Source organism: Leiobunum rupestre, chromosome 9 (assembly GCF_980474605.1).
Source record: "Leiobunum rupestre chromosome 9, qqLeiRupe1.1.hap1, whole genome shotgun sequence".
Lineage (NCBI taxonomy): Eukaryota > Metazoa > Arthropoda > Arachnida > Opiliones > Sclerosomatidae > Leiobunum > Leiobunum rupestre.
Window position 1 is genome coordinate 605,914 of NC_143392.1, and position 72,089 is coordinate 678,002.

Here is a 72,089-nt window from a genome sequence, read left to right on the forward strand (position 1 = left end):
TACTGTGATAATTTATATAGTTAAATTGTAATTCCAAAAGTAAGATTTGCATTGAATTCTCCGAATGTTAGGGAAGGTTCGTTTTTTTAAAGTTCATTTTGGACCTGTACATGTTTTAATTTAACTTTTTAAGTTTATTATTCATTACTCTTACTGAAAGGTTCGCCTAAAGCTTTATTTCATTTTGTTATATTTTGTATATTGAATTTGGAATTCCAAAAGTAAGATTTGCGTGTAATTCTCCGAATGTTAGGGAAGGTTCGCTGTTTTTAAAGTTCATTTTGGACCTGTACATGTTTCAATTTAACTTTTTAAGTTTATTATTCATTACTCTCACTGAACGGTTCGCCTAAAGCTTTATTTCATTTTGTTATATTTTGTATATTGTATTTGGAATTCCAAAAGTAAGATTTGCGTGTAATTCTCCGAATGTTAGGGAAGGTTCGCTGTTTTTAAAGTTCATTTTGGACCTGTACATGTTTCAATTTAACTTTTTAAGTTAATTATTCATTACTCTCATGAACGGTTCGCCTAAAGCTTTATTTTGGATAAATATTAAAATTAAGCTTCGAGAAACAGTAATTTCTAGAGTACATTTTTCATCCGATAGTCTTAATTTTTTTAAGGAATAGTATTAAATGGCTTAGTTTTATTTTGCTTCTGATTTAAAAATTAATATTATTTTTTTTACATTTGTATAAGGAAGGTTATTTGATTTTTTAATTGTTTAGTTCGAAATTTATTTTGTTATATAAAAATTAAATAACTATATAAGTTTTGTAATTTATATGTTAACTGCTAATACTTGCAGAGTTTGTTCAGAATACGATATCCAATGAACGTCCTAGTTTCATCCCTATTGAGCCATGATTGAACCAAATTAAAGGCCTAAAGACATCTCTAGGTTTTATAGAAAGACATCCAGGGGACGACCGCCGTAATCACCGTTGGATGTCCGAAAACTCGTCCCCGGGACGTACTACGGCTATAGACAAACCGGACATTTGGACGTCCTTTAACGTCAATCCCGGATTTTGGGATGTCCTACGGACGAAGGCAAGATCCCAGTGTGACGTCTATCGGATGTCCATAGGACGTGTTTGTGTTTGCTGGGTATAACCTTAGTTACATTTTTTTTTAAAGTTCCAAAAGTTGATGTAATCTATCCCCGGTCCCAAATCACGGTTTAAACATTTACCTTTATCTTTAGATTTTTTAATATAGTAGGATTCTAATAAATTTAATTCGATTGAGATATTACAATATTTTCTAAGTTCAGAAGATTCGAAGTTAATTTTATGGTTTGTATTTTGAACGTGGGTAGCCAAGGCCGATTTATGGAACCTTTTTAACCTAACATCGTCAGAATGTTCTTTTGTGCGTATATTGTCCAATGTATTCGTCTCCACATTCACACTTAATTAAATACACTCCAGGTTTATCTTCTTTTTCAATTGGATATTTAAGGGATTTTTAGTGGTTTATAATTTTGTTCGTAGGTTTAAAAGCAGTGTTACAATTTAAACGACTCTTGAAGATGTTGGCTATTTTTGAAGACAAAGTTGAATAGAAGGGGATACAGAAAATTGGTTTATCCTTGTTAAAACTTTTTAACGTAGTACGTTTAGCTATGTCTTAAGAATTTTTAAATTTACCATATGCTTTCTCGACAATTACTGGTTTATATCCCCTATCCATAGCCACTAATTTCAAAAACTCCAATTCACTCTCAAGAGCTAAATCATCTGAACAAATATTTAAAGAACGATATACAAGGGTGTAGAAGGAACTCATTTTTTGCGACATAGGGTGTCCAGAGCGATTATGGGGAATAGTGGTAACTGAAAATGGTTTTCTAAATACTGATGTTTCTACATGGTTATTGACTTTTTTATACATACATCAAGAAAATTTAAAACATTATTCGACATGAGTTCCAAAGTAAATTTTATATTAGGATGAATGTTGTCGCACAAAAGAACATTCTGACGATGTAAGGTTAAAAAGGTTCCATAAATCGGCCTTGGCTACCCACGTTCAAAATAAAAACCATAAAATTAACTATGAATCTTCTGAACTTAAAAAATATTGTTATATCTCAATCGAATTAAATTTATTAGAATCCTCCTATATTAAAAAATCTAAAGTTAAAAGTTTAAACCGTGATTTGGGACCGGGGGTAGATTACATCAACTTTTGGAAAAAAAATTAAAAAAATATGTAACTAAGGTTATAAATACGACGATAAAAATTGTAAACGGGTCATACCCCTGATGAAGGCCCGATAACGTGTCCGAAACTAGTCGGTTAAATAATGTTTTAAAATAAAACTTTAAAATTTTTCTTGTGCACTTAAGAATTCGTTGTTTCTAATTTTTAAAAATAAGTATAATACATTGCTAACAGAGTTAGCAGTATTATAGGTATGGTTTTTTTTTCCTTTTCAAGGAAATTAATCTAAAACGAATTCCCCGTTCACAATAGATATTAAACAGAGCGGAGGTTCAGTAGCCCTTCTCTCAAATTGAGAAAGAAACTCTGAATCCTACAAAATAAAGTATAGCATGTTAATATAATTTCGGAAACGATTGGTAAATACCACAATACACTGACTATCACTTGTTCAATAATCGGTTGAGTTTTACAACCCTTTGTTTGGTAAGTCCCTGTTTTGGCAACGAACCAGTTCCACGCTTCCAAGATGTGGTCCTTTTCCTATGTAAATATAAATTGTTTAATTTTCCTAGAAAATTTATTATCCAGTTTGTTATTCACCTTGTTTTTTACTACTTTGGAAAAACCAACAATGGCATCTAGGAATTGGCTCATGTTTTTAGTAACTTTGTCGAAACTTTCTTTTTAGCACATTTATCTGAATTCGTACAAACACTAAAAAATAAGTCCTCAATTTAAAAATGTTGCCAACTCATTTGAATTCATAAATTTTAAAATGTCTGAAAGTTTAAATGTAAACAAAGTGTACCCCAAAGTATACACCCTTTTATGCAGGTTTGCCTCCCACCCAGGATCTCTACCACAATTTCTTTCACAGAAGCTGCCATAACTGTACTACATGTACCTCTACCATTGAAATTCCTTGCCCAAAACCCGTTCTCTCGCTGGTAGCATGGTAATGGCGGCTCCCGTGAAATACTTGCATATAAGCATCTATGTAATAAAAAATTATTAAATGAGACTAAATCAAAGCGTAATTTTCAAATTAAGCATGGTTTTGAAAGAAACTTGAATACTAAATAAAATAAAAGCCGAGCTTGGGCTGTTTGCTTATTTTCATCTATGACGATTTTGTGTTACACCACCAGCACACATCGGCAGAAGCTTTTTTTTTGTTTTCAAGCGCCATTGGAAACCCAGTTTTACATTATAAACTTTTTTATAACGCAAAATGGAAATTTATGAACACTTCCATGTATGGTATCTGCAAAATGATTAAAGTATAATATAGGGTGTTTCAGAGACGTCTGGCACAAATTTATAACAGCCGTGTTCTTTGGGTAACAAGGGGTTGAAATGATCCTATGAGCAGGTCTGATACTCACTTACACAGTAGAATTTAGTGAGCTTCACCAAACATGGTTTAAAAATTTGTTCTATTGCATTTTTTCTATTAGTTACACAACCATAATAGAAACTATATAACCATGGGAAGTTATATATCTTTTGTTTTAGAAAAGACGAAATAAGACTTGATTTTTTTTATCTATTTTCTTTGAATAGCAGGCATTTCAAAAATTAAAAGCAAACTGAGTTGGGTATAATTTTTTTATCGTAGAAAAAGGGAGTTGTAAGACAGTTATCTAACGTTCAATGGTAAGGAAATCTAAAAATTTGAAAGTGGTAAACAGTAACTAGTTTTGGGAAAGGTGATAAATAGTGACTTTTTGGGAAGTGATAAATAGTTACTATTTTTGGGAAAAGTGACTTTTTGGTGACAAATTTAAAAAAAATGTTTTAAAGTAAGAAATGTGCCTCCGTATCAGGCCAGTTAGAAAAAAATTTCCCTATATTGAACCATAACCATCAAAAATTGGCCTCCAAAACGTCAAAAACGTTTAAATGTGCAGTTTCTATTATTCCTTGGATCCAATTGTTTCCTTTTACTAAGCATTTTGGTTTCTTTTCTTTTTTGATTTAAAAAACAACTTCATAGTAAAAGGAAACAATTAGGTCCAAGGAATAATAGAAACTGCACAGATGCGTGAATCTCGATGTTTTTGACGGCCAATTACTTGGATACGGTTCAATTTAGGAAAACGTTTCTTAGGATCTTTTTCACTCCTTTTAGCCATAAATTTGTATCCGACTTCTCTGAAATACCCTGTATTTACTTACAAATTCCACCTTTTCAAAGCATGGATAATCGTTTAACAATGAGACCTTTTCCACGTCACTGTTTGTTACGAAGCTGGTTCGATTGACAAATGTTTTCTTGAGAATGGCTTTTATTACTCCACTATCCGGCTTTAAATTTTCATATTCAATTTTAATGTTTTTCAAAACATCTCCTAAGTCTTTGTCACTTGAAAAACCACTAAAAGGAAAACAGATGTTGCTATTTTGTTTTATATTAAGTAAAAAGGTACTACTGTCGGTCTATACCTAAAATACATTATATTTTTCTCGATGCTTGGTTGACACTTTTTTGTGTGCGTGTGTGTGTGTTGGCGTGTGCGTGTGCGTGTGCGTGTGCGTGTGCGTGTGCGTGTGCGTGTGCGTGTGCGTGTGCGTGTGCGTGTGCGTGTGCGTGTGCGTGTGCGTGTGCGTGTGCGTGTGCGTGTGCGTGTGCGTGTGCGTGTGCGTGTGCGTGTGCGTGTGCGTGTGCGTGTGCGTGTGCGTGTGCGTGTGCGTGTGCGTGTGCGTGTGCGTGTGCGTGTGCGTGCGCGTGCGCGTGCGCGTGCGCGCGTGTGTGTGTGTGTGTGTGTGTGTGTGTGTGTGTGTGTGTGGTTGCGTCGGGTTTGGTTTTGTGATTTTCGCTAACGATCACCGTCACGACGGTTTCAAGTCAGTTATATTGTAAATTTCGTTATTGTAAGGTTTATGTGTAGTGTGGGAATGTGGAGTTTGTGCTATTGCGGTTATGGGCGTTGAGTGTGTACGTCTTAGCTCCTACTTCTTCTAATTGACTTTAGGACAAACCGAGTGCTGAGTGTTATGCATCCTCTCAACTTCCAATGGCAGGGTTTCCACCAATTGTTTACGGTAATCGTCTTAGTATCAATTTGCGATCGCATCTGGCGGGATTCGAACCCGAGCCCTTCTGCATTACAGGCGAGATAGATGTTACAGTTCAAAGAAAATAATAAGCTCAGCTTTATCGGAAGCGTATATTACTAATTAAAAGAGTTCCAAATTTCGGTTTTTATTAAAATAGAACGAAATTTCGTGTTCCATTTAAATTATTGCATCGAAGATATTCTAATGTAGCGTCTTCTCTGATGATTAAAAAGAAAGCGCCGCCCAGGTTTTGAATCCGAGCCCTTCTACGTGGCAGGCGAATGTTCTACCACAGAACCACCGATACATGTTACATTTCTTTGAAAATTATAAACTCAGCTTAGCGGAAGAGTATATTAATGGTTTTTAAAGTCTACATTTTTTACGTATGATATTATAAAGGTCAAATCTTGTTTTAGCGCAGTCAGCAGAGATAAGAGGGTTAAAGGGTAGAACCTGTGGGTTTTTTGTTATTTATTTACGAGTTTTATTATCGTCTTTATAAAAGTTGTAATAATGCAAAAACGTTTATTTAACGTGTATTGATGTAAGAGCGGTTGTTTCTTCAAGTGGCTCTCTGTGCATTGTTGATGGTGTGGTTTTTGCTTCTTGTTAATACATTTGGTGTGGAAATTTGGACATCTACGATTTCAAATGCTGTCATTGATTTCCTGGGTGAGAAAAATAGAACCGGGATTACGTTTTTAGTAAATAACTCTGAATTGCGGAGATATATCTTGTTTTTTCGTTAACGCCTACCGAATAGATTGAAATTATGAAGACTTAATCTTGTAAGTAAATAACTCAGAATTGCGGAAATATCTTTAGGGGGCGTCTCGAGAAATTAATACCACTAGGGACAATTCTTCCGAGGAGAGGTATATTTTGGCTTGCCAACTTGTTTCATTTAAAATGTAAACGTGAAACTAGAAAAACGTAAACCGCTTGTGAAGTTAGTGTATTATTATGGAACTCTCAGTCTATGGCTTATGTATTAAAATCCAGGGTAGAAAGCACTTCATTTGTAATATTTTCAAATAAGTCTTTTGTTGGATTAGCACAAATTTTTTTTACAATTCTTTCAATTTTGATAACTAATCAAAAAGTTGCTGCGATTGATATATAAGTCCACCCCTAGCCCTCAAGTGTACCAAAAATGCTTCAGGCATGAATTTAGCTTCTTTTTCACACTTTGATCTGAAATTTTCCCAATTTGGCAGACACATAACCAGCGAAGTAAAATAGTGGGCAGTTGCTTGATTGTAGTTGCTTACTTCGCAATAGGAATTCTGCCACATTTTAATTTCGTCAAAATTACTTGACATGAGAAGTCTATCAATCTCTTCTTCAATAGTCGTTTAGGCATTACCCTTCTTTCTTTAAAAATTTCCAGCAATTTTTAACAGCACTCTTGTAGAGTCGTAATCAATATTGGCTCGTTTAGATTTAGAAAGCTGTTTCGTCCGCGATTCCTTACTGGATGAACGTTTCTTTAAAGTTTATGAGGAGCAACTGTCTAAGTGAAAAATTCATTGTCCAAAGGGTAGCAGTTTCTTCGAGTGATTTTTTCCAACAGCAAACCTTGGATGAATATCTCACTCTGGAGCCTAAAAAAGTAATAAATCTGTACCTGCGGGATGGAGATTTAAATATGTCGTCAAAGGCGAAACTTTCCAATCGGCAGTTCAAAAGGTACACGCGTTAATTTATGTTATCATTTATTGAAGACAATACGGTAAGGAAGACGGTCATTTCTAAGAGACCGTTCACAAAATACGTATCTCGGTAAGGGGGAGGGGTTGAAAAACGTTTCTAAATGTTACGTCACATATAGTTATATACTGGAACGAAATTTATCGATAATTTTAACTTAGTCGTAATTTAGTACATGATTTTATCAATTATAATAGTATGATTAGTTTTCTAGAGGTAAGACTAATTAAAACTTAATTTTAAAAAGAAATTTAATAATTTTAGGGATAATCATGCTGGTATATTTTAGGTGAGAGGTAATTTAGGGTGAGGATCTTTGCAATAGCTACTCTCGTTACGAGGGATGTGGGAGAAAAAATAGTTAATTTCTTGAGTTACTTAAGTTGTGAACATCCCCTTGTATAATTCAAATCGCGGCAAGATACGATTTCATGGCGTTATAAGTTTTCGTATTGCGAAACTTCCTTTTTTAAGTAAGGCCTAATAGTAAAATCTGATAATTGGTGGCGGCGGTGCAAATGCGTTTCCGCGGCGTTTATCGTTATGATTATTTAAAGTTCATGAAAATTATGGTATACCATCTTTATTTTCATGTATATTGCTGAAATTGCCGTAAAGTCATTAGAAGTGGTACAGCTAAGATTGGACACGAATAAAATGTGGAACACTTCTAGAAAATGCCCAATTGCACCTTTTATAGGCGAATAAGTTTCACCATAGCGTTTTTGTTGTCGCGTGTTTTTATTTTTAAAACATTCCGTTAGTTAGTCTTAACTTGTATCTTCGCCTTGAAGGCCTATAAATAAATAAATAGATTTTAGATTCCCTAAACGTTGTTAGTCTTTTTTACCTCTTCAATCGTATTTATTGTTATCTTTAGACCAATTTAATATTCAGTTTTAGAAAGCCCTTACATAGACAGGATACTACGGGTTTCTCTTGTTGCCACAGTGACTTCCGGGATACTATCAATTATGGTGATAGAGATCAATACTAGTGTTTTTCACCTCAAATTTTAAAATATCTACTTTCTGAAACGAAGCGATTGTGTATAAGAATCGTTCCGATCAAATAATTGGTCGTTATTTCGTCGAGGTAAGCGTTAATTTCACGATGAAAAGGTTTAAATTTTTTAAGGCTATCAAAAATTAGCTGGTGATAACATACGTAAGAAAGACCGAAGGTTAGATTTGTTATGAAGACCATTCAATTACAGAAGATAAAGAATTTGAATTTCATAATCATTGAACAGATTAAATTTTATTTACTGAAGAGCTGCACCCGGAAATAAATACCACAATGCTCAAACTTTGTGCAAAGTCGCTTTACAATAGCCTATACTAAGCTCATGATAGGAGTTATTTCATAATGCTATCTTTTTGAATCTCACACGTATTTTTGAATATCCCGCCTCTACAGACTATATTATATATTTGAAGAGTAAGTACATTGTTCCTACAAAATATGTTACTCCTTGTTGTCGCGAGGCACTGAGAAAAAAACCAATGTAAGAACAGTTACTAGAGGTTGTCCATAAACGCAGTTAGTTGTGTCATAAGTTTATCATAGTATTCAATATAAGTTTGGCTCTTTGGGAAATATTTTACTGATTGCTATTAACGGAGTGACGTAACCACTGTAAGAAAGTCGCTGTAAGTAAAGGCCGCGCGAGACACAAGTGCGAGCGGACGCCAAACGCTGCCGAAGCCCGTTACATTCAATCTTTCATAACTAGCTCTGTGTAAACGTTTTACAAATAAATTATAAACTAAATCCCTGCCTTCAGCAAAGCTAAAATTAAATCCCTCGCATTGTAGTGCTAATTAAAGAGTTTTTATCTCTGTCATATGACCAAGTAACGAGACTACAACAAAAGCGCGTTTTTTCAATCCTGCAAGGTCAAGAACACGTCACTCGCAACAGCGATAGATACTACCGTCTTTAGAGCTCGGCGAAACAGATAAATTAACCACTTAAATTTCGATTAACCATAAAAATTACGGTTAACTGTTTAGCCATGGATATTATCCACGGCTATATAGCAATTTAACATGTAAAATAATCGTTTTTTCCCGGATAATTTGGGTTTGTGGATAAAAATAAATAAAGTGATTATTTCTTATCCAAACGCCGAGCTCTAACCGTCTTCAGCGAGAAAATTCAATTTAATGGGTTCTCATGCGCCAAGTACTTTTTATCTTAGTTACAATAGATAATGGCTGAAATAAATGAACCATATTTAGCAGACCACTATATCTCTCATACTAAGTGCATTTTGGATATGGGTAATCCCTTTAATCAACGTTTTCAAGTTTCGCGCCTTCCTAACTTCTTTTATTTGAAATATCGAAAAGATATGGTGGGCTATGCTTGTTTTGGAAGGTCCTGTATTTGTGTTGAAATAAAAGCTGGTGACGTTTTGCTATAAAGTATGCAAGTATGGTAGTACAGGACAAAGCTATATCACTAAATGTTATTATTACATTAAATAGTTCTCGATAGAACTATATACTTTATATATCCAATATAATTATTATTTTAGAAACAATTCATGGTTGTAGAATTTCATGAATTGTCAAGTTCTGGAGAAAAAGAAATTGGACTCATACGCTCATCATGGTATAATCCTATTACGAAAGACTCTTTCTGGCCACCGTACCTTTCAGCCCAAAAGCACGTAAAAGCTTTAATAAATAACGAAAAACCAAATGCAAGATGACAGGTGTATACTATTACAAGGACTTTCTATGAAACTGGTATGCTTATTTTTTCAATTTCTGGGAATTGTGTGAAAAATTCCAACAGTGTGCTTAAACGCCTTCCAAAATGGTTTTACGGTAATTGACCTGGTGGCAGAAATGTAAAACTCGTTTATAAACCATAAATACGAAACTTTATACTCCCTTTAAGAATATTCTAATTGGTAATTACAAGATAGTTTTTAAATTATCAATATTTAAGTTTGTTTACTTTTATTGGGAACCCAGTCTCTTGTTATTTACACTAACCCTGTAATCTTAGGGAAAGCTCTGAAGGACTGTTAGTCCTTTTGATAAGCAAATGGAGGATAAATCAGTAATATTATTTCAAAGTCACTATTTTGTGTATTATATCCGAAATTGGTCAAAATAACTACCATTATCCCACACATTTCTATTTTATATATGTGAACTAATTCCAAATCATGGTAAAACAATAATGCTTAATTATTTACAGATGACTTCAAAATAGCCAAAGATAAGCTTAAAATTTTTGAAAATCAATCGGATGCTGGCACAGAGAGTGAACATGTAGATAATGGAAGCAAAAGAAAGCAGAGACACCCAGAAAGATATGGACATGAGTTATCAGATGAGGATTCAAGTGACGATGGTACATAGCTTAGACAAATATCTAGTATAAAACTATAATTGCTTCAATGTTACAAATTTTTGAAAACTCAAACGAAAACGCCCGAAAAAACGATGTACTAAATCAACACCCAAGAAGACTACACCGAAAAAGGATCCCCCTAAAGTTCCTATTTTTCCTACTATAGGTTCGTGTATTTTATAATATTAAATATTTAGATACCCTATTTTTCATAATAAATCTAGTAGGGCAAATTAGTGGAGCCCGAGATTTTTGTCTAGTATTAATTTCATACAATTTGATACCTAACTAAGTAGTCTTTGTTTTAAATATTAAAATTGCTCTGGACCTGTTGTCATCTAGTTCTGACAATTAGTCATGTCAATTTTTGAAACATTTAACTTTCTAAATATCAGTTTTCGTTGGTGTGATATATGAACATTATAACATCTGAGTTAAAACCATAATGGAACAAATATTAGATCTTATTATACCAGCTTCATCCTGCACATATCTATTAATTTATTTAATAGAAGCAAATAGTTTTTTTATTAGATTGTAATAACTTGTTACATTAGCCAATACAAGCAAATCTAGTTTGAAACAAACCCAAACTTCTCAAAATATTGGCCAGAATTCACCTCCAGCTAAAAACAAAGAATTTGGTAAAACCAATTGCCAACATTTTTTACCAACACCTATTTATGTTAGTTATTTCTTAGATTGTGTTGGTTCCAATGAGCTCAAAGTCATAGAATCAGATTCATGTGATACTGGTATTAGACTTAGCCCAGAGAAGACTGATTTATTTGGTAAGAATATTCTAATTATAAATTATTAAATAATTTATTTTAAAATTAAAAATATATGAAATGGGTTTGATAAATCTGTAAACTAGTGCATTCTGATAAATTTTCTAATCCTGGAAGCTCCTCTACAAGAGAATTGTCCACTCTAACTGGTAATATAGTTACAATTAAGTTTTGTTGAAAAACAATCTAATAATAGTTAATTTTAAATATAGTTACAAAGACGAAAAGCCCTATTTCTGCTACTTTTGCTTCAATATCTTCAAGAAACTCTATGGATATTATGAGAGGTACATAGTATATATATTTATTAGTAAGTGTGGTACTACTATTTTACAGCCAAAGCATATTCCAAGGGTTTTTTAAAAAAATAAACTGAGGGAATGTATAAAATTGAGATTGCTTTCGGTCTTAATTTTTAGTCAATTTATAGGGGGGGGAGGCTACAATAGAGGAACTGGGGCACCACACTTAAATAACATGAACCTACACCTAAAAATCTCATAACGCCATTTACAGAATTTTAGTATTATTCCTTGATGAAAAATAAATCATCCTGTTATATAATAATGATATGCTTTTGTAAAAATTTCTTTCCTGCTAAATAGTGTTAGAGAAACTTTTGAAAAATCAAGAATATCTTATACGTCAAATTGATCTAAATTCAAGATTATTCAACAAACTTCTTATTGATAAATCAAAGTCTTTGTAAATTTGATATTGAACAACTAGAGCTCCAAATTCCAGCAAGTACAATTCAGAAGCTGGAGAGTATTGAGAAGTTTGCTGATTCTGAAGAAAACAAAGCAATTTTGGTAAAATTCTTTGTAGATTTCTTGCACCTATTTTTTAAACTTATCTCACTGATAAATCAGATACCATATTTGGGAGGTCTCGGTGGTAAATCGTTGGGAGACTGCACCAGAAAAATCATGGCATCTTTGGTGACTGAAAATCTTGGAATGCAACTAAACTGGGCTGGTCATAACAAAATGGGTTTTAAAACCCTACTACTGAAAGATGTTGTTATTGGTAATTTTAATCAACTGTATTTCTTAGATAAAATATTTTTGCAAGTTATTTTTTTGTTTTATAGCTGCAGTACGGTCAAACGAGTTTTTTATGCAGCTGCGATTAAAGACTGGTTAAAATATTCCAAGACTCGTTTGAAGAGCCGAAAACAGCTTTCTAGTACCCCGTGAGCTCTACAGTAACTCCAGAATCATCTTTGACTGAATCGAAAGAACCAACAGATCCTACTGAAAATGCAGCAAAGACAGCTAATGCTGAAGCTCTCAAGCTCTTATTAAACATGGGCTAGATAAAACCAGGCTTATTGCAAGATTCTTGTTTTGGTAATGTGTTTTTTTTTAATATTTAATATGGCGTACAAGACTGTCGCTAATTTTTTTGTATTTTTATTAAATCATACCAAAAATTTTGAAACACCACGTGAATGGACAATTTCTAAGTCATTTTTTTTAATAGATAATTGTTTTTAGAATATTTGCTCTGCAAAAATATTTTTTTAAGAAATTCAAAATTTGATCTCAACTAGCTAATCGTTTAGTTTTTTCTGCATTTAGACTAACGATTCCATTTATCTAAGATTGATTTTGGTAAAGTGTTTTGTTATGGTTAAACTGTGCATGCTGTGATAACGAGTACCATATTGACCTCAACCCAGAAAGAAGTTTTGTCGACTAAATAGAAACTACCTCGTTTTAAAAGTTATATAAAAAGTAACCTGATATTAAAATCTTCATAAAAAGGATCTGATACTTAAATAAACAAATAAGTAGCTAGTGTTAAAAGAGACAAGGTACCTGATGTAAAAATAGACAGAATGTACCTGATGTAAATTGAAACAAAAGTGCATTATATAAAATACGCCTAGTGTTAAAAGCAATCATTTGATTTTATTAACTAGCATTTGATGTTAAAACCTACCACAGGGTAAACTGTGGTTAAGTGAAATAACTTAAGCAAAAAAAATTTTGTTGTTTAAAGTTAAATAAAAAGTTTTTGAAAATTTCATTTTATGGTTATTTTTATTATATTTAAAACGTTATACAAGTATCGTTTAAAAGCCGTTAAAATAAAATATCGTCGTTATTCTGTGAGTGTGATGTTTCTTCAACCGTTTTAAACATCGTTTTATTGCCAGACATTTTCAACGGATTCATAACGTTTTTGTTTAAATTGGTATCACGTTACTAAAAGGTTTTAATAGAGACGTTCTAAAGACGTTAAAATTAATATCGTGGGTATTTGGTGAATATAAAGTTGTTCATAATGTTTTTTCACCCGTTTTATCTGTCGTTTTATTGCCGGACATTGTTGACGATTTCAGAACGTTTTTTTAACAACCAGTTTGTAACCGTTTTACGACCGTTAATCAACGAAATTTTGCTACCCGGGTAGGCGCCCCAAATAAGGAAAACTCTCTCTTAATGCCGGAGCTGTTGTTTAGGGTGTTTTTAAACGACAACCGAGGTTGTCATTTGGATGAAAATTAAAATTAGTTGTTTAATATCCATTACCCAAAATTATCTTAAAAAATTCTGTTTTGTTTTTTTTTTTTTTTTTTCATATTAATTTTGGTGGTTAGTTTTTCTGTTTCGACGAACTCTAATCGACAATTATTATATTTTCTGACAAAATACAGGGTGTTTGTTTGCATTGTCATTATGCAAATCTACAATTTGGTGTCCTACCTCATGGAGCATTGACGGTTGTCATTCGATGACAGCCATATTTTTTGGAAGTACAGGGCGTTTGTTTAATTATACGCCAAATTTGGAGAACTATTTCATAGTGCTGTAGCATTTGTGGACCTTATTTATATTTACCTGTAAAATACAGGATAATTGAATGAATTAAAATTATAAATTGTATTATATAAATTGAATATAACATAATTACAAATTAGATTAAATGTATGTATTTAATTTTATTTATTATTATAAATAATACAATTAATAAATACATTTAATTTAATTTATTTTTATAAATAATCCAATTTTAACTACCTAAAAATAAAGATTGTGAAAGTTCCCAATTTAAATTAACTATTTTTAAAACACAAAAATTGCAAGATTATAAGACTAACATATTATTTCGTGTATCAATAGATATCGAATGTGTGTCCCCGGATCTTGGATAAAAAGACTATTGAGGTCCCGACATACCAAATTTTAAACCCTGTGTAAAATATATTTTAAACCATTATCAATATAACCTAGTCAAATTTATTCAATAAAATGGAAAACAATACTTTTGTAAATTTTAACTACTTACCCATTTACATGTGTAAAAATATCCTCAAATATCAATTGTGAAATTTGTAAAAGTCCCCACTTTTATTACGATAAATATTTTAAAAACACAAAAATTGCAATATTATAAGACGACTCTTCTTTTTTTGAATCTATAGTTATCGAATGTGTGACTTTTAAAATATCCCCGAATGTTGGATAAAAAGACCATTGAGGTCACCACATTCAAAATTTGAAATCATGTATGAAAAGATTTTACACCATAATATAACAGCCAATTTAATGCCAATTAATTAAAAACAATACTTTTTAAATTTTAACTACCTACCTTACCTATAGCTAATAAAACCTCTTTAGAGTAAAGATTGGTTTTTGTTGTAATGCGTGACTTTTAAAATGTCCCCAATACTACATTAAGAAGATTATTGAAATCCCCACTTTGACATTTTAAATATGGGAGTATAGATGAAACTCAAAAAATTATATTTAGAAGCCGATCTTATTTACAAGACCACAAAACAATAATTGTATAATATTTTGGCAAATACACCAAAAAGATGTGAATTTGTCCCCACTGATTTATTATAAAGATCGTAAAGGTCCCCACTTATACAAGAGTAATTCTGGCACACAGATATACCTAAGATCAGTTTTTGGCGGAATGTGTGAGTTTTTAAATGGCCCCAGTACTACATTAAAAAGAATATTGAAGACCCCACTACCAAATGGTTGGCCTACCTCCCCAAAAATCCTGGCGCCGCTACTGACTGTATAGATTCTTTAGGCCACCTTTATCAATTATTTCACGACTATCGAGAACAATTAAATTGGAGCTCCGCTCTTTAAATGGATCTCCGCGTTATGTTAAACTTTCTTTCGAAGCGTGGCATTTCCCTTGATTTTAGTTTGAAACGAGAAAAATTGTTCGTGGTGAGCTGCATCATCGTCTTCGCAGCTATCCAAGGTCCAAAACTCAGTCAAATATTTTTTAATCTTAGGCACCGCCAACAACCAACGACGAAGAGCTGCTGCATCATTTGTCAGACCAATGGCTCCGTGACTCTTAATTTTTCCGTTATTCTGCTCGTGAGGTTGGTCTATTGCAAAATAGCATTGACAATGGGCGGATCTTACGGAAATCATATGACTTTGATTTAATATCAATATTTGAAAAATCGATTTTTGGAGGAACAAGCAGAACGTTTGGAGGGTTATAGCGTATGTTTTATTATGGATTTATCCTCTTTAAATAAGATATTTTCGGTCATTTTTATGAAGTATGGTTAGTTTTGTGCTATATATGGTTATTCAAAACACGCCAACAGAGACGGTTTAAATTAGTCGTTTGATCAGTTCCCTGGACTTCAAGAGAAAAGTTAAAATATAGCCTTGGTGCACTTAGCCCATATAAGAAGAAAACGATGAATTGAAGCACTGAAAAGGAACGATCTAACCCAGGAAAAGATAATATTAACAATTTATAACAGGCAAGATCAAATCATTTTTTACTAAATGTGCCAAATAAATAAATTTAAATTAAGCCAGTTGTTGAGGGCATGTTTTGAATATATGTTATAACAGTGAAGCCAGCTGCACTTAGGGAGAATAAAAACCCAAATTGGGTCCCAAACTTAAATCTTGCTTATAAAAAAGTAAGAAAGACAACATTGTTTCAATACAGAGAAAAGAGCGTCTCTTGAAATGCTCACAAATGGAAATCATCACTTCCAAAGAAGCTAACAACACAAAAGGCAACGATGTTAACATTAGCGTGGATGAACATAAAATAATAACTGAAGATACAACTAATAATATAAGTATAGATAAAATTAATAAGAATCCCAGATTAAGCTTTAACAAGGAGATATATCAAGGAAGGTCGATTATCAACCGCAAGCACTATTCCCTCAACTCTCACAAGTGTCTTGAAACTTCAGTTAATACTGACAAGGAGACGACCATAGGTGTTACACACTGATATTGTTCAAACTCGAGGGATTGGTAGACCTTCATGTAACTTGAAAAATTCTAAAGGGATTTTATTCAAAAATGTTTTTGACAACAAAATTTAAATTTTCCCATTGAAAATAACATGGGATATTGACCGATTGTTATAAAAGATTTATAAAAATTTACGAAAAAAATCAAAATTGATAAAATTTTGATTAAAATGAACCGATATGGCTAAAATTGGAAAAATTTGATTAAAAAATACAAACATTGAAAAAATATTTCAAAATTAAAATATAAAATTGAAAATCCGTAGTTTCGATCAAAATTTATAAGTTTTGTTAAATTGTATTAATGTATCGATAAATTTATTAATTATGGTCAATTTGATTAAACTTGACCAAAATAGGAAAATCATAGTTCTAAATTAGCCCAATTTTAAAGTTTTGTAAAAGTTATATAAAAATAAACTAAATTCAACCAACTATCTCAAAATTGTGTGAAATATTTTTTTTTCAAAAAAAGAAAAATATTTAAATTTTAATAACACTAAAAAAATGATCAAAATCAATAGTTTCGATCCAAAACGATCAAAATTGATAGGAATTGATGGAAATTGCTTTTTTTTATTTTCCGTTACTAGCAATTGTGAATTTAATTAAAAGTAACTTATTCGATGGTTTACTCAAGTAAAATTTAAATATTTACGCGTTTACCCAATTTTATTTGAAATAATTAATAATTTTTCCCAATTTTTCTTGAAGTAACTAATATTTATTTAATTGTAGGCATGCAAAATTACCTATAAAAGCAAAAAATCGTCAAAATCTTTGTCATTTGGCGACTATTCTTAATTTTACGCAATTAGGGTCATTTTTAGCGAAATCTCTTTATTTTACCCAATTTTAGTATTTTTTGGTATTTTTTCCCAATTTGAGTCAACTTTAGCGCAATTTCTTTATTTCACCAAATTTAATGAAATTAACCTTACTTGATTTGATATAATTATTTTAAATGAATTTCACCCAATTTTATTACAAGTAGAAGGAAAGTAAGGGTGTTGCGTCAAACCCGGGTTTCGGGAGCGGGATCCGGGATTTAAGGGGTGAAATGGGGGTACAATCGTCGAAAAGTCAATGTATTTATGATATTTCTCGCGACGATTTGTTTTTTCGTATATCAACATATTATGTTCAGGCCAACTTGTTTATTTATCTCCGCTTATCTCGAGTAAGACTTGAACGTATGTCTTATTGCGTTTTATCGTACGGAATAAGTTGAAATGATGTAAAAAGTGATAACCTAGGCGGCGCGTGCGCGGATTACCCGGGAGGCGCGGTTAATTTAAAACACAGTGTTTTGACGTCATGGAATATTCGTTGTTAAAGTAGAATGGAAATATTTTCAAACTTCATTGTAGTATGCTTGGCATTTGAATCTATATCACGAGTATTTCAAACGAATATCTCAAGTTTAAGTATGAGAAACGTATTCTCAAATGATACTTGAATATACTATAAAAGGGGTTGTATATCGTTGCGGGAGGTCATTCCACGGTTAACTGCGGTAACTATATTCAAGATGCCTAAAGCCCAACATATTTGCCCTACGTGCGCGAAAAGTTTCGCTACCAAGTCCTCCTTAAATCGGCATTTTAGAGAAGTACACGGTGATAGACATACGTTTGTCTGTGAAGTATGTGGTAGGAATGTTGCTAGATTGGAACATTTCAAGAGCCATCAACGAACTCATGACTTAAACGCACCCGGCCCTTCCGAACCCATGGACCTGTCTCGCACACCGTCACCATACCGTCCACCTTCACCTAGTCTGCTTCAAGACATTCAACTGGAATCTACCCGTACACAGCCATCTACAGCGGATTTACCCAACAACCTAACACCATCACCTGTTCCCGCCTCACCAATACTTGATGAAACACCACCAGCATCCCCAAGTATGGTCCAGGCCTTGAATGATACGTTAGCATCTATTCGTTATAATGCCGAAGACTATGATATTGATGCAGGGATGTTTATCGGACGTTACCGACCCGCTTTCAGTAAATTTTTAGTAGAGAGACTGGCTAGTAAACGTGGAATCAAATGGTTTTTACTCGTAAGATCTTTTTATATGAGACCTTTAGGAGGTGAAGAGCAAAGAGCGGAAGTACGACCCTATTTCCGGAGCACTATACAAACAACATTAACGCTCGACGTCATTGAAAACCAGCTAAATGACTGCATTGAAACAATACAGTCAGCAGCGGAAAACTTTGAAGCGACAGGTATGTACTAAAATTGATAAGTTTTATACAGAACTAAAACATTATATTTTTGATAGGATCGGGTTGGGTAATTGACCATATTTTTTATGTAGAATTAAATGTAGCATCTTACCTACCATTACGCGGATCATCGTATATGGAACTATCTCAACGTCACGCGATTCTTAATATTAGAAACGAAAATGATGAGAAATGTTTTCTCTGGTCAATTCTAGCTAAACTTCACCCAGTTCCTAAGCTTCATAACCCTAACAGGGTTTCCAAATATACACCTTATGAAAATGAACTTGATACCAGTGATATATCTTTCCCTTTCAAATTAAACGCTACGGAACTTAAAAAATTTGAATTAATGAATAATTTTTCAATATCTGTGTTTGGCTTCTCGGGAGACATATTCCCCCTTTACGTAAGCGCTAACAAGTGTGGTAAGGAAAGGGAGGTTGATTTGCTATACATCACCGATGGGAATAGACATTACTGTCTTATACGAGACCTAGGAAAACTGTTACAGCATCTAACAAAAAACCGAAGTAGAAGTTATAACTGCAGGTAATATAGTTTCCAATAGTTCATTGCTTGTAATATACTAATTATTTTATGTATTAGAATGTGTCTTCATCGATTCAGCGGTAATAACGCGGAACAGCGACGTGATGCGCATATCGAAGAATGCGCCACCCACGGCGTCCAAAAAACAGTTTTCCCTACCAAGAATAAGACGCTTTATTTTGATAAATATGAGTGGACGGAAAAAGTAAAAATAAAAATTATTTAATTTAATTCTTAATGAAATGAAATTATTAGGTGCAGTATGTATTTTACGCCGATTTTGAAGCAATCCTACCGAGAGTTCAAGGATGTGATCTAGATCCCGATATAAATACCAGCAAAGTAAACATGCACATCAGCTGCGCGTATTCGTGGGTGCTTGTTGGACCTAACGGTAAGTTATTCGGCAAAATTTTCTTTTAGATATATTATAAGAGAATACTTATAGGTGTACCTGTTCGAACCGATTGCTATCGAGGAAAAGATGCAACTCGAAGATTTCTGGAGTCTATTCTGGAATTAGAGAAGGAGTTGATGGAACTCATTGAGACCAATGTACCTATGATTATTACCCCGGGGGAGGAGGAACAGTTTCAAGCTGCTACGCATTGCTACATTTGTCAGAAACAGCTAAATCAAGGAAATATGCCCGCTGTTCGAGATCATTGTCATTTCAGCGGTAAATATAGGGGGCCAGCGCATAACCTCTGTAATCTTCAAAAGAAAGTTCCAGAATTTATCCCTATTTTCCTTCATAACCTTAGCAGGTGAATTTATTAAGTTAATTAACCAGGAAATAAACCTAATAATAATAAATCTTCATAGATACGATTTACATCTTATATGTCAGGAGATTGGTCATTTTAAGGAACAGACACTTGACTGTATTCCTTCCACTAGCGAAAATTATATTTCACTTAAACTAGGTAAAATATATTTAATTATGAATTTAACCTTAACCGTAATTTTATTATTATTTTTAGGGAGATTTCGGTTTTTAGACTCTTATCGATTTCTAAGCTCTAGTATCTAATCTCGTTTTGGAAGGAGCCAGTAAATTTCAGATTGTTAAGAAATATTTTGAAAGTGATAAAGTTCAACTGCTTTTGCGGAAGGGGGTCTACCCGTACGAGTATATGGACGATGAAAAGAAATTTGACGAGACGATGCTGCCACCTAGAGAAGCGTTTTTCAGTTCATTGAAAAATAAAAATATTTTAGAATCTGATTATTTACACGCCCAAAATGTGTGGACAGCGTTTAATATTCAGGCATTAAGTAAAATTACTATAGTATAAATATTTCAAATCTCTTAACCTCGGTTTTCGTAGGGGAATACACCGACCTCTATGTGAAAAGCGATGCGTTGCTCTTAGCCGACGTTTTTGAAAATTTTAGAACATTATCTATAACTCATTATAAATCACGCTTACACCGCACCAGGTTTAGCCTGGCAAGCAGCTTTGAAGATGACCGATGTTCGCCTCGATCTCATACTTGATATAGATCAAAACTTATTTATTGAAAAGGGTAACGCTTTTTGATATTATAAATATTATTGTATTTACATTGAATTTTTAGGTATTCGAGGCGGTGTTTCAATGATCTCAACTCGTTATTCTGAAGCGAATAACAAATATATGCCCGACACATATGATTCGTCTAAAGAGAGCAGTGATATATGCTATTTAGGTAATTAACATTAAAAAAAAATTATTATTTTTTTTAATTATTTTAATTTTAATTATATTAATTAACTTAATTTAACTTAATTGAAGATGCTAATAATTTGTACGGTGCTGTTATGTGTGAACCACTACCGCTAGGCGACTTCCAGTGGGTTCAGGAGGATGATTTGCAAACACTGTGAAAATATTGAGTATTCCCAATAACGTTGAAAACGGATACATTTTAGAGGTAAATAACAAGTGTTATAATTATTGAATTATATTTTTAAAGAATTGTTTCCTTTGCAGGTGGATCTTGAATATCCTCCAGAGTTGCATGACTTACATAACGATCTCCCAGTAGCGGCGGAATCTAAAGTTATTACACATGATATGCTATCTCCATACTCCAAAGATCTCTTAGGAAAATTAAATATTAAGGAGAATCAAAGTCTACCAAAACTTCTTCCTAATTTAAATAATAAAGAGAAATACATAGTACATTACCGCAATTTAAAATATTATGTAGAATTAGGTTTGAAAATAACCAAGGTTCATCGAGCTCTAACCTTCACTCAAGGAAAATGGTTAGAAAAATATGTTAGATTCAACACTGAACAGAGAAAATTATCCAAGAGTTCATTTGAAAATAATTTCTGGAAACTTATGGTTAACTCTGTTTTCGGGTAAATCAATTTAAATAATTTATTGCTGTTTTTCCCTTACTTCATTTAATTCTTTAGAAAAACAATGGAAAATTTACGGAAGCATATAAATTTCGAGTTGATTCATAAACCAGAAAGAATGTTAAAAGTTACAAGTTCCCCGCAGTTTGAACACTGAACCATCTTTAATGAAGAGTTAGCCGGCGCTCATAAGAAGAGAGCTAAAATTGTTCTTAACCGGCCTATATTTACCGGATTCACCATTCTAGATTTATCCAAGGAGCTCATGTATCGGTTCCATTATGGATTCATAAAAAATACGTACGTGAACAAAGCATCACTATTATTTACAGACACTAGTAATTTAATTTAATATTAATTTTTATTTAAATAGTACTAATATATAAAATATTTACAGACAGTTTAACGTACAACATTAAGACGGATGATGTTTATAAAGACTTTGAAGTTCATAAAACCGCTTTGACTTCTCTGATTATCCACCTTCGCATTTCCTTCATTCTAATCAGAATAAAAAAACCGTCGGCTATTTAAAAGACGAGACAAATTCACAGTTCGTCCAAAGCTTTAGTCTATTAAATTGTACGGTGAGTCTAAGACCGCTGAAGAGATAGAAAAGGAGTTGCGATTGGGGAAATCTTTATAGTCAATTTTAAACCATAAAAAGGTTTGTAAGGGCGTTGCCATGAACGTTATTAGAAACGTCATCCGCCACGAAGACTATGAACGTTGTCTTTTTAATCACGAAACCATGTCAGCCGAGATGATGCGTATAGCTAGTTTCAAGCATGAGCTATTTACTTTAAATACTAGAAAACTTTGTTTATCACCAAATGATGATAAGAGATGTAAATATAAAAACTGCCCGATAACAACTTTCTTGGGTGCTTGTCCGGTAAATAAATGATCTTGCACACTAGTCATAAGACCAGGGGGTATAGAAAATGAGGTGCACTCCGAACGAGTTACAGGATATTTAGCGGTTCCATATTGTATTGCCTTGGCTTGAGCGAGCGATAGTTCCGGTATCACTTTAACTTTCCTCAGATAAAGGGAAGCTGATAAAATCTCCACTTTACATTTTACGTCGGAGTGAACGCAAAAAGCTGCTCTATTTTTATCGAATTTAAATTTCAAATCAACCATATTTAATAAAAAGCGTGGTTATTGACATAAATCAGTATGGACTACGCCTAACAAGTCAATCGCCCCTTTTTGCGCTAAACTCGCTCGTTTAGAGAAACCATCGTTATCCGAAAATGAATCTAACTTTCCAGGTGTATCCCGATAGAAAAGTGAACTCGTTAAATAACTTTTTTCGCAGATTCTCCGAACGTTAATAAAGTTTGTATCATACTTTAATAAGCGTAATTTTGACTGGAAGGTGTTACTGATCTTTCATTCAGAAATACGCGAACGTCGCTAAAAAGCGAATGAAGAAACAAATTCTCGGGGGCGATATTGTCGGCTGGAGTTCCGGCTGCCCCACCCGCAACATTATCTTTAGTTACCTTAACTCGAACGTGCAACAAAGTTTGTGAAAGGTCTATATACGTTTCGGAGTTACCGTTGATAGTAAATGAAATTGATGCGTTATGAACTATATTTGATATTGGATTATACTCAACCCATTCACCACCAATAATCGAAGATTGTGTTATAGGTACTTGAAACAAATCTAGCTCGGAATTTATACACTCAACTGAGTGCGGGTGTAAAAGGGACATTATGAGAATATATCGGGACGTTTAGGGAACCGTCCTTTCGCTATCCTGCCTGCCGATGAAATGCCGCTTTTCGACTGAGTTCGTTTCCTTTTATTTCCACAACCCGTCATTCTTTTAATATGATCCGTAGCTGAAGATGTTAGTCTCATGGCTTCATCAGCTGCTGAAGCTAAAGTTTCCCTTCCAGCGTTAATAGAATGCGATTTAAGCGCTGTTTTAATTGGGACTCCGCTAACAACATCGGTCGCTACTTTCGCTCCGGTACTTAAAGTTTTTTCCCAAGTAAGAAGCGCCTTTCTTCAGTAAAGGTACCGCGAACCTAAACGCTGAAGATAATATATTTCCTAGTCCATGTCCTCTTTGCACAGCTAAACCTCTATATACGGGTATTCCACCGAAACCAACCTGGTTTAAATAGTAACTTTCATAATCAGTTCTTGAAGGTGAATATTCAGACCACATGATGTTAACTGTTCACTCTCTTAAGCTAGAATGAGGGTGTGTCCTGAATGATTAAATGTTTATAGTGAAGTCCACATTTTACGGGGTTTAAAATGTAATACAACGTGAGCTTTTCCACTATGAAACTGTATTGGCTCACCTAAAGCATCTGTTATATTAATCTCTATAGTCTTAATATTATTACACACGACTGGTAGGTAATGAGGTTGTGAAAATATTTTTGTAGCTGTTTCCCATTAGACTCGGCTTTCTCTTCGACGCTTATGATTCTTAATAGAGGTGCTAAACTATCCCCAACAACGCTATTTTCCACCAGATCAGAATAAACGAATAAGGAATGTAACCCAGCGTTCATATCAACTGGGTAGGGGGTTATCATTGAATTTAAAATGGTGAAATCCTTATCTCTTCTATCCTTAAAACCTAGTAAAATCGATAGATCGGGGCCAATTACAGCTCTGATTTTCAATTGCAATTTAACTTTAATTCGATTAGAATAATTTAAATAAGCGAATGTAACTTGTTCGTCTTGGTTGTGGACGTTCATAACATGTAATAGTTCTTCCGGAGTTTTATAAAAACCCGCGGGAACTTCAATTATTTTATCATATTCGAGAGGGTCTTTAACTAGAGGGTTATCAGTCATTTTGTCATATTCGAGAGGGTCTTTAATAACCAATAGATTAGGTTTTCGAATGTTATGCCATGTCAGAGGATAGCTTATTTCCGCTAACCCAACTTCGTACTGTTCCTCAAATCTTAACGGTTCAGCTAAATACGTTCGAAATTTACCAACGCTATTATCTTGGTAATATAATGACGAGGAATCTGAAGGTAGCGTTACGTAAAAACGCATTTTAAATCCACTTCTTGTATCCAAGAATTAAATGTAGGGTCGTAATCTTGCCACTTTACATACAGTTCTACGCAGATGTCCGATTTTTTCCTCTTTTTTATGACTTTTTCGATGATGAAGTAACAGTCTTTTAAATCTCGACCAACAATCTGAACCTCCTCGCGATAGAATACTCCTAAAATGGGGTTAGAATTTAAATCCATCAGCTTATATACAGGTGGGTCACGTAATAGTCTCTCAGCTATTTTAAACAATTCTGTAGTAAAATTCGGGTTATTTCTTATCGAAAATTTTCTACTTATTCTACAAATATCTCCAATTTCAAACGCGTAGGTTAACGGAGGAGAAAAATTTACCGAACCGTATAGATTTTTCCATATTTTAGCAGAGTTATCTAGAGTAACTTCCGCGGGTTTACATTTAATTGATCTGTGATAACTATTGTTATAAGCGTTTATAATATCATCTAAAACGTCGATATATTTAAGGGTGTTATTCTGCGTGAAATAGCGATATAAACCGAGATTTAAAACTTCTAATGAATCTTTCAATAATGGACGCTTTCATTTCTGATCGAGTAGCGAAAAAGTTAATACCCCTTCGCTGTAATTCACTCTGCACTTCTTGACAGACAAATTCGTTTCCATAATCACTTTGAATTCTTTTCGGTTGACGACCTTTTTCAAAAAACGTTACGTAACGCTTCTAAAATTGTTACACCTTTCTTATTTTTAACCGCTACAGCCATAGCGTATTTGCTAAATATGTCAATAATACATAATACGTAGCGAGATCCTGAATTATATTTAGACAGCTTCTGAAAATCGGCCAAGTCCGCTTGCCACTGTTCGTCAATTCCATAAACAATAGTTCGATTTCGTTTGAATCATCTTCTAGCAGGTTTATGCAGCGTATATGTATCCTGCTTTATTAGAAATTGTTTTACTTTTTCCAATGAAACCTTTAAACCTTTATGTCGAGCTGAATTATAGAGCGTTCGAACTCCAGCGAATGACCCTGGGTCTGCGGGATTAATATAGATTTTCTCAAGTTCTTTCTCCATATCGGGTAATATTTTGATGTAATGGCATGTAACGCCAAAAAACGAAATTAAATAATTCTAATATTATAATAACTATGATAATTAATACAGCTGTGATAATTTTCGGTGATTTTGAAAATGATTGTGATAAATAGGCTTAAAGTCCTAAAGAGACCGTTTCTGTACAACCTTCCATTGTAGGCTTATACTATGAAATGAGAACAACATTATCAGGTTAATATAATTTATTTAGTATGTATCAAAGGTCTTAGAGGACCTGGTGAAGATGATGATAGCATTGAACTACTTGGTGGTGTATGAAATACAGGGAATGTTTTTAACAGTGTCAATCTTACAGGATTTTTAATTAAACGTTTTGAAATATTTGACTTATGAATGCCCTCGTAAAACTCAGTAACTCCTATAGGATCAATCACTGTTCCAGGCGTTTTTCTCACAGCGTCATACAAAAGTTCGATTATATTAGATCCTCCAATCACTTGTCCTCGAATAGAAAGCTCTCCTGAGTTAGTCCATCTAATATATCTCGGATCTTCCGTAGTCGCTCGGTATAATGAAATTGCATCACTAACATAGGTTGCAGGTAGAGAATAAGATATTTGCGCGAACCAAGTTTTAGGTCGTTCAGAGTTTTCAATAACGGGAGAGATTTGCTCTTTACGTACGTAAGTTACCGTCGTTGGAGAGTTTGATTGTATAATGCTAATTTCTCTGATTCGTTTAAATCTGGATTATCTAGAATAGATTTCATTTCATCATCGAGTGTCTTCTCTTTTTGAAGGTGTAGTGTTTTTTAATCTCTCCATTACATCTTCAGGTACTGGAAGTATTTTTCGAGCCATCATCGGTTTATAGCTCGGCTTATTGCACTTCCGGCGACTGAGCTAACGATAGATAGCAGTGGCGCTAATAAAAATGGAAGAAAACCACCCTTTTGTACCAAAATCTTTCGTCGTTTTGATAAAGGGTTCTTCGTTGACACGTTTCGTATAACCGCGCTATGTTTCTTTAACCGCTTACGATGACGTTCTGACAGTTCATTTGTTCCAAGCAATACATTAATACAACATTCAACGAGAGCCAATAAAGCTTCCTTGCTAGCGTATTTAATAGCTGTCTTTCTTTGATTTAGATTACAGGATATCAGGAAACGTAGAAAGTCTGTTTTTCTTAACTCGTTTTGAGACATACATTTAGAGATTTTCTTAGCCTTTCTTAAAGCGCAATGAACAGTTTCGGAATGAAAAGGACAGTCTAATTCAACGTCTTCTAGTTCTGATAATTTAGGACAACCGGTATCTTCGATGTTAGTTACTGGAACACCGAGGAGTGTCGATAATACTGCAGCTTTTTCTAAACCTTAGCGGAAAAAGCGACTTCGTTTTTTAACAATCTGATTGCTTATGTCACGTCTCGTTCTGTAAGGACGTTCGCCGTCATTCCATCGAAGATGACAAATGTTATGAGATATCCATCTGCATTGTCTTTTATCTTCGTTTGAGAGCTCTTTGAAAGGGCATGGAGATTTGAAAGTAAACACTTCCGATTCTTCAGTTTCTAATACTACGTAAGCTAATTCTTTAATAATCCACTCTCGATTAACCCTAGAAAAATTCCCTTCTATAATACACTTCATTTTGGAATAAAGACAGCCGATTCTTCACCCGGTATTAAACCTGTTCGTAGTAAATACTGATCTGGGGTGTGAGGTTTCAAGTCAACTAATAAATACCCAAACTTCCGTGACGTAGCTTGTTGAAACGCGTCAATAACGTATTTGCTGTTGGTTGGAGATATCTGCCTCGCGAGATGATAAATTGTTGATTTATCTCGTGGTGATTTAAAAATAAATAGATAATGAGCATTTAAATTTAAAGTTCTTATTTCTTTTCCAGGGTAATAAAGGTTTTGCATTAAAATTAGTACGGAGGTGTTTCTGTGATGAGATCCACGAATAAATAAATTAGTTACATCTTTATTATTAGATATCTCGCATAATAAATCGTCTAAAATAACTAAATTTCTAATTTGCGGGTTAATATATTACCATCGAGTAACCCTTCGTGAAACTCGACTGAAGGTGTGTGTTCTAATATTGATTGAAATAGTTTCGGTTGATACTCGGTATAACACCATTTTATCCTCTCCGGAGGAGGGGATATACAGGTCTTCTTATATTGAATCAACCGTCCCACCAGGAATGACTTTCCGCAATGGTTGGACCCGGCTACAAGCCCATTCATTGCATGTTGTAAGCTTAAATCCATAATGGTAAATGAGAATCGGAACATTAGTGCAATCAATTTTATTAGTTTTTTAACAAGTTTTTAGCATTGTATATTATTAGTGACATTATATTATTTAAAATTTCTTTCGACAATTCACAGCGAATAGTAAACATTTCAATAATATTTTCACAATCTACCGACATAATAATTTCATAAAAATGCAAATCTACACGCTTAGAATAATCCGTCATGATACAATCATGCTGGAGTTGAGATGGATGATCAATTTGACTTAAGAGCTTCGTGTAATTGTTTAATTACAACGTTAGTCATCGCCTCCTTTATTTCCTTGATTTTCTTTATACACTTCTGAATAGACTCGTACTGGTCGAGGAAATTCAACCCAGAAGATTGAGCGAAAGCTACCCCCCTCTTTAGTCGGTAACAGTTTTCCATAGTTTACTCCATAACCATGGTACATTTGTCTCACATCTAAAACCTTTTGTTCGGCAAATCTATGAACCGAAAACCGTTTGGTTTCAGAACCTGTGAAAACCTACGAAGTTTCAGCTTCGTTGTTGAAATAAGCTTCAATTTCATCTTTATTTGTCCATAGCTCTTGCAGTTCCGCTTCTGTTAGTTTGATACCCTTTGTTAAATCTAATAGACCGCAGTAGATGGTTTCATCTGCATAAACGATTAACCCTTTGTCAGCAGACACAGGAAATGAACAATTACTATAAAATAAATACATTAAGACAAAGTTAAGAATTATCACTGAGTATTCCTACTTACATTTTAAGTTTCCTCGGAGTCACTTCCAATACAATTCAGATGGTGAACTTTCTAAATATGATCTTACTATTATACGGTTTTAACTTTTTATACTCTGAAATTTTTTATCTTCGATATCTTATTTATTAAAATGGAGTTTAAAATTAATTCCGTTCTACGTATACGCATTTTGAAGTGTATCGCATTACGTATATAGGAATTTACCCGGTCCTCATACGGGATCACGTGTACAATTACAATACTTGAGAACGATACGTTTCTTATACTTAAACTTTAGATATTCGTTTGAAATACTCGTGAGATAGGTTCAAGTGTCAAGCATATTTAAGTACTACAATGATATTGAAATGAAGTTTAAAAATATTTCCATTCTACGTCATTTTAACAACGAATATTCCATGACGTCAAAAAACTCAAATCCATGTTTTAAATTCAAATTAACCGCGCCCCAATCCGCGTCTCATATTCCATGACGTCAAAACACTCATAAATTCAAATTAACCGCGTCCCCCGGGGAATCCGCGCACGCGCCGCTTAGGTTATCACTTTTTACATCATTTCAACTTATTCCGTACGATAAAACGTGATAAGATATACGTTCAAGTGTCACTCGCGATAAGCAGAGATGCAGAGATAAATGAACAAGTTAGCCTGAACATTTATGTTGATATACGAAAAAACAAATCGTCGCGAGAAATGTCATAAATTCATTGACTTTTTGACGATTTTACCCCCATTTCACCCCTAAAATCCCGGATCCCAAACCCGGGTTTGACGCCACACCCTTACTTTCCTTCTACTGTTACAAATAACTTATTTTCCAAGGTTTACCCAATTTAATCCAAATATTGAATTTTTAAAACGTTTTTACCCAATTTTATTTGATATAAATAATTTTTAATGAATTTCATTTATTTATATATTTATTATTTATCAAGTAAATAATATTTTAGAACTTTTAGAATCAAAACAACTACGGATATAGATTGTAAATTAATGCGGTTTTTGATCGAAACTACCATTTTTTTATACTTTTTTTTTTCTATTTTTTTTTTCAAATTTGGAAAATAATTTTAAAAAAGCAATTTATCTATATAAATAAGTTTCCATCAATTCCTATCAATTTTGATCGTTTCGGATCGAAACTATTGATTTTGATAATAGGTGATTATGAAAAAGAATTGCGCGCAGAGGCTCACGGGAGTTGGTTATTTTTTGACAAAGCGTCGGCTGCTTAAATTCGTCTGCACCTACCGAGGCCCGCGGTCATCCGCGTTAAGTAAAAAGCACCAACCATGGATTGATCTTTGAAAAGTTAGTATTTTTTTAAAATTATTAAAAATACATAAAGTTAACAAATTTATTATATATTTTTTTATTTCTTATAGTATTGATAAAGAAACAAGCCCGATTTTAATAGAAGACACAAAGTTATATTTACATACATGTTTCCAAATAAATGAATTACCTAAATTTGCAAACTTCTCTCAGAACGAAAAATCCTTTCGATTGAACAATGAAATGATAGAAATCACGCTAACCCTTGCCCAACTAGCCAGACGAATTTACAAAAAGGGCCAATTTTGATACTTTCATCTTGGTAGTACTTAACCAAATCACGTGACCACCGATATTTTTCATAATCACCTATTTTTTGTGTTATTAACATTTTAGTTTATTTTTATATAATTTTTACAAAACTTTAAAATTGGGCTAATTAAGATCTATTATTTTCCAATTTTGGTCAAGTTTGATCAAATTGATCATAATAAATACTTGGTTTTAAAAAAAATCGCAATTTATCTATACATTAATCCAATTTATCACAACTTATAAATTTTGATCAATATATTTTTAATTTTATATTTATTTTGAAATATTTTTTTCTCACATTTTTTCCAATTTTAGAAATATAGGTTCATTTTCATCCATTTTATCAAATGTGATTAATTTTGATCTTTTTTTCGCAAATTTTTATAAATCTTTTATAATTTTGGTATTATAAATTTTTTTAAATTTAATTTTTTTACCGGGGGACCCTTGGAATCAGTCAAAATTCCATGTTATTTTCAATGGGAAAATTTAAATTTTATGTTGACAAAAACATTTTTCGTTGCCATGGCAAAAACGTTGCCCATTGAATAAAATCCCTTTAGGATTTATCAAGTTACATGAAGGTCTACCAATCCCTCGAGTTTGAACAAAATTGGTGTGTAACACCTCGGGTCGTCTCCTTGTGAGTTAAAAGCATGTAAAATAACTGATTTAATTTTGTTTATTTTATGTTAATGCTCAAATTTAGTGTATTTAATATTTGCCGTACTTATTTGTGTTTTTCCATGTTTATATATTTTACCGTTTCTAAAAATTGTGAAACTTGTTTGGGAGAGAGGAGCTGAGTTTTCTTTATTTTTCATTTGGACACTCCATCGAGCGAAGAATGACTAGAAATATTCCTTAACCCCGTCGCCCCCGAAGGCGCCAGCTCGCTCTTTCTCAATCGCGTATTAACTCCTGTATGGTATTTCAGCGCTTGCAAAAGGGAAGGAAAATTTCTCCCGACCTTTCAACGGTTTTGTGTTTCCGAAAAACGGGTAGAATTCTTTGAGTCGCCCAAGTAAAAGGGTTAAAATATTTAGACCTCAACAATAATAAACTATTTCAATTCGTTTAGTAGAAGAGTAGTTAGTAGTTTAATCAGTATATAAATTATTTTAGTTCACCTAAAAGTTAGCGAACCAAACTGCGGTAGCAATCCCCAACATGGTGCCGAAACCCGGGAACCTGTAAAAATAAAAATAGTTAAAAATAGTGAGTGGATAAACAGCTGAATGGCAAACTCCGAGAAAACCGCGGAGAAGATGAAAAATTTAGACGATGTAGCGAGGCAAAAAACACTAAGAATACCGTTAAGATCCAGTTTAACAAAGGCAGTGAACGAACTGGAACGTTTATTGAAGGATACGACCATCGACGCGGGAGACATCGAAGATCAACTAGCGACTGTAATCAAAAGAGAAGAGGCAATCACCCTGTGCGACCAAACCTTAACGGAGCTCATCGATGACGAACACAAGTTGGAGTCGGAAATGTCGAATATTCTAGCCTACCAGGAGAAACACAACATCATCGCAATTAAAAGCAAGGCCAACCGCGTGTTACGAAAGTCAGCGGAGCTCTCATCAGACAGTTCACATCACAGCAGAGAAAACAGCGTCGTCACCATCACCAAAGATAAGGGAATAAATTTACCAACATTGGTGATACAAAGTTTACCGGAGACATCACCGAATTCGAAGGATTTTGGAGCCGTTTTAAATCGACCATCGACGATAAACCTAACATCACCCAGGTAGACAAGTTTAATTATCTAGCCTCTTATTTAGAAGCCGACGCCAAGCATGTTTTAGCGGGAATGAAAGCGTCAGATTTTTTATTATATAGAAGCTGTTAAATTGCTTAAAGAACGTTTCGGTCGTAAAGACCTAGTAGTTCATACCCATGGTAAAAGATTGATGAATTTAGAACCTGTAAATGACTAACGATATTAAGGCATTGCGTAATATTTATGATCAGATAAATTTAAATTTAAGATGTCTATTAGCTCTAAGAGTAGACGCCACATAAGTGGTACCTTTTTGTGTCCGCTATAAGTGTCTTGTTTATCACGTGATATACGCCTAGAATATAGCAAAAGTCACATAAAAGATGCAGAGTGGAATGTCACCACCCTGGTAGAGTTTTTAAAAAATGAAGTTGAAGGCCGCGAAACGTGCGCGTTGTTAGGTGAAGTGTCAAACCGCGAAAGGGTCAATACGCGATTTCAACCGTCGTCGCGAGCGCAAGAAAAATTAGATCATCATCCGAGACCGGCGCGTTACGAAAATAGTTCGAGAAATTATACTACAAGCGCGACTTCGCTTCAAACCAATATCTCCGCGAAAACCGTTTATTGCATGTTCTGCAAGAGCAACGCCCACGCATCCGCAAATTGTACCAACCACACGCTCGACGAAAAGAGAAATCAAATCCGCGAAGAAAGAAGGTGTTACATCTGTCTCAAGCTCGGCCACGACGCGAGAAGTTGCGACTCCCATTTTAGAAATTGCAAGATTTGCCGGGGAAGACATAATTTCGTCGTTTGTCACAAAAACGTTGCCCATAGAACACCTCAGCAGGAAGCAAAAACAGAAGCTAAAAGCGGTACCGAAATAGGAGCCAATACCGTCATAGATCCAAGCCGGCAAAACGTGTTACTGCAGATAGCCAAAATAGTGGTGAATAATCCAGATTATCCAGAAACCATAGATATCAACCCCGTCAGATGCGTACGGGACAACGGAAGTCAGGGGACTTTCGTCTTAGAAGAAATATCGAGAAAGCTTAGCCTACCTATCATCGGTGAACAAGAAGTTTTAGTCACGGAGTTTGGGAACGAAAATCCCGTAGAAAAAAAGAGAAAAATTGTAAGAATCACGCTCCAGAATGCCCGTGAACCCGAGAAGAAAATCCAAGTTGAGGCGGTAGAAGTACCGTTTATTTGTCGGGCTAAGAATAGCAGCTGCAACAAAATTCAAAATTTCGTGAAAAGAACGGGAGCAAAACTAGCCGATGACCCGAACCAGACAAACCCAAGTAACTCCACAATCAGCATCTTGATCGGTGGAGACTATTATTGGGACGTAGTAAAAGGAAATCACGAACGCTTGCCAAATAAACTAGTAGCATTAGACACGATATTTGGCTGGACCATCGAGGGCCCAATGAGCACCCCAATCAAAAATGTAGGCTGCGTGAAAATTAAGAGTCATTTAATCACCGTCATGACAGCGGGAGTAGAAGAAAACCAGGTATCGAACGCGCTGAAGTCCGTCTGGGAGCTAGAATCAATAGGAATAGAATCGAAACAAGAAAAAATTCCCGGAGATTAAGAAGTACTAGCGAAATTCCAAGATGACGTAAAATTTAACGAAGACGAAGGCCGATATTTAGTCAAATTCCCGTGGAACAAGGGAAAAGAAGAGCTACCGGACAACCAAACGGTAGCCACGAAGCGGATGAATAGCCTGATAAGAAAATTTCAGCGGGAACCGGAATATTACCATTTGTACAAAAAGATCATCACCGAACAACTAAAATTAGGAATCTCGGAAGAAGTTCGAGATCCCAAAACAAGCTGGCCAGGGTCATATTACTTGCCGCACCAAGGTGTGAAGAGGGAAACGAGTTCAACGACCAAGCTTCGCGTCGTTTTCGACGCTTCTTCCCATATTAGCGGGGCGCCATCACTCAATGATTGTTTGGCCAGTTGACCAAATCTTACGCCGGATCTACTGTCGCTACTCCTAAGATTTAGAAAGAATCCCATCGCTATCTGCTCGGATATAGAGAAAGCATTTTTGCAAGTCGGACTAGCCCAAGAGGACAAAGACAGCGTACGGTTTCTTTGGACGAAGGAAGAAGATGGACGAATAGAAGAAAATAAATTCAGAACCCTTCGCATGGCGCGCGTGCCCTTTGGCGTGACGTCAAGCCCCTATTTGCTGGCCGCAACCATCAAACATCATGCGAAGAAATACGAAGAGGCGGATGCGGAAGTCGTAAATTCATTAAATCGAGACCTCTACGTTGACGACTACCTAAGCGGTTCAAAGAATCCGAAAGAAGCGTACAAGCTGTCAAGAAGAACGTCCGAAATATTGAGCGACGCAAAAATGCATCTGAGAAAGTGGCAGACGAATTCTGCCGAATTGCGTAAAATGTGGGGTCAAGAGGCGGAGAACCCGAACGTCAAGGTCAAATTCGAAATAGAAGAAGTCAAAAGCCAGAAGATTTTAGGGCTATTATGGGACCCGCAATCCGATTGTTTCTCTTTCGATCTCTCAAGTTAAATAAACGTCCTAAAGGATGTCAAGAATACGAAGCGATACGTTCTCAGCGCGGTGTTGCAAATTTTCGACTCCGTGGGAATCTTGGCGCCGTATACTATACGAGCGAAATTCATTTTTCAAGCCTTATGGGAACGCGGATTGAAGTGGGATGAAGAATTGCCCAAAGAAATCGGAAATAAATTTCGACAGTGGTGCTCAGAAATGCCGCAATTAAGAAAGGTCAAATTGTCAAGATGCTATTTCAAGGAAAATCCAGATAAAATCCGGAAACTACAGTTCCACTGCTTTTGCGACGTGTCTACGAAAGCGTACGCCGCAACCGTTTATTCGCGTTACGGACTGGAAGACGGAGCAATCGGAGTTTCTTTAGTAACGTCGAAGGCGAGGGTGGCACCCCTATAAAAATTAACCTTGCCACGCCTTGAACTGTTAGGTTGCTTACTCGGAGCGAGATTAGTCAAGAACGTCGAAACAATATTTGAACCGGAAAAGTTAGAGAAATTCATGTGGTCAGATTCTCAAATAAAGCTTCAAGGGATCGACCAAAACCTGGAAACCTTTCGTGCAGAATAAGGTGATGGAAATTCAAACCCTCTCGGACCCCGGAAACTGGTTTCATTGCCCGGGAACGCAAAACCCCGCGGACATACCAACAAGAGTAGCGAAGACCGACGAACTGGTCAAGAATGCATTGTGGTGGGAGGGACCCACCTGGCTCCAGGAGAAAGAAACCGCGTGGCCCAACCAGAGTGGAAAGTCAAGCGATTTTTCGAAAGTAGAAGAAGAAAAGAGGAAAACTATACTCGAAGTCGGAAAACTTGAAAGGACTTGCATTTGTCAGTTGATGGATCTGAAAAAATGGAACAATTTGGATAAAATACTAAGAATTACAGCTAAAATTAATCGCTTTCTGGACCGCGCGAGAAAAATTGAAAGAACCGGACCCATCACGGCAGAAGAGATGCGCCAGGCGGAGATTGCGTGGATAAAATGCGCGCAAGGAAAGGATTATGCGGAAGAAGTAGAAGCTTTAGAAAACCATTCGAAAATTAAGTCCTCGTCGAGAATCGCGGAATTCAAGCCATTTCTAAATCAAGATAACATTATCCGCGTGGGAGGGAGGTAAACTGAATCGGAATTTCCTACAGAAATCAAACACCCTATCATCCTCAATAAGGACGCTAGACTCTCAAAATTAATAATGGATCGTTGTCACGAAGAAGTTAGTCACGGTGGAGTTACATTGACGCAGTCACGAGAACGATATTGGATCACGGCCGGAAGACAATTAGCGTGTTAATCGGTAAAGAACTGTTTGACATGTAGAAAAGTCACCGCGGGATTTGGACCAGGAGAGGACGAAACAGCCCCCCTTCCAAAAGACAGGGTAGATCAAGCTCAGCCATTCGAAATAGTAGGGATCGACTTCGCCGGCCCTTTGTACGTGAGAATCGGTACCTCCACAGAAAAAGCGTACATTTGTCTCTTCACGTGCGCCGTGAAGAGAGCGGGGCATTTGGAGTTAGTCACCTCGTTAACCACCCACGAATTCCTACTTGCCCTGAAAAGAATGGTATCAAGGAGAGGCATCCCTCGGAAAATATACTCGGATAATGCCAAAACATTTAATCGAGCCAATAAGGACCTTGCGAATATTTGGAATAGCATCACGAGCGAGAAGGTTCTTAACTTTTACGGGAGAAAAGGTATCTCCTGGCATTTCATCGTGGAAAGAGCGGCTTGGTATAGAGGTTGGTGGGAGATCATGGTAAAAAGCACCAAGGCAGTTTTGAAAAGAATTTTAGGACGCGCCTTATTGAGCTACGTAGAAATGGAGACAGCGTTGGTACAAGCGGAAGCGGCGATCAATTCAAAACCGTTAACGTACGTTAGCAGCGATTCGAGCGATTTGAAATCCCTAACGCCCGCGCATTTCCTGATAGGAAAACGCGTCACCAGTTTGCCGTTGAGTCCTCGAGAAAACGTGAAAGTGCCAAAGTCGCGAGAAGAAATGACTAGACGACAAAGGTATCGAGATAATTTGGCCGAGAGTTTTTGGTTAAGATGGAAAAACGAGTATTTGTTAGCCCTTCGGTCAGCGCATAACGTCAAGCTAGCCAAAACTAATAAGAAAATTAAAATCGGGGACGTTATGGTGATTCACCAAGACAAAACCCCCAAGCGTTTATGGAAACTCGGGGTGGTGACTGAAACGTTTGACGGTAGGGATGGAAAGGTTAGGTCGTGTATGATTAGAACGTCAAATAATAAGATTCTTAGGAGACCTATTCAACTTTTGTACCCCCTATAAATTGAAATAGGAAATGATAATTAACCATTGTGAAAATTTAATGAGTTGCGCTGTATTGTCTGTATTTTGATATTATTGTTGTTTGATATTTTTATTAATATTGTATGTAACTCATATTTAACACCCCCCTTTTTTGTGTAACCTATAAATTTGAAATACTTAGCGTATTTCGGGGCCCAGTGTAAAATAACTGATTTAATTTTGTTTAATATTAATTAACCATATCTAAAATTTTATGTTAACGCTCAAATTTAGTGTATTTAATATTTGTCGTATTTTTTTGTATATTTTGAAATTTGGTCATAATTTGTGTTTTTCCATGATTATATATTTTACTGTTTCTAAAAATTGATAAACTTGTTTGGGAGAGAGGAGCTGGGTTTTCTTTATTTTTCATATGGACACTCCTTGGAGTGAAGAATGACTAGAAATTTTCCTTAACCCCGTCGCCCCTTAAGGCACCAGCTCGCTCTTTCTCAATCGCGTATCAGCTCCTGTATGGTATTTCAGCCCTTGCAAAAGGGAAGGAAAATTTCTCCCGACCTTTCAACGGTTTTGTGTGTCCGAAAAACGGGCAGAATTATTTTAGTCGCCCAAGTAAAAAGGTTAAAATATTTAGACCTCAACAATAATAAACTATTTCAATATCTTAAAATAGTCGAAGTTATTTCAATTCGTTTAGTAGAAGAATAGTTAGTAGTTTAGTCAGTATATAAATTATTTCAGTTAACCTATTTACTGATTTTTCAGTCGGTCAGCAATTAGCAACATAGCTCTCCCAAAAATTAGTTAAAATTAAAGTTAGCTAACCAAACTCCGGTAGCAATCCCCAACAAAGCATGTCAAACTGCAATAACATATGAAAAATTATAAAGTTATGTAATTGAAGCTTATTCCGAGTAAGATAAGTTGACGAAATTTGTCACTAATTGCGAAGATAATTTTAAAGATGATGACAAAGTAAAATATTATATTGGTTTCAATTCCTTTGAATCGTAAATGGTTATCTTTAACATTATAAAACCCTTCTTTAGTTGTAACGAAAATTTCTTCACTCACACATTGTTATCAGAACTTTATTATGTCTTAAATGAAAATTAGACTTAAAATAGATTTTTTGGATTTTTGCAATAGTTTTAACGTCTCTAATAGAACTGTGTGAGATGTATATTATTCAAAACTTGGTCATTTAGTAGTTTCGTCCTCATGGGATTGTTTATATAAAACTTTGTCGAGATCTTTCGAAGAAGTATTTGGAAGAAAAGTAACGGTGATTGTAGGCTGCTTTGAAGTGTTTACTGAAAAGCCGGGGTAGATCCGAAGGGCCGAAGACCAACCGATCGAAGGGGTCCAACGGATCGAAAACTCACGGCCCGAAATAAAGGACCAACCGACCGAAATTTAAAATACGTTTTTTTTATAACAACAAAAGGGGAAAGAAAAGGTTTCAACGGACCGAAAAGTTGTATATCGTTAAATTAAAATTACTTTTTTGGCTTCCGACTGAGCGGTCGCGTCAAAAATTGCTCTGACGAAGTTTTTTTTTATGACTACAGTAATTATATTAACGAGTGTCTACCTGCAATATGAAATGCAACAAATGTTTAATTATATTTTCTGATAACTCTAAAGATATTATCCAATGCTGTAATTGCAACGAGTATTTCCACGTCGCGTGTACATATATTAAAAATGAAGAGACGTTTCGAAAAATGGGATCTCGCAAATTGACCTGGAAATGCGATTCATGTAAAGTACTGCCCAGTAGATCAAACAGTGTGAACATGGAAGATACTGATTCAAGCCAATCTAATAGTGATATGAAGATACTTATTCAACAAGTTAGTGACATTCACGCTAAAATGAAAAAAATCGATGAAATTGAAGCGAAGGTTAATAAAATCGCCACTATTGAAGCCAAGGTAAATAAAATTGACGATATTGAAATTCTAGTCAACAAAATACCAGATATAGAAAAAAATAAATAAAATCTCCGATATTGAGAAATCATTACAATTTTGCTCGGACAAGATCGACGATTTTAACCTAAATCTTGGGAGTATGTCTAGCGATATTAGCCAACTAAAAAAAGATAACGATGATCTAAAATTAAAAAATGCCGCCCTTTCAACGAAAGTAGACACCCAGGAGACTACGATTAATGAAGTACAACAGGAAAATTTAGGACTCAATCTAGATGTTACTGGCATTGAAGCCACTAAAATGAACAAATACTTGGAATCTTAAAAGCATTAGCTATAGCGATCGGCATAAACTATGACGATAACGATATTATAGACGCATACAGGCTACCTAGATCAAGCATTCAAACCCCGCTAATTCGTGTGGTGTTTAATAGTAAAAAAGTCAGAGATCTCTATCTAAAACAAGCTAAACTCAAAAAACACCTGAAAGGAACTGACATTAACCCAAACCTAAAAAATAATCGAATTTATGTCAACGAACAACTTACCATAACCAACAAAAAAATCCTGTTTGAAACTAAAGCCTTAGCAAGAAGTAAAAATTATAAGTATATTTGGGTTAATAATGGGAAAATATTTTTGAGAAAGTCAGATAATACGCCCTCTACTAAAATTAAATCTTTAAATGATTTAAAATCTATCTAAATTATTTTCTCTGTTCTTTCTAGTTGTTTCTTATATATTATTTTCTATTTAATAACAATAAATGACTGATCATGCTAATAACTTTCAAAAAAATAACCTAAAAATTTTACACGAGGATTTTTTATGCCAAGAGAATTTATATAATAATGGCCTAAATATTTGCCATCTAAACATCCGTAGTCTTCGGAAACATTTTGATGAATTTCTTGTTTATATAGAATCAACTAAAATAACTTTCGATATTATTATATTAACTGAGACATTCAAAATTTTGGATAATAATGAATTTCCCATAGACGGGTATAATTATGTTTTCACAGAAAACTTTCAAAATAAAAACGATGGTGTGATTATCTATATAAAAAGTGACTTAACCTACACAGAAAAACTTTTTAATATCTCTGGTGCTACAATAAAATGTGTCGACGTCAAATTACCCAGTAATATAATATACAAAATAATAGGATGCTATCGTTCACCAAGCAATAATATCCTAGAATTTATCAACAGTTTAAATCAAAAATTGACAAACTTTACTAATATTGGTAATGTAATTTGGGCTGGGGATTTGAATATAGACTTATTAACTCCTGAAGATAAAATAGTCACAGATTATTTAAACATTTTATATGAAAGTGGGTTTTTTTCATGTATCAATAGCGCTACTAGAGAAACACCCAATACGAGTACGTGTATTGATCATTTTTTTATCAAACATGATAAGAAAAATGAGGTATTATCGGTTATTCAAAAAACGAAAATTACGGACCATTATGTTACGATGATTAATATTGGGAATATACGTAAAACGCCAAAAACCAAACACACAAAAATAATTACAGAAATAGACTATAAAAAATTAATAACAAATATTGAGAAGGAGACTTGGAATCGCGTTTATTCAGAGAATGATCTAAATAAAGCTTCAGATTTATTCATCGACATATTAAAAAATTATATCGATTCAGCTACCGTTAAAAGGAACTTATATTCTCCGTGTAAAAAACGAAAAATCAAACCTTGGATTACAAACTCACTGATCGTCTCAATTAAAAAACGGGACATATTAGCAAAGCGATGTAAAATAGAGCCGTTTAATATTACTTTAAAAAACTACTATTCAAAATATCGTAATAAATTAACGCATTTGATAAGACTCAGAAAAAATGACTATTATAAAACCAAAATTGATAATTGTAAACGTGACCCTAAGTTAATATGGCAAACTATTAATGAGTCAACAAATAAATATAAACAAGACAACTCAATAAGTAAAATCATTCGCAATGGCCAAACCTATTCAAGTGATACTGATACTAAAGTAGTAGCAAACCTGTTCAATGTATATTTTTCATCGGTTGGAGAAGTGTTAGCAAATAATATTTTATCTAATAATGTAACCAGCATGCCAAGTGTCAATCGTGATAGTGGTACTTATAATTCTAAATCCCTCTTTTTTTCGCCTGTAATCTCAAATGACGTTATGGTCTTTTTTTCATCACTAAAAAATTCTAAATCTAATGGTCACGACGATATTGCTATTGAAACCATAAAAAAATTAAGCTTGTATATCTCTAACCCATTATCATATATTATTAATTTATCGTTAACCGCTGGTACTTTCCCGAATATCTTTAAAAGAGCTATAATTATTCCATTGTATAAATCGGGTAATAAAGCCGACATAGAAAATTACCGGCCAATCGCCCTCCTTAGTAATATCTCAAAAATATTTGAAAAAGCCATAAAAAAACAGCTGACGGAATTTCTAGAAAGTTCCAACTACCTATCTAAAAACCAATTTGGTTTTAGGAAAGGATTGAGCACGAACAATGCTATATCAGAAGTAACTGAAACGCTATATAGGGCTGTTGATAAAAACATAAAGTTAATTGGAATTTTTCTTAATTTAAAGAAAGCTTTCGATACAGTATCACATAGTAAGCTTATTGAAAAACTCGAAAGAGCTGGTATTCGTGGTATTACCTTAAGCTGGTTTAGAAGCTATCTGCGTGGAAGAGATACCGTCGTAAAAATTAATAATGTCATAAGTGAACCGCGCGATATAAATTTTGGTATTCCTCAGGGTACGATTATAGGACCTATTTTGTTTTTAATTTATATAAATGATTAATGTAATATGGAACTTGATGGAAAACTTGTATCATTTGCGGACGATACTGCATTATTGGTTCAGGGGAGGACTTGGCTAGAAACTTCTACTAAAGCTCAAAAAATGCTGAACCAAGTCAGTAATAACCTTAAAGACGATTTATTAACACTAAACATTAATAAAACTAAGTATATTTGCTTTTCTTCGAGAATTGAAAAAGATACACCCATGGAATTAAATATTCACACAGAAAGTTGCCATGGAAATTTCAATAATTGTACGATTGATTGCTTGAGCCTGGAGAAAGTAAGCAAGATTAAATACTTGGGGGTAGTAATCGACGAGAACCTAAAATGGAAGGATCAAGTTACTAATGTAATCAATAAAATTAGAATATGTACCTATAAGTTTCGGGAAATCCGTAACTTTCTACAACTGGGTTGGCTTAAAATAATTTACTATGCTTTAGTCCATTCAATCTTGTCGTATGGAATAATCGGCTGGGGAGGAACTTATCAAATGATAACCGATCCTTTAGAAATAATGCAAAAAAAAAATAATACGTATATGCCTAAGAAAAAAACAAACCTACCCAAGTCGTCTGCTCTTCGAAGAATTTAAAGTGCTCTCTCTCAAACAAATATATGCCAAAGAAATCTTGCTATACACCTTCAACCACAGGCAATCAATGGAACCAAGTAAAGCTTATAACACCAGATTTGTGGTAGATGGCAACTTATTGCCGTCAAAACCTTCAAAAACTATTGGGCAAAAACATGCGTATTACTTAGGACCCAAATTATATAACTTTCTTAACCAAAATGTAAAAATAATTAGCAACTTTAAAATATATAAATCCAAAATAGTCATGTGGCTGTTAGAAATTGGTTATACTCGATTAAAAAACTTTCTATCAAATTAAAAAAAAAAATAAAAAAAATGCGCGAAACTCCTAAATTACTAACTCTAATGGAGCCCTCTACTTGATGTAATTAATTGATTTTGATGTTTGTAAACTAACTCGGATTATTGTATATAAGAACGTCCCTGCCACGCACGAGCGTTATGCTCATGTGGCAAAGGGACGATGTATTATTTTTGTACGGTACAATGTAAAACTACAATTCGCATCAATAAATTATTATTATTATTATTATACTGTTCAAGTTTACTGTTTGTTTTTTACTTCTGCCCGGGATATAGCAGGGTACGCGAAAAACGTTTTAGATTAGATTAGTTCGGATTAGGTTAGGTAAGGTAAGCGCGTGGAGCGCGCATAGGTTAGGTTATATACGCGCGCCGAATTCGCATAGGCACCGTTGGATACGTCCGTGACCTTTATATATCTATAAAATAAAACCTTGAATTCGATGTATTAAAAAAATATTAAAGTGCAAAATTGGGCTGTAATATATATTTCGGTCCGTTGAAACCTTCTTCAATTAACTCATAAAAAAGGAATGTTTTAATTTTCGGTCGGTTAGTGCTTTCCTTCGATTGGATGGACTTAGGTCCGTTAGACGCCCAATCGATCGGTTGGTCTTCGGGCCATCGGAGGCGATTTCCGTGGACGAAGGCGCGAAAGCCTCGAAGCTGTCGGGGGAACCCTGTTTTTCGGGAGCGGCGTTGGCAGCGGCTAAGGTGGCGTTCCTTTTCACCGTGCGCTTAGACTTCGTCGCTAGCCGACGACGCTTCGTTATCGACCCGCTTGACGGCGATACCGACGCCGTATAGTGAAAGAAGAAAATTTCTTAAGTCTCGGAGGGACCGCAAGAATCGTCACTTTTCTCTTTTTCCGTGCGCGGAATAACGAGACGGTAGGTGGGATATTCGGGACTAACAATTAATGAAAGTAGAATGCACCGAAACCACAAAACACCAACGCTTTGTTGGGAAGAACAAATTGGGAACACGCCCTTGTAAAAAAAAAACACAAACCAAAATTTTTCGCGCGCGCCGGCACCAACCCGAAAAAAAAACTACTCGGGAGTTTGGGAGACGCCTGGTCCTTAAAGACGGGTAGGTTTCGACGAAAACAAATATAAAAAACCCTTCAAAACAAGGTGTAGCCTTGATCTTTTCTATTTTGTTACCGCGCGGGGGTTACGGAATATTTTTTTTTGCGTTGGCGGAACGAAGTCGTCGTCCGACCTGGCGAGGTTAACGGCTGCGTCTTCTAAAACAAACAAGAAGACAATGTAAAACAAAGTTTTGGTTTTAAAATTAACGAGTACGAACGTTCGCGTTGTTTTCTTGAGTCAAATCAACATACGGCCCGATGATGGGCTGGCCGCACGTACCGTAGAAAATAAGTGCGCGCAAACGAGGGTACGCCCGGTTAGCCAGCCTCTATCGGCTGCTAACCCCATGACCGACGCCCCGGGGCCGTGCGAGTGCCCATCGTTGTATCGGCGAACGAGGGAAATAAGGCGGCGGTCTTCTTTGGGCGTGAAGCGGCGTCTGGAGAAAGGCAAAGCGGCGTTATCCGAGGAAGTTTCGTTTTTTTAATTGTATTTTATTTTTTAATTTGTCTACTCGTCGATAGCCCAGTCTTCTTCCGTCATCTTTGGAGGAAGACCCGGTCGTCCTCAAACTCCAATTCAAAGTTAGCCAACGACGGACGATTGGCGGGTGCGGTTCATCGCTATCCGCGATGGGTGCTTGGCGAATCTTTCCGTCATTCGCCATTTCCAGCTCGAACTCCCACTTATCGTCCTTTTCCACCTCCAATTCGAAGTACGCTAACGGTGGACGGGGGACGATAGGCGGTTGACGGACTTCTTCCGTGGCGTCGGGCCAGAAACTACACCCCGGGTCGTTCAACCCAGCGGCTAGAGTCGCCGCTTTAGTCCACGTTTGGAAGGTGCTCCCGGCGATCGTTATTTTTGAGGCGAAAACCGCTCCCCATCTTTTTACCCGAAATAGCACGATTTTACATTGGTGTATTCGATCAGGCGTTTCGCTGACTCTAAACTAATGGCATTAGCGAAAGCAAAATTAACCCGCGCGAAATCCTGCCCGCCTTCGCCTACCTCCTCTTGGGCGGCGTGCCAATTAGTAATTTTTAACTATTTATTCGTTATTTCTTTGTTTTTCACTCTATTATTTTCTATATTATTATATTTTTTTCGGTTATTTAAATTTACTCGCGGGAAATGGGTGGCCTTTCACCCATATCCCGCGGTTTTCGCCCGCTTATCGTTTGATTCCGACGACAGCCAAGTGTCGTCGCCGTCGGTGTGACGTTCGGAGGCGGTTTCCGTGGACGAAGGCCTCCAAGCTGTCGGGGGAACCCTGTTTTTCGGGAGCGGCGTTGGCAGCGGCTAAGGCGGCGTTGCTTTTCGCCGTGCGCTTAAGACTTCGTTTTCGGGCTCTCCTGCCCGCAGGGTATCGACCCGCTTGACGGCGATCCCGACGCCGTATCGTGAAAGAAGAAAATTTCCCAAGTTTCGGATGGACCGCCCGAATCGTCACCTTTCTCTTTTTCCGGGGCCCCGGAGACGACCACGTTCTCCGGGCTTTCGGACGAAGTGGCCGCCTTTTGCTGAGTGGGTTGTCCACATAGAAAAAGTGTAAAAGAAGATTTGGCGGGTGACTCCGAGACGTGGGTGGAAGGGAACGTCGTGACGAACGAAGGCCCCGGCGCGTCGGAGGAGGAAGACGGGAGAAGCGGCGTCATCCGAGGAAGTTTGGTATTTTATATTTTTATGTATTTTGTTAGTTTTTTTAATTTGTCTACTCGTCGATAGCCCAGTCTTCTTTCGTCATCTCTAGGCGAAATTTAGCGAATTTAACGCGTTTGGAGGTAGACTCCGCGCTCTCCGGGATGGGCTGTTGGTACGTCTCCCAATCCTCCGTTTGTCTTTCCGCGGGCGATGAGGAAACCGATCACCCATACCGATCACATTTCGAATCAGCAATCAGCTTAGCAAACGGACAACGTATCTTTTAAACGATCAGCAAACGTTTCGCGAAGCTAATATCGAAAACAATCAAAAAAGTCAGCAAATCAATCGGTACACCGATCACCAATTAATATCTCGCAACGTATCCTTTAGTAGAGCTCGAAACGGATCACCAAACCGTTCTCTCCTATCGCGTTGTTTAGGAGAACACTGAAGGATAAGCGAATGGATCACCAAACGGAGCAGCCGAAACGCCACCATCGGGCGATCACGAACCAGATTTATCGCGACGTTTGTTTTGGGAGATCAGCGAACCGATCGCTAAACGTATCTCTCGCGACGTATCTTTTAGCCGATCAGAAAACGGATCACCAAACAGGATCTTGAAATTGATCGACAACCAGCTCAGCAAACAGATCACCCAACTTAAGGCCCGCAACGTATTTTTCGTAAACGAGCCACGTGAGTCGCCGGAAAAGATACAATAATAATAGTCTTCCGCAATTTTGAGATTAAAATTATAAAAACCCGGTGATAGGTTATATTAATTTATAATTAAATGGATTGCGCGCAAAGTAGAATTAACAATACTCTGTCTTTAGTGTTAGTTTAACTTATAGAACTTGCTAGGTATTTCAAGTATTGCCAGCTAACGGCAGCGCGCACTCGCTTCGCTCGAGCGCTGGGGGCGCAATGCACCTCCTCAGCCCCATACTAAAACCAGACGTACGACGGTCAGAATACACACAATCCTCCTAATTGGTTAAGTTTGTTTGAGCTATTCACAGCAACCTGCAGCGCCGTTATCACAACCAAAATATATCCACGGTCACACATATATACAAATTTACACTTATTTTTTAATTCTGATAACAATTATTTGTTACTACTAGTCAGCCGTTGAGTGTCACACTTATTTATTTTGGTTATACGACAAAGACTAGTTCGATTAGTTTCATACTTATTTCTTATCACACTTATTACTTCTGGTCATACGCCGAAGACTAAGTAGATCAGTGTCATACTTAATTGTTACTTCTGGTCATACGTTGAAAGCGCGGCCCACTCTGAACGGCCTTGAAAAACGCTAGAGGGAAACGGGTGGGTAGACATCTATAAACACGCGGATTTACAATGTTGGAAATTGCGGGGTTCCGTATACGCTGCCCAAAAAACCTTACTTATAATTAATATTAAGGAACGTTTTTACAATTCTAGGTTATATGTAAACCACAGATATTCAAAAATATCGGACTTAAATATGTAGATTTTTAGGCGGAAATATAAAACCACGAAAATTGGGGTCCCGTAAATTACCCTGAAAACTATACTTACATTTAATATTTACTGATATGACCGAAGTTGTAGGTCCGCTGAATCCTAACCTATCCAATAATATTTTTTAACGTTATCGGACTTAATTTTAAACAAAATATCTACCACATAAAGGAAATCACAGAAAATAGTAAATTGGGCAAATTCCCAACTTCTTGGGCTCCGATTTGAAAACTTTTGAACGAGATATCATTAACTCTTCTAGTTATAACAGTTGAAGAGGTATGCGTGACACGGCGGCATCGGCTACACTGTACGTGAGACTTAATACACACAATTCCTTAGGATTGTGTGTAAAAACGATGGGCCGTCTATAACGCGACCTAGAAGACAGCACCGAGCTTTACGCAAAGAATATAGTCGAGCATAAAACGTATTCGAGGTATTGGCGCCTCCTGGCGCCACGAACTAGCTGATCACGCTGGGCCGTCTAAAAAGCGACCCAGAGGACCAGTACCGAGCTTAACGCGCTAAGTATAGCCGGGCGTAATCTTTCGGTACGATAGCGAGACGTAACATCGCTAAACGTTCCCGAATAAGGGAGAAAAGTGACCCGTGACCGAGTACTGGCCGAAGGAACGTGTTACTTGCCAATAAGATCGGATCACTACGAAAACAACTTAAACTTGTTCGGAAATAACGATAAAAATTAAAAGATGTTTACGCCAGGACCCCCGGAAACTTATGCAAAAACAAAGTTTAATATTATATACTAAAAACTACGTATTTACAAAAAAACGTCGAAATTTAAAATCAATTACAAAAACTTAATGATGTTTAGATTTTTTTCCCTTTTCTTTCCGCCGTCTTGGCTAGACAACTTCTTCTCGTTACCATCTTGGGAAGAAGACGCGAGATGTCTTTTCGACGCACTACGAGACGACGGGGCCTTAAGTGGAGAAATTAAACTCGGCAACGGCGAGGACAACATCTTTTTTAAATCGTCTTCTTTACTCATCGCGACAGACGGACCTTTTAGGAAAGAAACGTTTTAGTTTCCAAAATTAAGAAAAAAGAGAAAGACGTCTAAACTTACTATCTATCTTGGCCCAAACGGGCATCTTCAGATCCAAAGTTGTTTTTTAAAGGCACGTTCCCGGAACATATTGGAATAATTAAATATCGTATCACTGAGAAGCGTATCTGACCCTGTCCACCTATTTTCAAAGTTTTCGGCCATATATCGTCGATATTTTTCGACTTGCGAAATCGAGTAATACCCGAAGGCTTTCGCGATACTGTCGGAGACGCGCGAATTATGAATCATTTCGATCTAGGAAGTTTACGGAATGATCCGTTTTACCATTACGCGCTGCCTTAAATAGCCAGTCAGGCGGATTGAGGAACAACCGCGTCCCCGACGTCCGCGCTCGACCTGCTCTCCCAGACGTTCACGCCGACGGCGAGGCGAGAAGGGGAGAGTATCCGAAATAATCTCCAACAACGTATCACTCTTTGCCCAATCACCAATCGAATCAGCGCACCAGTTTGGCAAAAGGAGCTCGAACTGTATTACTAACGAGCTATCTTTTAGCCGATCACGAAGTCGAACGCGAAACCAATCGCCAAAAAGATCGGCAAACCGATCTCTCGCGGCGGATCTCGAAACGGAGCCCTCATGTCGCTTCATTTAGGAGATCACCGAAGGATAAACGATCGGATCACCAAAACGACCACTTAACCGATCACCAAACGGAGCAGCCGCAACGACACCCACGGCCGATCACGAACCAGATTTATCGCGAAGTATCTTTTGGGTGATCAGGAAACGGATTAACAAAACAATCACCCACGACGTATTGCCTACGGTTAATATGCCTATTAAATTAACCTTAGGATTTAAAATTAACATAATACTTTAAAATAAACCGTTTAAAATAGAGTATCGGTTAGTGTCTTTAACTTAATTCAGATTAGGTTAATTAAAAAGGCATAGGTTACGTAGGATAATTTTGGTTATGAATATTAATAGGTTTGTTGGATTAATATCGGGTTGACTATACTTAAATGCGTAAGGCTTGGTGCTGTCCTCTAGGTCGCGTTATCGACGGCCCATCGCATTTTTTAGTATGGGGCTGGGGAAGCACCGCGCGCCCTTAGCCCTCGAGCGTAGATATTATTCTAATTTTAGGTAAGGTTGGGAATCGTGGGTGGGGAGTAATTTTTTTCTTAAAGCTAGTACCTCGAATCGGGCCCCATTCAACCACGCTTTTTTCTCTTTTTTCGGGGTTAAAGGGGTCAAAATCCGAAAAAAAATACCAAAAAAAGAGAAATTTAAATTACCAAAAAAAAAATATGTATAAAAATATAAATCAGAAAATAAAACCAATTCGTAAATTCACTCCGAAGCTCTTCCCCTCCGCCACCCTTTTTCGCCTAGTCATCGACTTCGACAGTCGCGGCTTCGAAAATCGAGGAACCCCGTTCGACTTTGACAAAAAATTTGTCCCGAGTATTAACTCGCTTAAGACAACTTACGGAAGTTTCTCAGTACATGTTTAGACCCGTTTTTAGGGAAAATGGAAAGGAAACGTTACAAAGCGTACGAAATACGCGTGGTACACGATAATCTTCCGGAATTTTCGAGACGTTGCGACTTGGTACGCCACCAGGAGCAGGTAGGCGAAAACGGGTGGGAGTTTGGGCGCGTGTATTTAGCTTTCCGCGAAACCCATCAGCGAAGAGACGGCGAAACGCCTGACAGAGGACGCGAGTATTACGCCCTGTTACTACGCAAAAAAGATGGGGGACGCTTTTCGCCTCGAAACGAACGGTCGTGGGGACCACCGTCCAAACTTGGGACAAACCGGCGACTCCAGCCACTGGCTCGGATGAGCCAGGTTGTAGTTTTTTGCTTGACGCCCCCGAAGAAGCGCGCCAATCGAGTCCTATCGCGCCCCGTCCGCCGTTACCAAACTTCATTTTGGATTTGGATGACGAGCAAGACTCGTTCGATAGGCTAATAGAAGCGGAGGATTGGGACAACAACGGAGCCCCCATCCCGGACAGTGTCGAACCGCCCCCCCATTCGTGGGCCGTCCGCCGTTGGCGAATTTTAATGTCGAATTCGAGGTCGAAGACGACTTCCTCGATGATACTTTAGACGAGGCTGAGGACTGGGAGGATTACAGCCCATCCCGGAGAGCGCGGAGTCGACCCAGTCTTCCTCGAAACGCGTAAAATACGGTAAATTTAGCATCGAGTTGACGAAGGAAGACTGGGTTATCGACGAGGAGGAGGATTAAAGAACCGAGACCGCGGGAAACGGGTGAAAGGCCGCCTGTTTCCCGCGAGGAAATTCAACTTATCATTAAAAATATATATATATATAATTTCTGAAATAATTGAGAGACAATCTAGAAAATCCAAAAAAAATTAAGACAAAAAACAAAACAAACCCAAAAAATAAAGAAAAAACGTTCCCACAAAAAAAAACAAAAATTAGAGCTTGCGTAGTTATTATTATCAAATTTAATGATATTTTTTAATAATTCCATTGTTCTGTGTGTATTCTATACTTTGCAATCAAGTCCTTAATTCAGTGCCCCCGCCAGCAGTAGGCACGTGCCTATGTTCAAACATTTAGGCCTATTTTAGGGGCCTCTAAAAGTTTAAAAAAATTGCCTCTGGGGCCTTCAAATGTGATTTTTAAAGTTTATTTATTTTTAAAAATTGGTCATCTAGCCCCCTAAAAAAAGAACTCCCATTCAATTCCAATTTCCAAGAGTCCTAAATGGCCCTAACAAAACGTTCTCTTTTGAACCACCTATACTCGAAATCATCATCATCAGCTAGGCTAATACCCAAGTCATCAAGCGACTTTTGAAGCCATTAATTCAGGTGGCCGGGTTACAACGCGTATTACTTTAGTACACAACCAAAGGCAGCGAACTCTGCGGTTTCTGCTTTTGGTAGTGTACTCGTATAACATTGATATAGAGTATATGACAACAGACTCGCCCGGGATGGGGAAGTCCGTCGTGCAAGGAAAGCAGCAAAAAAAACCACCTGTTCGCCTCAGTGATAACTTAGCTCCAACCAACAAAATAAACATAAGCTTAGTTTCTAGGAATTATACAAAAGGGGGCATTAAGTGAGAAACTGGATTTCTTTAATACGACTTAAACCGTTGCAACGCTTAAACGAAGGGAAATCCGCGCGGAGCTGAAGTCGAAGCGTAAAGCATCGTACCAGTCACTAAAACAACGTGTCCAATTCAAAAGAAATGGGCTTACACGCGTTCAATAACTTGGATATTAGTCTAGATTAAGATTGCCTTCCAGTTCAGCCTAAACTAAATCATTTTCCTAAAAGATTAATTGGCGGTAAAAATCTTGGTTTCAATTCTTCTTGGTATGACAAATATCAAATGGTTGAATATTCAGTTGCAAAGGATGCAGTGTATTGTTTTGTTGCCGTCATTTTTAAGCCAGTAGAAACACTGCATTTCTAAAGGGATTTTCGGATTGGAAAAACATGGGGAGACAATTCGAAGAACACTTCACTTCCAACAAATCTTCTCACCAACTACCCTACAAAATGTTCTTAGACTACATGGAATCCAAATCCCGTGGATCAATAGTTTTCCAGGTTAACGACCACCATAGACTAGACGTTATTAGAAACAGAGAGGTCCTATCTACACACCTGGAAGTGATTATTTTATGTGCCCAACAAGATTTAGCACTTCAGGGGAACACTTGCACATCCGCCGACAATATTGGGAATAGGGGAAACTTTATTGTAATATTATATCTTTTAAAAATAAAATGTCCTGATTTAAAAGCCAAGTGCGATAATATGCCGAATAATTCCAAATATTTGCACAGCACCATACGGGGGTGTTTCGAATTGCTTCTTAAAATTAAACTTAATTACATTGCGTCAAAATTTTACTGAATTAATAAACTATTACTTTTCTGTAAAATTCCATCGTTCCAAAACAATAAACCGTCATTAAAAAAGTGATTCTCCAAATTTAAAAATTTAATTACCATTTCTTCGAGTCGTATGCAAATAATCGCGCGCCTCTATTTACATCATAACGGTTTTGTAACGAATTTTTAGGGACTATTAACACATGTGTAATTTTTTGTATCAAAATATGACAAATTGTTAATAAAGTGTATTTCTCTAAAAAATGTATTATTCAATACACGAACTTCACTAGTAAATCAAATATTCGGGTTAATATTACCATTTTATTTTATTTTTACGTTTATAAAACGAAGAGATTTTTTCATGTTTTATCATATTTCGTTCTTGTACTGCAATGTACCGGTAACACTTAACAAATGAGTAGTTATTTACTTATTTCTACGACTGAAATCCAGTCTATCAATTTACATCCATTCCTTCGGTACTTGGCATGTACTTCCCTTACATCAGAATTTATAACTTTACGAAAATGAATGTACGTAGGTACATTACTTAAAGTAACTTTAAGAACCATTTATTTGTAAATTAAAGATACAATTTAGATATAGTAGCGCTCGCGAAAAATTAAAACTAAAAAATAAACTACTGTCAAAGAAAAGTTACTCGTACCTTTGAAAGGAATTAAAACAGCAGTGCCGTTAAGCGAACCACTCGCATTTAACATTGAAAAATTAAGAAATTAATTATTTCGCAAACAAATTACATAATTTTCTGATATTAATTTATTTGGAGGCCCCAACCAAAATTTCAAGTAGGCCCCGGCCTGGTGCTGGCGCCGCTACTGAGTGTGGCTGGAGACTCATGACCTTTCCTAGGGCGCGACATACCATGCCGCGAAACTAACCCTGAAATGGGAAGGGCCGTATGGAATATCAACCGAGTTCTGAAGGATAACAGTCAGCGGAAATTATATTGCACAAATTTCAATGTTATAATTCCTGATGAATCAGAAGCTGCCGTTGGCGAAGCCCAACCTTCTTCCTCAGCTCCAGAAACTTCTGATACAGTACCTCCGGCTTTTATATCCGAATAGGGCCTAAAGCAAATGTCATGAATGAATTTTGAGCATTTTTATCCGAATAGGGCCAAAAGCGAATGTGATGAACTAATTTGGTGCTTTTATATCTGAACAGGGCCCAAATCCAATGGCGTTAAAAATAATTTTTGCTTTTATTATTGGTTTTTCTAATAACGCGACAAGATATAAAATAACGATAGCAGAGAATCAAAGTAAAATCACACGAGTAAGGTTTAGCGTTCCTTTCGTTGATGTAGACGAACTGTTTGTAATAGTTGAATTACATCTCTGGCTGTGGCTTGAGCTGAATATTGTGTCAATAAAAGAGCTAAGACCTTGAAGAATTAATTCTGTTCTCGAGTAAGTTGTAGGTTAGTAAGTGTTAGCTGAATAAAGGCCTTTTCACACGAGCCAACTTTTTGATCCAACTAGAGGAGTTGAGTTGAGACAGCTAGTTGGTTCGTGTGAATAGAAGTTCGATGAGTTGATCCACCAAAAAAGGCCTTTTCACACGAGCCAACTTTTTGACCCAACTAGAGGAGTTAACTTGAGTTGAGACAGCTAGTTGGTTCGATGAGTTGATCCACCAAAAAAGTACGCTAGAAAAAAAATGGATCACTGATACATTTTGTCAGATGGATTTAAAAAGTTGGCTCGTGTGAAAAGGTCTTAAGTTGTAGGTGAGTTGGCTGTAGCATAGCAGCAAAACGACGGAAGATACAAGTCATTCAAGGTATCTTAGAAATAAGCCATTAATAATCTTTTATTTAATGTCTGATTGTTATGATAACTTTCCCTGGGGATAGAGCATGGTGTCAAACAAAGATTGTCCAAATCATTGGCTGCATTTGAACCAGAAGCCAGCGTGGACAACTGAGGTAATAAAGTGCTAACAACCAACGACTTTGACTTTTCCTCGTCTCCCGGTCTTTCGTCTTTTGGTAGTAGGCGTGCGGTTTTCTGTCGAAGTACCATTTCCGTCTGTATTTGATCTTTTTAAAACACGTTTGGCCATTTTCTGTTCAGGTTCACCTTCCAAAGTAATGTTTTTAGAACCGCTCTTTCTGACAATGGTTGATGGCTTTGAGGGACTGGGAGAATTCCACTTCGACTTCTTACTAGAGGAGATCGGTGTCAAAACTTCCCGATTTTTTTTAAAGATTTCAAATTCAATAATTTTTTGGTTAAAATAAAAACGACAGTTACGAATTTCAATGAGACACTTCAACCTTTCTTAAGATAACGTACGCGTAGAGAGTATATTTTGAAATATAACTATATTATAGATTGAATATTTACACAACCGCTGAGGTATTGTTATTTCACTATATTCAATGATTTGTTGAAATTGAAAACTTAAAAAAAAAACCTAATTGATAAAGTGCCGTCTTTGCCAGTTGACGAAATCCTCCTAAAAATTTCTGTGTTATGGTTCCGATCACGGCTGCCTGCACGAGCAGCGCGAGCTCGTGCAGGCGGCCGTTTTCCGGTTAAACTATAATTTCAGAGTTATTTAAGTTAGGCCCGTAAGGCTTAAGTATTTGAATTAAAAATGTCAATGGAAGCGACGACAGCGTATCTAAGAAAATCAGTTCATATGTCAAATTTTAAATTACATTAAAATATTTTTAGGATAATAAAAGAATTGCTATATTAATTTAAAATGAGGTTGAGTTTCAAGAATGTCAAAATGTCAAGTATTAACAACAAATTACTGTACCTGAACTAAGCTGTTTATTAATAATTCAAAAGCTACGAATCACCTTCACTAATGTAGAATGTTAAAAGTAAATGAAATAACTAAAGTTATTTTAAGCTCTTGCGATTTGCCCAAAGACACTTAATTTATTTAAATTCTAATTAATGGCATCCCGTGTAATCGGCTCACGCGCAAGGGTATTACGCGCACACTATCTATTAACCAGGTTATCAAGAACATGTTTAACTATGAAAAAAAAACGTCGCGAGAAATACCCGAAAATACATCGACTTTTCAACGATTTTACCCTCATTTCACATCTAAAATAACGGATCCCGATCCCGATCCCGCCGTATAACATTTCTCTACTATGGAACCATAGTCCATCGTGTGCAATTCCCGGGTGGCCACATTGAAAATCTTTAGAGTGTACACCGAAAGATCAAAATATCTGTTTGCTCAATTCTTGAAGAATAGGGCGCAATAAATAAGATGGGCTATAATTTATATGGGGGTCTCTAAAGGTGACATTTAAACACAATTAATCTATACGGCTCGATTAAAAAAAATTATTCGAGAAATAAACAATACTCCTCTAATCTTGTACAAACATTTTGTTTTTTGAAAAGAGTGTAATTTATTATTACTCAGATAGATATTTTAACGAAAAAAAAACTAGCCGCGGCTGGATTCTACTATATTCAACGTGGATATGAAGTACGATGTTACAAGTGCCACGGAATCTTAGAACACCGGGAATCAGGTGAACATACCATATTCTTCCCACGCTGTCCGTCGAGTGATAATTCACCCTCGGAAAAAAAGTACCTATCACAAGAATGGGCCATTCCACCTACGCCAAGGGCAACTACTGTAATCGAAAAATGGATCTCACATATATCTGCAGACGACGACGTTTGCGACTGTCCCTCATCTGTTAGACGCTACAAATACGTAAGGTAGAACTTTAAATTACATTATTTATACAAGTTGCGCTCGCAGAAGGTGGTTCGTTTTAACCCTTTGAATGCAATTGTTTATATCACTTTCGAAGATCTAAATAATTACTATTATATAGATAAATTATGTCGGACTAGTCGTAGAACCAATTTTACGTAACCATGTAAAGCAAAGTTCTAAAATTTAATAACAAATTAAATAACTTGTACTTATTAATCATATTCAAGAGAACAAAGCATTTTATAGTATTAGGCTTAGGAAATTAGTCTTAATTAAAATCCGTCGGGAAAATATTTATAAGACAAATGTGTTATACGTAGAAATTTTGAACACACTAATTGAAGGGGAATCACTAAATTATAGAGGGGATTGGAAGATCATTGTAGCAGGGAAAAAGCATGGCTTGGAATTATAGTTATTGGGGTGGAGGAGGTGTGGTAAAATTAAGGCTCTTCTTTTCCAATTACTTTTCTGATGTACCCAAAAATTGACCAAAAGCGACCAAAGTCACCATTACCGGCCCTATGTACCCTAATCTGGACCTTTTAGCTTTTTTGTAATGTTAAACTCCCATAGAAATTCCCCTAAAAAGAAAAAAATTGTGGGTACATGTAGTATTTGGGTGAAGGAACCCTCACTAGGAAAATATAGAGATTGGCTAGCGATCCCTATTTTTGCAAAAAAAAACAACGAGGCGATACTCCAAAAAGTTTCAATGCTCCAGGTTTGATGGTGGTAATGTCAATCTCCGAGCACACATTAACATATACGTTTATTTAAAGAACTATTACTCTCTAATAAAGTGTGTTACGGAGATGCTAGTCAACAATTAAGTGACGTGTTCCTTTGGGTGATATTTAGTCTAAAATGTTAAATGCATATGGTACCCGAAATGCATTGCTTCCGAGTAATTGGCCCTCATAAACCCAGCAAACACAAATCGTCCCTGGGACGTCCCAGCATGGTCCATAGAGCCCAGCTTGGTCCCGTCCAAAATTCGTCCTACGGGACGAATAACGGACGTCCCATTTTAGTCCTCGTAGAACCAATTTCGCGATATTCAGCCCAATCGACGTCGCATGGATCTCCACTATTCGTCCGAAAGGTTTCGTCCATCAATGCTATCTAGAGGTGCTTTTATCAGCAATTAATTTTAATTTTTTTCACCTGTATTTGAGCTGATAATGATTAATGAACCACAAAATATTAATTTTATTAAGAATATTATTATTTAAATTCACGAGTTTATTTAACGTGAATTAATGAAATTACGTGTTAAATCAAAACTACTTAATTATTTAATTAATTTTATCTGTTCTTAATTTTTATATTTTTTATATTATTATTTTCTTAATTTTTATTTCTACAATCACAGCCAATTACTGCGAAAAAGCTGATCTAAGTTGGCCGCGCTAAAGTCCTTTTAAAAAATCTGGTAGCCTAGTTTGTAGTTTCTTTTGTACGACGCCATTACTCGATAGTTTGGAATCGGTCACCATAATGCGTTCTACACAAATGTTAAAGATTATAACATAGTAATCTCTAGTATCGCTGATAATATATCATAAGAGTAAGTATTTTATTAAAAAACTGTTTGATTTTTTTAATGAGTCTTTTACAGAGGTAGGAAGAAAATATGTTTGATCAAAGTCTATTCATTTTGGACCTGTACACTCTGTTTGAAAAGTCTTCGACAGGTGAAATTTTTGCCCTCTTTTTAATTCTGCTAGAAAACTATAATAGATAGCTCGATGAAACCAATTGCAACTTTTATTTATTTTCCAATATCTTTCGTTATTTATCGGTTTCGTCCACCAAAAATTAATAGTTTGGCGGGAACCGTCGAAACTCATTTTTGACACCTTTTTAAATATTGGTTCTACGGCACTGACTCGCCCGTTTTTGAATTCACAGTGGTCGGTTCATATTTAGAAAGTGGAAAAATTATCCCTCTACAACCAACGATTGAGAAGTTATCGCGTTTCCAAACTTTCGTCGAAACTAGGAAACACCTAAAATGCATCAAGCGATTATAAATAACGCAACTTCGACGAAAATTTGGAAACGCGATAACTTCTCAACCGTTGGTTGTAGAGGGATAATTTTTCCACTTTCTAAATATGAACCGACCACTGTGAATTCAAAAACGGGCGAGTCAGTGCCGTAGAACCAATATTTAAAAAGGTGTCAAAAATGAGTTTTGAGGGTTCCCGCCAAACAATGAATTTTTGGCGGACGAAACCGATAAATAACGAAAGATATTGGAAAATAAATAAAAGTTGCAATTGGTTTCATCGAGCTATCTATTATAGTTTTCTAGCAGAATTAAAAAGAGGGCAAAAATTTCACCTGTCGAAGACTTTTCAAACAGAGTGTACATGTTTCAATTTAACTTTTTAAGTTTATTATTCATTACTCTCACTGAACGGTTCGCCTAAAGATTTATTTCATACTGTTATATTTTCTATATTGAATTTGGAATTCCAAAAGTAAGATTTGCGTTGAATTCTCCGAAAGTTAGGGAAGGTTCGCTGTTTTTAAAGTTCATTTTGGACCTGTACATGTTTCAATTTAACTTTTTAAGTTTATTATTCATTACTCTCACTGAAAGGTTCGCCTAAAGCTTAATTTTATATAGTTAAATTGTAATTCCAAAAGTAAGATTTGCAGTGTATTCTCCGAAAGTTAGGGAAGGTTCGCTGTTTTTAAAGTTCATTTTTGACCTGTACATGTTTCAATTTAAATTTTAAAGTTTATTATTCATTACTCTCACTGAACGGTTCGCCTAAAGCTTTATTTTATACTGTGAAAATTTATATAGTTAAATAGTAATTTCAAAAGTAAGATTTGGATAGATATTAAAATTAATCTTTGAGGTACATTTTTCATTCGATAGTCTTAATTTTTTTAAGGAATAGTATTAAATGACTTAGTTTTATTTTGCTTCTGATTTAAAAATTAATTTTATTGTTTTTTTTTACATTTGTGTAAGGAAGGTTATTTAATTTTTTAATAGTTTAGTTCGAAATTTATTTTGTTTTATAAAAATTAAATAACATATAAATTACAAAACTTATATAGTTAACTGCTAATACTTGCAGAGTTCGTGTTATTACAATCAAATTGTACACTTGTTGCTGGATCTTTCCATTATCTTGTATTTTAATGTTATGAATAAAATTTTAATATAAAGTTTGGCTTTTTAAATTATTTGTTCAGAATACGATATCCAATGAACGTCCTAGTTTCATCCCTATTGAGCCTTGATTGAACCAAATTAAAGGCCTAAAGACATCCAGGGGACGACCGCCGTAATCGCCGTTGGACATCCGAAAACTCGTCCCCGGGACGTACTACGACTATAGACAAACCGGACATTTGGACGTCCGTCAACGCCGGATTTTGGGATGTCCTACGGACGAAGGCAAGATCCGAGTGTGACGTCTTTCGGATGTCCATAGGACGTGTTTGTGTTTGCTGGGAATCGGTCAGTTTCCATAATTCCATGGACCCAACTGCTTCCGTTTACTTAGCATTCGTTTATTTGGAAAAATAAAAATGCGATAATCAGCAGAATAAGTGTGTTCATTACATATTACGTAAAACGAAGGTGTTTTGAAGTGTCACCGTTGTTTAAATGAAAGTTTCTAATTGAATTGGAATCTTTTTATTCTTAAAATGTATTGAAACACGTACAAAAGTTCTTGACACGCATGGGTTTGTCGTGCAAATGATTCTTAAACCCCTTGGAAGATTCCTGGCAAGTTACGAGTAGTTTCACAGGCATTAATTATTCGCTGTCATAGGTCATCAATGTCCCGAACTTCAGTCTTGTAAACCAAGTCTACCTCGAAATAACATGTAGCACCATCGAACTCAACTATGGATGTTTCAGTGGGGGCGTCGAAGCACAACAGAAAACGGGATATTGTTGGCAGGGCGATTTGCGCCTACGTGCAACGCGCAGATAAATGCGGATCCGTCGCGCATCGTCATAAGTTTCGCGAACTGCAGCAACTTTGTCGTGTGTTTTGTTTATCAAAGATTGACTTACTCACGAAAAAACATGTACCACGAGTGAACTTAACCTTGGATGTTTCAAAGGGGGTGTCGAAGTACGGCACCTTACCGGCAGCAAACGTGATCGAAAACCTCGTGAAGCAATATTTATGTAGATCGCTATTATGTTATTCATTTAACGCGTTTGTCGATGAAAAGAAGTGTATAAACAATTTTTATTTAACAGTGTAAATTTCGTAATAACAATTATATGAAAAATGGCTTGGAAACTGAAACACATGTAAAAAGCATTAAGAGTGAAGCTGAACGAATATCTGAAAACCTACATTAAAATGATGATCATTTCAATATTAATATACAGGGATGCCCAATTTACACTGACCAGGCATTTTTCTATTAACTATTTGATATATAATCTTGAAACTTTCATGGTATGAGAATTGCGTTGGGAAAGTTCCAAGATATAAATTTGAAGACAATCAAATAACGTTTTTTCTTTTTTTTAATTTCTTTTTGAATAGCGATGTTAACATAACCGGCAGACGTAGGTTTTGCCGTTATGTCTGGTGAAATTACATAACAGACGACTTAAATCTCGAATAAGGCAGAAATGTTGACTTTTTCCGACAAGAGCAAGAGAAGATCAATTTGTCGTTCTTCAGGCGCTTTGGTATTTAGAACAAAAGGGAAAGAAATGGCGGAACAATCTAGTTCAGTCTCAAACCGCGAATATTTTTCAACCCTCGGTCGGATCAATTCAGTCGGGTGAAGTTTGGCCAAAATACACTAAATGAAACACTTTTCATCGTCTGATTTAATGTTTTAAACTCCTTTACAATTCCGAATTGAAAGGACTACTTCTATAAACGAACCACCAACTAGTGGCATATACGTTATTATGTCCACTTGGACAAACACAATGTGGTCCATATTCCATCGGCTTCTCCTATCTTGAAATTCTTCGGCAGCCTTCATCATTTGTTTTAAGCAGTGGTCTATTTGATAAGTTATTTCTTTGGGTGTAAGTGAGATTTGATTTTTACTCCGAAAATACGAAAAAGCTTCCACTTCTTCGCCATTAGTTAGTTCACGAACGTAAAGGACTTTGTTGAAAATATAAAGCGAGGCATTAAGTGGAATATTTAAGTGATTTTCTAAATATTTTACCCAACTTAACTTGATACACGTGATGAGTATTTCAGGATCGGTTTGAATGGTTTTAGCAGTGTGCCGCGAGCCAAAAACGGCGTCTTCCAGAAGTGACACCTCTTCCATATTATGCTGGGAGCCTTCATTTCGTTGTTTAACCTCATTTTTTTCTTCTGTTTGAATTTCCTGGGGGCTCAGGGTTGTTAATATGTATTCTAGAATGTCGTTATAGTCCTTGTCTACGCGCAAAACTATATCCACCTATAGTACACTTACCCCTTCATGTTGTTCTCGAACATGATGATTTAAATGTATCTTTTATTAAACTCTTTCACGCATACGGCACACGAAAACATGACAATTTCTCTGCTTGGGGGCTCCTCGCAACGGACGATGAGAGAGAGTGGAAGTAGAACTTATATACCCAGTTTCAAGACCTTGTCACCCGCATTAAATTTCAATATCATTCCATCTGTCAGTCTGCTACGTAATTTTACACCAACAATCCAATATCACACTGATGTAGAGTGCGCTAAATATTAACTTTTTATTTTCAGAATGATTTTAGTGAATAAGCTTACGGTAATTAAGTATAACTTACTTATTGATACGAAATAAATATAAGGAATTGTTTTTTTTTAAATCATCCTGGTTAAACAATTTTATTTACACGTCATAGCTCCTCTCCATCGCGTCTTTTACTATTAGTTCGAAAACTATTATGTCTTTTAATTCATTAGTTAAGACTGTTTTCTTCGGCTTTGGAAGCTGCTAGTCTACACGAAGATGAGCTTGAGGTGGAAGCCGTCGATACGGAAGTGGTGGAGAGTGTGAACGGATAAGACCTCGAAGGTAAAGACAAAAGAGATTCCAGTGTAGGAGCGGAAGTCAAGTACGCCAAAGTAGGAGCGACTGATGCCGATCCGAGAGCGAAGGTTGAGGCGGCCGGTGCGTCATTGTGGGAAGACAGGAGCATTGAAGTCATCAGGTCCTCCTCGTGGGAGATAGAGAAGCGGAATCTTTCTATCTGTTCGAGTTAGATTTCATTAATACCGGATCCGATATGCAAAAACTAAAAGTGGAAACCATGGACATTACTTACCGTTATTAATTGCATTAGGCAGGGTCCAAGTGCATTTCGAATATTCCCTATATTCGGGTGATACGCCAGATGTAGGTCAACGGTACACTTCATCCCGTTGAAAATTAACCCAGAACCCCTTGTGATGCTTCCATAGAATTACCTTGAACATGCGGGAAGTTCGGGTCTTCCGGGAATAGGTCCCAAAGCCACGGTGAAGCGAAGAACTGCGACGGCTAGTTTTCTGTCGAAAGCCATTTCACTTCGAGTCAACATTATGTATATAATATTAATATTCTATATCTTGGCCAGAGGTTTTATACTCATTGAAATAAATTTGGTACCAAAGGGCATAACGCGTTATCCTAGTTAATTGTTTACCTTTGAACGAAACGTCGATGTATTTATTTTATGACGACAAATGATCTCGGAATTATATTATCTTTTAATTTAGGTACTGGATTCGTTTATTATTTTCTAAATAAACATTTTGTAATAGAATCCTCGAGACTAAGCACTCTCCCTCCTGGCGACATTAAATGCTCGGTCACACTCACACCACGAAAACCCTTCAGAGCGCTTTGAAGCGCTACGTTACTCGTTTTCAACACTCGACAAAAATCGCTCCGAAGTGGTTACGAAGGTGTAAGTGTGATCGAGGCTTAAGTGGAAACGTTAGAAAGCATCAAAGTTATCGATATTATTTATAAATTGCTTTTTATGCTATGTCTAGTAAGATACTTGCTTTTGTGCACAAACATCCACAACGGCGAAAAAGCAAACTTGAAAAGAGAGCGACGCTAGGGGTTCTGGTGGGGTACACAAGGGGGTACAGAATCTGGTGTACAGACAAAACATGTGACGTTCGACGAGAATAATACTAGCATTAGTTATTGTAGTGGTGCACAAGCAGACCTAACAGTTCCACAATGGCCAGATTCAGAAGATATACCAACACTTTAATGTCTCGGAACGAAGACGCCAGTAAGAGAAAAAGTTGCTGTTCTAGCATTCACAGAACAAGAAAAGGACTGAGAAACGGCTGAGAAAGCATATAGCTGATGATTTACCTAGGAATTGGAGACGAGAGGTAAAAATAAGAAAATCTGGAGAATCAAAGGGGATGGTCCATATTTACTATTACGATCCGGATCGCACCGTTTGGAGATCAAAGAGAAGCTTAACAGAGCATATTATAAGGAATAACTTGCCTAATGACCCTAAGATTTTTGATTTTTCTAAGAAGAATTTAGCAGCTATGTTGGTGTTTAGTATCGCTGAGGATGATAGTAGCGCAGTCTTCCAAGCCTACTGTTCGGAGGTCAAATTACCAATAAGTTACCGTGAAGCTAATAATTCTCCGCAATCTCGAGAATGCCAAGAGGCAATGAATGATGTAATGGAAACATTGGAAAAGAGAAATGTCATGGAGTTAATATCCAAACCACCAGAGAAGAGAGTGGTTGGTTGCAAGTGGGTATATACGTTGAAAAAAACCACGAAGAAGAGATTATCCGTTATCGGGCAAGACTCGTAACTCAAGGGTTTAATCAAATAGCTGGTGAGGATTATGATCAGAGTTACTCGCTTTTCGTTAATCAGGCTGTTATTGTGATTATGCTCGGATGGGTTCATAGACATATGGATATAAAAAACGCTTACCTATATGGAGAATTACTCGATGAAGTATATATGGAGCAGATTCTTGGGTACGAGAAAGATGATACAAATACTTTTTGTTTGTAGTTGCATAAGGCGTTATAGGGACTACCACATTGTGGGCGAGAATGGAATAATGAACCGGATTGGACATTTTAAACATTGGGGTTTAGAAAATTGATTTGCACAAATTGTAACTACTTCTTACCAAGTAAAGCCATTAAACTAGTCTACGTCGATGACCTCATCGTTTTGGCCAAGGAAGACGAAGTCATCAAGGACATTTATACATTAATTACAAAGAAGTACGATGTGAAACAACTTGGTCCCATAAAGAAATTGTTGGGTGTTGAATTTCGGTTCGCATTCGACGGTACTTTGAAGATTCACCAATCTGATTACATTACACAGGTTAGATAAAGTTTTGGATTCCAACAATGCGAAACGGTGTCTTTGCCATTGCCATCCTGAGTCAAAAGGATTGCCCAGTAAATGACGATGACAAGAGCCGGATGCAATCAATACCATATCGGGAATTGGTGGGATGTCTCTTGTTCATTGAACAGAGGACAAGGCCAGATTTATTATTTACGGTCATTGCCTTATCCCAATTCAATAGTAACCCGGGTTATATACATTCATGCCGGCTTCGTCAGCTAGCTTGTTATGTGATATCAACTAAGGACTATGGACTGATTTACAAGTGTGATACAAGTAACCAAATCAAGTTCTATTGTGATAGCGATTAGGGGGCCAATCGTGACTCACGAAGATCTACGTGTGGCTATGGCGGGCATTTTGGTGCATTCCGAATTTTATGGAGATAAGTAAAACAAAAGTGGGTGGCACTCTCCACTATGTAAGCCGAATATGTGGCGATTTCGGAAGCTATAAAAGAACTGTTATGGCTAATGCCTATCCTTGATGAACTTAAACTGTTTAACTTAATGTTTCTAACACCCGTATTATTGTGTGATAACCAATCTGCTATACTGTTTTCTAATAATTGTGGCGAAAATCAAAAATCCAAGCATATTGATATAAAATATCATTTTGTCCGTGAGAAACTAGAAGAAAATGTGTTTAAACTTGAATATGTTAAGTCAAATGAGAATGTAGCAGATGTATTGTCTCCGGGATCAATATTATGTGTTTGTAAAAAAAATCGCTTTTTACAAGCATCGCAAGCGACAATTTATTTTTGGACAATTCAAACCCCACTACTACTAGGATCTATCGTTCCTTTAATTGCCAATTTATTCAATAAAAGATAAAATGAAAAAATGATTTTAGTTCCCGCATCGAGTGTCGGACAAATATCTCAAGAAAATAAACAGCTTGTTTCTCCCCAGGAAACATATAATAACTTATTAGATAATGAGCTGCAAAATATATTAACTTCTAATTTAAACAGCCGCTCCAAATTACGAGAATTTCTAAAAATACTGAGCGAGGCCAGAGAAATGAGCAAAGCGATACCCGTACCTAAAGTTGAAATTACAAACTTTCAAGCACCCGTACCTGTTGCCCCATTAAATTCCCAGTTCACCTCGCAAATGTATTCACCCTTCAAGACGCCCGAGGGGGTTAACGCTGGGGAAGCCGCAGAGCAGCGTCTAAATACTATGACACGCAAAATGAAAGACTATCTCAGCGAGAGAGAAAACGAACAGACTAGGGGAGAGGCCAAATTCCGGAGTCTCTTAAAGACTTTAGATTCTTGGAAAAGGAAATAATCTACACCGATTGTTAAGCAACAAAAGACAATTACTGATGATAGAATGCAAAAACGATTAAATCAAGAAAATGAAATTTTTGAAGAATACTTAGAAAATACCGATATTGGAAGTCGTTTAAGCAAGGAAGATGATTGGGATCGAGAGCTATCTTTGGAGGAGGGTTTTGTTGGTGGAGTTCCAATATCACCGCAAAAAAAAATTAAAAGCACCATCGCCTAAAAAATTTCTCAGGCCAAAAAGACAGACCAGGCCTCCTCCCCGCTGGCAAGAATAATAAAAATGTGTAAAAATAATTATGTATGAAATAAATAAACATTTTTTTATTCTAAACAAATCGATTTATTTCGTTTCCACTCTTTCATCAAATGAATACATATATTCAACAACGCTAAACTATCATTTCTTTTTAACTTGAAATTATACAATTCGTTAATTATTTTACTGTAAGAAATCCCCATACATCTCGAGGTTAGAAAATAAATCACATGTGGTCCGCAGTTTTGGCTTTTATTTGATTGAAATTTATGAGTATTGTATTGAATACGCTTGCCATATCGTTCTAGCAAAAATCCATAGTCATGATGTGATCTTCCTAGAGAACAAAAAAGTCCAGAGTGTCGCCCGATTTGTAAACAACCGTCCAATGAGACCCTGGAAGCGTATCAGGGTCGGTATTAACTACGAAATAATATGATTTTTTTAATTGGAACTTTTGGTAATCTATTAGCCGGAAATACTCCGATAAATTTATCTCTCGATTGTGGGTCACACTTAAGTATAGATTGTATTTGATTGGTGTTCATCTTTCACCTCACCGTCAAAATGCATAATTTTTCATATTGATCTTTTGTTAAGTTGATTCCCCTGATAGATGGCTTCAAACTTCCGTCTTCTTTCTTAAAATGTCGCACGTCGAAAGTCTCGTTACATATTACGAGGTACGTGTCTCTTCCTAGATCGTATGCTTTGTCACAAACTCCAATGTCTAGGATATATTCGGGAAATCGTTTTTTTAATTTCATCGCGGATGACACTATTGTGGCGCTAACACCAATTATTACGATCGCGAGACCCAGAAGAACGTGTACTTGACCCATGGTTAACAAAATGTTGAATTAAGACTTTAGCGCTCTACACTTGAATTTTAACCATTTCTTGAGCGTAAAACCCCCCTTTAATTATATTGCCGGTCAAATCTTTCACAATATACATACAGGGATCTCTCGTAATTACTCTATGAATTTCAAATATTTCGGCTGTAAACGTTCCCCTGTATGCTTTATCAAATGTTGATTTTGCAACGGCTAATCGAACTTTATCCCCAATTTTTAAATTTGGCTTCCCAATCATGCTAAGGTTGCCATAATTTTTTTTCCAAATTGCCGATTCATTGTTTTTATTGACATCTTTAAGCGCGATTCCCGTTGTTGAATGTTTTCGAGCGTTATAAGCTTTTGCAATTAATGGTAGTTTATTAAGATAATATAAATCGCCGGTCTTTGTAATTATTTTAAAAATTTTAGATTTTACCGTGCGAACAAGTCTCTCAATCATAGAGGCCTTTTTCTCGGAATATGTGAGGTAATGGTGGATGTTATAACGCTTTAAGAGAGCGCGAAATGGGGCGTTTCTAAAATCTGACCCTGCGTCGGTACATAAATTAAGGGGTACCCGTTTTTTGAAAATCTCTCTAAAGGCCTTCACAATCTCCCTCGAGGTTTTATTTTTTATTGGATGAATAAAAATGAATTTACTTAAAATGTCCTGAACTAATATCGTAAAGCGGTAATTGTTATTAAAAGTTTGTAAAAGAGGGAGGTCTAATAAATAGGCCATAAATGTCTCGTCAATAGTTGTTACGTATAATTTGTTACGTTTAAAATTTAATCTCCTAGCTCTGTGTTGTGTGTAAGTTGGTTGTTTGTTGAGAAAATTTTTAATTTCTTTTTCCGAAATTTTGGGAAAAGGTTTTCTTAATGTAACACTGTTAGAATAACTGTATGGGTTTTCAACATCGTAATAAACTTTACTTAATTGTTTGTCTGTTTTTGACACAACCATCTTTAAATGTATGTATAGCAATAATAAAAACAGACTATAGTAAAAGTTTTTATTTTAATAAATTAAATCACATTTTAAGTTTGAAACATTTTGTACAATATCAAAATGTAATTGACTTTCTACTATTAAGGGGTCAAGGTCAAATTCCTTTTGGATTCTAACAACAATATGATCAAAATTTAATTGTGGAATGGCTAATAATATCATATTTTCCACTCGGTCTTCAAAATTTGTGCTAAATTCTAGTTTACAAGAGACATCATGAGTAAACGAAGATTTACAATGCGGATTCTCACAATTCTCGGTAATTTAAAACATTTTATCCGTGAGCTCATGTACAATTATGTCACGCATAATATTTTTTGCCGACAAAATTAAATTAATCTCCTGATCAATTGTATGTTTACAATGCTTCAATCTTTTCCACCCTCCTTGGTTGAGAGTAAAACCATAATTTGTTGAATAAAAAAGATGATACAAATGGTTTTTTCCTCTTGCGCAAGATCGTACGTCCACGAGTTTTTCCTTTTGTCCCTTGAAACAGTCTATTTTTATTTTTGAACCTTCAAGAGGAAGCCAGGTGTGAAAACTAACAACTTGGTCTTCAAAAAAATCCGTTATTTCATTTTCAAATGTGAATAAAGATTGCCAGGCTTCCAAACTCAGTTCAAATTCGGCGCAAGTGTCTAGTCTGTAAATTTTGATGGATGGTTTGACATAACCTATCACCGATACTTCTTGTTTAGGCGAGAGACTGTGAGTTCGAGACATCTTTACCACTACGATTTCACGAAGCAACTAAACATTCTTTGCCTTCGTTGATTGTTTTTAATTCCGTAATATAAGTAACCTGACGCTCTTGGTTAATGACAAATCGGTTTTCGTATTATCCAATAATAATTATGTTTTGAATATTAGTTAAGGGGGAAGCAAACTTCATTATCATCCGTAAACTACCATTTCGTTGAATTGAGAGATTGTTAGAATTCGCCGAGGAGTCGTAAGTTAAATCAAACGCGAATAATGTATTACCGTTTTTATAATTTTCGTAATCAATACAATTACCAGAGTTATTTCCGATTAAATCCATTGCCGAGAATAGTGAATAATATGACCTAGTGTAGAGGTTTTTATTAAAATCTGGAGTTAGAGCAGTTTCTGGGACATTCTGGTCATCTAATGAAAGTTGTAAGAACAAGAGATTATTATGGTTAAATTGAAAGGGATTTTCTTGACTGGCGCCATTGTAAGCAGAATTGTTTACCATTCCGATTATTACCCGATTTGGAATTTTACCTAAAAAATATTTGACTTCACGAAATCGCTCGCGCCTGCTGAGATTGTCAGAGTTTTAACAACAGTTTGTGTTAGATCGTACAAAGCTCTTTGTTTATGAAGTATCGCATTATGTGCCAGCTGGAGATCTGGATTAACGAGAATATGCTTAGCCGTGAGAATGGCATCTTCGACAATCAATTTATATTTCTTATTAACATCTTCTTGGGAAATAATTATAAATTCATCGGAATTTTTCAAGAGTCGAATTCTTAAATTAACTTTGTTTAAAAGAAATTTGTCTATTTTACAAGAATCAACATGAAGTCTACCCATATATTCACAAAGTTTCGATCCTGCAACATCTTTACTTCGTTTTAAAATTCCATTGTTTTGTTTATCTTTATTAACATCTTCAAACGCTAACACTGGGTCGCAAAACCCGTCTTCGTAATAGCCTTCCGCGGACTTGTTAGATTGTTTGGCTCCTTTATCAAAATTTAAAACTGTTGCTAAATATGCTAAAAACGGATAGCAGTTGTTGCTAGATTGTACTAAAGTCTCATTCATAAATACGTCTATTTGACTAAAAATAGAATGCAATGGAAGATTACATAGGGAGACTTTGTTTTCGGCTGCAGGTATATCTATTAAAATCCCGTTTTGTTCTTTTTTAACACGAATTCGAATTTTAAGCATTAAGTTCGTTATATCGATATAATAATCTCCCCCGGGGATAGAAAAATCAATCTGTCTAGCATTAGACAAAGGAGCTATAGGGAAATAATCTACAAATTTATTCCCATCAATATTTCCATTAATCAGGGGTTCGTTAAAAAGCTCTAACTCCGAACACCTAGATTCAAATTGAGGGATAATACTTTAGTCAAGAAAATCGGATTTGGTTCTGGGTCGTTTTTTGTTTTATTGCGTAATTTTGATTTGCGCTTGTGTCCTCTCCGAACTCCAGAGCCTTTCTGTGTATTTAATATGGAATCACCGAGACTATTTAAAAGATTTGTTCCGGCAATTTTACAATTTTTTTAACGACTCCTTAAAATTTTGACCCGCAACAACATCGTCCATTATTCTTTTCCCATAACCAAACCTTGGATACCGAGTGATTTAGCTACGGGTCGAAAAAGAGGTGTTACGAATCTTGCTAAACTTTTAAAAATTGACCCAAATCCACGACCAGTTTGATATTGACTTCCTCGAAATACGTTATAGCCACGGCCTGTTTTTACATAATAATTATAATATCTTTCCATGATGAGCTTGTTTTAAGTGTACTTTAGACTAAGAATCCAGTCTGTTGAATATTAATTTAACATTACTCTTTCCTGTCTTATATGGCAGGAGTTCACCGTAATCCGACCTTAAAGAAATTTCTATAGTTTGTATTTGATCATAGAGTATTGGAAAATAATCTAAGAAATGAAATCTTTCAACTTGTGCTCGATTTTTATTTTCGTTTAATTTGATAATTCTCAGCAGGGGTGTGTTGGTGTGACCTGTAATTACAGGTTGTATAATATTTGTATAGACATAAATTCCGGATATTCCGTGGTTGAGATCTGCGGGGTACATACTAATTCCGTTAAAAAGAGGTCTTTCGATTTGATTGGGGGCAAATCCTAACATTTGACCGAGTTTGGGGTTATCTATTGGAAAGGTTAAAAAACTGTTTCCACCCAATCCTTTAACTGAAACTGTCGAATCTGAATTTAAATTAAACTCGAATTTAGCCCAGTTCTGATTTGGTAATGAGTGTTTCATTGCAATTAAAACATCTTCAATAGTGTGGTAAACGCCCCTTGGAATTCGACAATGGAATTTGTCTACAACATTTAGTTTATTATTTTTACCTTGTTCGTAATTGTGGAAATCAATATCACGTTTGTGTCGTCGACTATTCTCAACTCTGTTTAAATCGTTTCGAAAAATTATAAAATTAACCGTATTATCTAATTCTAATCTAATTTGAAGATGGTCTAATGCTTTGCTTTTATAAACTGAGGAGATATAATCTATTTTGTACTCAATTTGTAAGAGGTCTGCTAGAGGTCCCAATATTTTAATTTCCAACCCACTCATAAACTCAATTTGAAAATAATATTTTGCATTTTCTTTGAAAATAAAAAATCCAGCTTTAAGAGAAACATGCGAATCAAAATATTTTTGAAGTTCATTTAAAATTTTGAAATGAAGAGATAACGGTTTAAACTTCCCGCTTAAATCCTTATTAGCCTCGTAATAATTACGTTCAAACGTATAACTGTCATTTTCCCAGTTAGGCGGTTCAATTGGAATATTTTTATTTTACCTAAAATCTATAATAGAATCCTCATCTGACATAAATTTTTCCTCATACACTTTTAAAGGATTTGGACTGCTAATTACACCATCTTGAAATTCTGGCGCGTTTATATTAAAAATATTTTCTAAGCTCCCGGTGAAGGCCGCCTGTAGGTCTCGAGGGAATGAAATTCTTAAGTAATGACCTCGATTTATTTCTTCGATTACGTAACTAATTTCGAACCGATTTAAAGGGGGGGAAGTTTGTAGCCTGTTGAATTTCGTTTTTTAATTGCCTATGCAAAGATAATGGGATAATATTTCCAAAATCATCTCTCTGACCTTCAAATAAAAAAGGTTGGATAATTGATACAGAGTAGAAAGCCCAATCTTCCTGCTCAAATTGCGGTATTTTTGTAGTCTCAATACGTATGTCGATAAAATTCTTGCTCGAACTAAAAGTAATATTATTTAAATTATTTAACGGGCCAAATTTTTGAATACCCGTAAAATAAATGTCTGGTGGAATTTTAAAAAGATCTGCTAATGGATTTTGAAATTTAATTTCCACCCCTACCGGTATTTCTAAATTAAAATATAAATTATCTTCATCATCGGACGATATCGCGGTTTTTAATCCATCAAACTGTCTCGGTTTACATCGTTCTAATAAAACGCGTATAATTAAGTGTAATGTGAATGGTTGCATTTCATTATTATATTATATTGTCTTTCTTCCTCATATCTGCCCGCCTCAAACACAATTGCGTAATTATTCCATTGTATTTGTTTAATAACAGGCTGAGATGGTAGATTAACTGCTATTGGAAGAGAACTTGGTAAATTATTTTCTTCGGAAGGATTTAAAACTTCTGGTTGGTTGACGTCTCCATTAATATTTGTAATTAAGGGTTCTGTTGGTAAAATGTTGTTTAGATTTTCTTCTGGTTTCAGATTTGGCTTTTCTTCTAAATTAAGTTTTGGTTCAAGTTTTGGTTTTTCTTCTTGTTTTACTTCTAGCTTTAGTTTCGGTTTCTTGTTAATTTTCTGTTTTTTCCTCCTGGGTTGTGATTGGATTTCTTCCACGGGAATTTGTCGTGGTAAATATTTTTGTTGATATTTATTCACAATTAACGCTTTTTTTATTCGTACTTCGATAAAATTTGTTGCGTAAGTTAAAGAAATAGTTTTGGCGTGATTCGAGAGTGGATAAATAAAAAGATAATCACTGTCGACAAAATCATTTTCTAGAAATTCCAGAACAGAAGCTAGGGGCGATGCTTGAGGTATTCTTACTTGCACATCTTTTTGTAACTGTATTTTTAATTTTGAACTATCTTCGTTTTCA

General features: G+C 35.8%; 2 protein-coding genes across 2 annotated transcripts; both read left to right on the forward strand.

The window, feature by feature from the left end:
- Positions 1-32,615: 32,615 nt before the first annotated feature.
- Positions 32,616-33,590, forward strand: LOC149926278 (uncharacterized). The gene has a single exon (XM_090159283.1). It carries the CDS (start codon positions 32,616-32,618, stop codon positions 33,588-33,590), a length of 975 nt encoding a protein of 324 aa, XP_090015409.1.
- A 1,537-nt stretch (positions 33,591-35,127) lies between these two features.
- Positions 35,128-39,108, forward strand: LOC149926279 (uncharacterized). The gene is made up of 4 exons (XM_090159284.1): positions 35,128-35,672; positions 35,877-36,772; positions 38,494-38,783; positions 38,893-39,108. The coding sequence occupies exons 1-4, from the start codon at positions 35,128-35,130 to the stop codon at positions 39,106-39,108; spliced, it is 1,947 nt and encodes a 648-aa protein (XP_090015410.1).
- The last annotated feature ends 32,981 nt before the right edge of the window (positions 39,109-72,089 follow it).

What these genes read in the sequence shown, in the direction of transcription:
- LOC149926279 (XM_090159284.1), top strand. Translation starts at nt 35,128, where the DNA reads ATGGAAATTCAAACCCTCTCGGACCCCGGAAACTGGTTTCATTGCCCG. An exon ending in GGTGACTGAAACGTTTGACG is followed by an intron (nt 36,773 to 38,493) that starts GTAGGGATGGAA and finishes ATAACTCTAAAG; the next exon opens with ATATTATCCAATGCTGTAAT. An exon ending in TCGCCACTATTGAAGCCAAG is followed by an intron (nt 38,784 to 38,892) that starts GTAAATAAAATT and finishes TGCTCGGACAAG; the next exon opens with ATCGACGATTTTAACCTAAA.
- LOC149926278 (XM_090159283.1), top strand. Translation starts at nt 32,616, where the DNA reads ATGTTCTGCAAGAGCAACGCCCACGCATCCGCAAATTGTACCAACCAC.